The 72,089-nt window shown below is 43.8% G+C and overlaps 1 protein-coding gene, 1 long non-coding RNA gene and 1 pseudogene across 2 annotated transcripts; all 3 read right to left on the bottom strand.

Moving 5' to 3' along the window:
* Positions 1–7,473: 7,473 nt before the first annotated feature.
* Positions 7,474–7,810, bottom strand: LOC117079406 (annotated as a pseudogene).
* Positions 7,811–20,565: 12,755 nt separating this feature from the next.
* On the bottom strand, positions 20,566–21,448 carry LOC117079617 (homeobox protein Hox-B8-like). The gene has a single exon (XM_033203649.1). It carries the CDS (start codon positions 21,403–21,405, stop codon positions 20,566–20,568), a length of 840 nt encoding a protein of 279 aa, XP_033059540.1. The 5' UTR covers positions 21,406–21,448.
* A 12,533-nt stretch (positions 21,449–33,981) lies between these two features.
* LOC117079387 lies at positions 33,982–51,812 on the bottom strand. Its single transcript, XR_004435414.1, has 2 exons — positions 51,719–51,812; positions 33,982–34,305 (listed from the first exon to the last, which is right to left on the bottom strand). It is a non-coding gene; the product is annotated as an uncharacterized LOC117079387 (long non-coding RNA).
* Between the last annotated feature and the right edge of the window lie 20,277 nt (positions 51,813–72,089).

Raw genomic sequence — 72,089 nt, 5'->3', positions numbered from 1 at the left:
AAATAAAAGCCAATCAAGATGTTTAAACTAGATGGACATGGTGGCTTATGCCTGTAAACTTAGCACTTTGAGAGGCTGAGGTGGATGGAGACGGATCACTTGAGCCCAAGAATCTGACACCAATCTGTGCAACATAGGGAGGTCACATCTCAACAAAAAATACAAAAATTAGCCAGGTGTGGTGTCATGCTCCTGTAGTCCCAACTACTTGGGAGGCTGAGGTGGGAGAATTCCTTGAACCCAAGAAGTTAAGGCTTCAGTGAGCTGTGTTTGTGTCACTGCATTCCAGCCTTGACAACAGAGAGACACTCTGTTTCTAAAAAAAAAGAAAGAAAAGAAAAGAAATAGAAAGAGAAGATAAAGAGAAAGGGAAAGAAATTGAAAAAGAAAGAAAGGGAAGGGAGAAAGAATGAAAAAGGAAAGAAAGAGAGGGAGGAAGGAAGGAAGGAAGGAAGAAGGAAGGAAGGAAGGAGGAAGGAAGGAAGGAAAAAGGGAAAAGGAAAGAAAGAGAGAAAAGAAAAGGAGGAAGGGAAGGAAGGAGGGAAAGAGGGAGAAAGGAAGGGAGGAAGGGAGGAAGGAAGGAAGGAAGGAAGGAAGGAAGGAAGGAAGGAAGGTAGGAAGGAAGGATAAAGAAAGAAAGGAAAAAGATTTTAAAGTTAATTTGGTTCTACTTTTGTCATTTGACAATAGAGAAATGATTTCTACTGAAGTACAGAAATGAACCTGGGGCTGAATTCTAGATTTGCTTAGTGATATGATAAGATATGCAACGTGACCTTTGATTAATCCAGTCATATAAACATTTTGTATGTGCTGGGAGTGTTTTGTACCAAGTTCTTCCATCTAGTGAGGAGTTAGACACCTAAACAGAGTCTCCAAAGTCAGGTAAAGGTGGGGAATGAGAGTTTAAATAGTGGCTTCCTCACAAGAATGGCAGAGACAAGCTACTTGACCCCAGGAGTCCTTAGGTTGGGCAGTGATACTGTCAGTCAGCCAGCCCTTAGGGTTCTGGGAAACCTGCATTTATAGCTGGGTGGGCTTCTGCCTTATATCTAACTGCTATGTAATTTTTTACCTTTTGCCATTAAATTAAGTTTGTAACTTCTTCTAACTATCTGTCCATCAGTCACATTGCTGTTCCTTTGTGATGACATGGCTGGTGGTTTAGACTACAGTTGGAAAAAAAACTGTTTCGGATGATTAAGTCTGAGGTCAGGGATTTTTGCAGGAGAATTTCCCCTTCATTCTGGCTCTGCAGGCCACATGCTAGGGATGAACTCTATAGGCAGTCCACTAGAAATTCACAAGCACACAAGGAATGGGCTTCTTCATTCTTTTCCTTTCAGAAAGGCAGATATTTATTAAATAAGCCAGCTGGCTCCACCAACCCTCACTGTATTGATGGCACTACAAAATGAAATTTACAGAATAAGCCAATTCATGTGACCAGCAAGTTCAGAAAATGGCTGGATGGGTCTGACATGAAGCATAGTAACACATCACCTCATTCCAGCACTGCTTTCAAAAGCTCTCAGACTGGAGGCTTGCCAAGGGTTGTGAGTCCAATTTTCCACCTTGACATATTAAAAATGATCATGGTTGATACTGAAAATTATTCCACTTTTCAGTTGTATGCCAATGTAATTTCCTATGAATTGAACAAAATGGTCCATATAGCATTAAAAGGCCTATATTTTTTTCTATGGGAAAAAAAGACAAATTATTCCTCTCAGCCCTAATTGTACAGAATTCATACTATTGGCATTGTGGCCCCAGTTAACTCAATTCATAAAGGCAGCACCATTTCATTTTTACCACCATATTTCAGAAAATGATTCTGTTGAATGATGTCCCCCATGCCTTGCAGCTTCAAACATCTGAGAGTAATTCAAAAGCTATTGGGCCCTAAACACTGAAGTTGCATCTATAAACTGAGATATTGAAAGCTTAAATAAGTGCCCATTTTGGGAGGATGTATCCCCTAATAGACTAGGATTGTATGTAAGTGTCCCAGATAATTCAGTCACTATTAATCAGGACATAATGAAGATAAAATATCCAGTCCTCATAAAGACTCACACCTTGAGAGAGATTTATTTGTGTGCTTCAGTTGAGCAGTGGAGATTTGAAATGCACATGAAAGTGTATCTTGCTTACATGTTACTAAATTACTGGTAGAATACTGCTGGGGTTTACCTCTCCCTTCAACCCCTCTTACAAGAGCAAATGACTTGCCTTGCTAAGAGTGAAGGCGAGGAATGCAAAATACATAAACAAAAATAGAGTTCAGAAGGGAATTTGATAAAACGTGGTGATGAAGCTCAGGCAAATTCAGAGATGGAGGCATACAGAGTCAGGAACGTTCAGCAAGTGAGTAAACGATGGGCCCATTTAAAACGACTTCCATTGAAAGGGAATTCTTGGAGGAACCAAATAACACCTTAACAAAAAGTACTGTGGGAATTCAATTAAATCACAAGATGACTTTTGGAAATTAAAGTAAAAGAATTTTCAAATTTAGGAATGCAATCATCAAACTCCAAGGAGAATATCCCCTGCACCCTAGATCATGATCAGGCAGACTTAAAGTCTTCTCTAAATACGGAGCAAAAGCTGAGTGTGGTGGCTCATGCCCATAATCCCAGCACTCTAGGAGCCTGAGGTGGGTGGATCCCTCAAGTCCAGGAGTTTGAGACCAGCCTGGGCAACATAGTAGGATCCCATCTCTGCAAAAAAATAAAAAAATTAGCTGGGTGTGGTGGTGCACACCTGCAGTCCCAGCTACCTGGGAGGCTGAGGTGGGAAAATCACTTGTGCCCAGGAGGCAGAGGTTGCAGTGAGTGATGATCACACCACTGCATTCCAACCTGGACAACAGAGTGAAACTCTGTCTCAAAAATAAACACATAAATACGGACCAAAAATTACAAAGAGTTGAAAATCACAATGGAAAAGAAAGATGTGCAAAGGAGAAAGTCAGGAGACTTAACAGGGAAAAATACAAATTTCAGATGGTGAAAAAATAAGTGATGAAAAAGAGTAATGATCGAACAATAGAAACAAAGATCTCATCTGAAGATTAAAAGAATCCCTTAAATCAGGAGAGATAGAAGAAATAAGACACACATCTGAGCATATTCTTATAAAATTCTCATATTCCAAAGAGCAAGCAAGAATCATTCCAAAAAATGGTTTAAAACCAGGAATGCCTGGAGACTAGATTTTTAAAATTATTATTAAAACAACCACACACTGAATACTCAAGAATGTGCTGGTATTGTTGGTACCTGTTGGTTGTCTTTGGAATACGTAGACAGATCTCAAGAACAGTTTGGAAGAAACAGAAGGGCATTTAAAAAACCTAAGAAAGGCAAAAGTGGGCTTCTGGTGCCCAGTGGATTGCCCCTCCATGAGGGCAGGGCCTTCAGCTCTGGGCATGTCTGTGAGGATTCTGGGGGTTCTGGGATGCTACACATCCTGCTGTGAGGTGACTGCCTCATTTCCTCCTTATGTGGACAGCTCTGCAGAAAAGTGTTCATGTCTTTTTCTACTTAGGAAACTTCTTATCCCATCATAGTATTCACTGGGATTTTCCAGACATTGATCACCATCCTAACATGACACACCCAATTAAAAATCAAGTCTTCCAAGCTTCAAATCAGAAACAATGTTATTACAAAGACAAAGAATAAGACTTGTTTCAGATTCTCATCTTAAACTCTAGATGTTAGACAATGAAGTAGAATATATAGACCAATGGGGAAAAATAATAACACAACTCCAAGGATCCTATACCCAACTGGGATGAACAACAACAACAAAAAATATTGCAGGTATGAAGAATTAGAGATTATACCACTCTGTTGGTTAGAGTTCTTATCTGCAGATAACAGAGTCCACTCTGGCTAAACAGAGAGGTGTAGAGATAACTGACAGAATCACTGGGAGAACCAGAGAAAGGGATTATAAAATTAGGTTCTGAGAAAAATCCTCAGACCCACACTAAAAAAAATGGACCTAATGGGGCCCCCCCAGGGCCATGCTTCTTCTGCCTTGATCAGAAACTGCTGCTCCCACAGCCAGCACCAGAAGAATTCAATGTTCCCGCCACCTCGTTTTATCAGAGGGTCCCATTTCCTCACATGCTCAGTCACCACCTCATGTTGATTCTTCTTTGTTTCAAGTCTTGCAGGGGTAGGATGGCCTGGGTGGTGGACAGGAGCCTAAGACGACTGCATAAGATTTCTCACTCTAATCCTAGGAGTGTGAGTATGATAAAATATCAAACCCATTATTCCATTACATGGCAGAGGGGATTTTTCAGTTGTTATTAACGTTACTTATCAGCTGACTTTGGGTTATTCTAAAAGGAGACGATCTGAGCAGTTTCAAATGAATCACATGAGCCCATTAAAAGCAGAGAGTTTTCTCTGACTCATACCATGAGGGCAAGTCAGAGATTTCAAGGAAGAGAAGGATTCAGCACACTATTGCTGCTTTGGAGATGGAAGAGTTGACATTAGGAGGAATGCATGCAGCCTCCAGGAGTAGAGTAGCCTTGCCTAACAGATCAAGCCAACAAAAAAGCAGGGACCCCAGTCCTATCATCTCAAGGAAGTGGATCCTGCCGACAATGATAATCTGAATGAACACAGAAGCAGGTTATTCTGTAGACCCTCCATACAAGAGCAGAGCCTGGCTCTAAACCCTTGATGTGGGCCTTCTAGGACCCTGAGCAGAGAACCCATCAAGACCTCCCAGCCTTCTGACCTACAGAATCCATGAGATAGTAAATGAGCATTGTCCTAAGCCACTAAGTTTGTGACCATTTGTTATGCATCCTGGAAAAGTAATTAATCTCAGTAAAACAGGTCACATGTGGAGCCTTAGCTGCATTAAAAAAAATAGAAAATGCCTGAAAAAGCATTCACAAATCATTGTATAGTGATATAAATTTTATACTCATAAAACTCAGATATGTAAATATTAAAATTTATTTTTACATATCTGGATTAAACTTAACTCTTGAAATCCCTCATTTACATTCAATAATGGAAAATTTAATTTTGCTAATTCAGAATAAACTCAGATCACTTCCAATTTAAAATTTAGATAAATAATTTAGTCTAAATTAATTTAGACTAAAGGGAAATGTAATCTTTACCTTCTAACATCTATAGTGAAGAAGGCATGCCAGAAGGAGAAAGGAGTGAGTGGTGAGTGAGGAAATATGGTAAGTGTAACAATCACCCACGTACCTGTTTAAAATATAAAGAAAATAGAAAAGCAGAAGAAACAGCATCTAAGGGGGCCTATGGAAGCCTCTCAGTATCCTGCACAAGCCAGCATGGTGTGGGGAGCACCAAAATCCTTGAGGGCCACTAGAGGAGCACAGAAGGGGAGGGAGGGCCAGTGAACTCAGAGGGACAGCGTGGTTAGTGAGGATAACCCAGAACGCACGGGCCTGGCACCTGACAACCTGTTAGAACCATGGGCATTGGCAGTAGATGCCCTTCTACACACAAGGACCAGATGAGACAAGAAACATCTCAGCAGAGACCATGTGGACAGAGAATGATCAGGACCAGACACCCTCTCCCCTGGGTCAAATGTGTTTAGCTCTCTGGAACTAACCAGGGGATGAGAGGGGGTAAATCAGGATGACTAAATTATTTATCTAAAATTTAAATTGGAAGTGATCTGAGTTTATTCTGAATTAGCAAAATTAAATTTTCCATTATTGAATGTAAATGAGGGACTTCAAGAGTTAAGTTTAATCCAGATATGTAAAAATAAAGTTTAATATTTACATATCTGAGTTTTATGAGTATAAAATTTGTATCACTGTACAATGATTTGTGAATGCTTTTTCAGGCATTTTCTATTACTTTAACATCTACCTAAAATAAGGAATGAACTAAAAGAGTATAACTGAATTGTTTGTAACACAAAGGATAAATGCTTGAGGGGATGGATACCCTGTTTTCCAGGATGTGATTATTACACATTGCCTGCCTGTATGAAAACATCTCATGTACTACATACATACCCATTATGTACCTACAAAAATCAAAACTAAAAAATATTTTAAAATAAAATAAAATCAAAAAAATAAATAAAAATAATGTAATACTCAAAATCATAATTGTGAATCTATTCTTTAAATCAACATAATTGGCAAAAAAATGGTGGAATTCAAAAATCAAAGCATGACTTAAGTAGTCTGCAAAGACCTTGAACTCCTTGATTGCTTTCTTAGGGCTCTGAGGTCACTTGGGTTTTTTACTCATTTTTAATGTAAGTTTGTTTCTTGGGAAAATAGCATAGTAAAAACCAGTCATTTTTTGCCCACTTACTCTATTCTAGACCTTATGTGTTGTTTTATTTAATCCCTATGACAAACCTGGTCAAGGAGATATTGCCACCCAAATTTAAAACTGAGCCTCAGAAACGTTATCTGCCCAAGGTCAAGCAGAACTCATTCTAAAAGCCTATAGTCTTTCCATCACACAGCACTTCCATTGCTTCCATTGGAAGATAATTCTTTTTAATTTAATTCAATTATGATAGGGAATTTCTCAAATTATTTCTTCCAAATGAGAAGGAAATAGAATTTTTATCTCCAAGGGTCCATAGTATTTCAATATCTCAGAGGCTCCTTCATGGCTTGGCCACCAGTTGAGTCTAGCTCAGCCATCTCCACTCCCTGGGTCTCCTATTCTTCACCTGCAGAATGAGGATGCTGTATTCTAATACTCCACTGCTGCTCTGATCCTCTAGGATTCTAAGACCCCCAGGAGTCTTTGAGAGGCTTCTTATTGCCAAGAAAATTGTTCCAACCAGTATCATGGCCAGTGTCAGGGAGCCTTGATGTTTACCTGGCCACTTACCTTATTCCCTGCTCTTCTGCAGTTGACAAGCTTCAAAAAGCTGAAGAGTGAATGTATAGATATAATAGAAAGCAGATCTGTTCTTTATTTTTCCAGAAATCAGAATTAAGATAAACAAGTGGAAGTTATCAGAAAACAGACTTCAACTCATTATGAGAAAACACACTCTGAACACTACTAAAAATATTATCAATTATGTACTTCATATTACTTTGGACCGTTCCTGTGCTAATCACATTTATGTATTTTTATTCCTTATAACCAACCAATAAATCAGATGCTTTCCTTATTTTAATATCAGGAGATGGAGGCTCAGAGAGGTCAATTTACTTGCCCCAAATTATGTAGCTAAGGGGCAAAACTAGAATTCAGTAGTGTCTTACAAACTAAAAAACTTGGATCTAGACCACTTTTCTATACTGCCTCTATAAAGCCATCCAAAAATATCTAGGGTTGATGGAGTTTCTTACATCTGCTCCTTGATATTGTTCATTAGTAGCAGAAAATTTCAGATAATGACTCTTTTTTAAAATGTTTTTAAAACTAGCTCTGGCAAGTTTTATTTTTAAAAATTTTGCATGGTTTATTTCTCACCAGCCTATTTTGGCATGCTTCTAATGAAATCAGAATCATCTAGAACAACGACAGCCACTGTGCATAATCTGTAGTATTTTTCTCATGCTGTGCCCAATTCAATACTATTTTCACTGTAGTGATGGACATTAGTTTTGGCCAACATTGCATAGTACTCTATTTTGGATTTCCTCAAAGCTGGCCAGTTGTTAACGAGGATGATGAATTTCGCTTTGCCATGTCTGAACATCTACAGAGTCTGCTTGTACCCCAGCACGTAGTTTCCATTTTTCATAACCAGAGTTGATCACCTCCAGAGACTTTGTTGTCTTCCTTGTGGTCACCATCTTCCTGCCTTAGGTACAAGATGGCTCCCCAACCAAGAGCAGCCACTAACACAGCTGGGAAGTAAGAAAGACACCAATAACTGTTGAGATATGATTATTTTCTATCCACTATTTTCCCTCTGGACTCTGACTAAATTTAAGTTGGACTTTCACACTTTAGCCTCTCTAACTTATTTACTGTATATCTTTTTGTCTTCCTATTCTATTCTGCATCCTGAATTTCTTCTGATTTAACTTTCAGGCCATCAATTCTCTCTTCAATTGTGCTGAATTGGCTATTAAACCCACCCACTGAGTTTTACATTTTGGCTATTGTGTTTTTTAACTTCTGGACGAACTATTTAGAAATTTTTGAAATCTAACTATAGTTTTATCTTTTCAGAGATAAGCTTATCCTTAAGCTTATCTTTACTTTTTAAAACATAGTAAATTTATTAGTTTCTTATTACTGCTCTAACTAGTTACCACAAACTCAGTGGCTTAAAACAACATGAATTTATTATCCTACAGTCCTTGAAGTCAGGATTTTGAAATCAGTTTCACTGGGCTAAAATCAAGGTATTTGAAGGCTTGCTTTCCTCTGGAGGGTCTGGGGGGGGATTCCACTCCCTTTGCTTTTGGAGATTCCTGAGGCCACCTACATGCCTAGTCTTGTGAACCCTTCCTCCATTTTCAAAGTCAGCAGTGTTACATTTTATCTCCTCTCTGACCTTAGCTTACATCCTTATATTTCTTTCTCTCTGACACTGATCCACTTGCCTCCCTTTTATAAGAACCTGTTATTACATTGGACCCACTCAGATATTCCAGAATAAGCCACCTAATCTCAAAATCATTAATTTCATCATTTCCACAAAGTCACTTTTCCCATGTAAAGTAACATATTCACAGGTTCCAGAGATTAGAATATGGACGTCTTTCAGGGGTCATGATTCAACCCACCACAGTAAGCATAGTTACCTTATAGTCCATGTCCAGTAATTTCAAGATCTGAAAGTATTCCCGGGTTTGTGTCTGTTGTCTGTTTTTCAGACAGTTTTCACACATGCTGCTTGCTTCATTATATGCTGAGTTTAAAAGGATGTCAAAAAACAACTCACTTAACATTTTTAGTTGTTTTTTAGGAGTGTTTGCCCTGAAAAATAGCTCACAATAACCAGAAATTAGAAGTTGAGTCTCCCAACAATCATGATAAATGTGTTGCACACTAAGATTATGTCCATCACTGTCCTCATGGTGTTATATACATTATATCTAGAATGAAACTATGGAAGCGACTGCAGCCCTACGTAGCAAGCTCCCAAACCCAGGACAGTTCAAATAGGGTAACGAGAACTGAAAGGTATGTCATGTTTACTGTGGAAGAAACATTTTAAATTAGATGTTATAAATGATAATGAGTCGGTGTAAATACTCTTACAATTATTACTAAAAAGTCTCAGGCCCATCACACATTCCTTAAGTCACTTATTGATCAGCAGGCATTTTATTGGACACCAAATATGTATCCCTTACTCCACAGGGACTATAAATACAAAGATAAATAGAAACAATCTCCGACCTTAAGGAGATCACCAATTACTTGGGAAAACACACACCAAAACTGTTACAACAGCATGTGGTTGTTTGAGTGCAGGGATAAAGAAAACCACACAGGAAGAGGTGCCTCATCAGAATTCTGCCGTGCTGATCTGCTGATTTGGGTTGATTCTCACTCGCTTTGGACAAAGGACAAGTTCAGGGCTCTGGGTTGCTAAGAATCAACGACAAGCTCTTGTTCTTGAACCACATCTGTGTGCCCATGGATTGGCTCATGCCCTTCCATGTTCCAACTGCATGGAAGCTGTCAGCCTCCATTGTATAGCATCAAAGATGGCAGGAGGTGGCAGTCGAGTCCTTTACCTGTGCATCTGCTGTGGCTGGCACCCAGGATGTCCACTCTATCTTCTCTGCAGGTCTATGCCACATGTCAGGCAGTCCTCTAGGGAGAACAACACCTCCTCCAAGGGCTTTCGAGGTCTTTGCTCCACAATGTCAGCAGGCCATCTGATTGATATCCTCTTTCTCTTGCCTACAATCATGTGGTGACGTTTTGTTTTCATAGGTCAATCTTCAGCTATGCCAGATGAGGGATGGACCTCTTTGGTGAATAGGATCACTCTTTTTCCCTAGCCTAGTCTTCCCACTGCAGATGGTTTATGAAAGGCAGGGATGAGATCAGCATTGAAAGAGATCTCATTCTAGGAATGCAGCAATCATGGCCTAAGGCAATCAAGAGAAGACATGGCTCCAGAATGTATTACACCATAAAATCTAAGACGATAAGTTCAAGATGACCAAAAAACATTTTCCTGCACACAGAGGGTGAGACTTGCATTTGTGGTCATCACAAACAAAGCACAGTGACAACCTTTAGGGACCCATAGGAAGTCAATATTTACCAGGGCCAGGATGGAGGATGCAGTGTCATGAGTAATGATGCACCCAGCATGAAACAAATGACATCAGAGAACTCCAGAGGCAAGTTGATCTATCGTTTCAATACTAACAGATCCTAAAGAGCCATGGCATTGCCAGCAATAACAGCATTGCTACTTTTTCCTTACAATGAGAAATATGAAACAAGCCAGCCAAGACACGTTTTACAATAAAGAACATGACATGGTGGCTCCTGAACCGGAGCCAGAAGAGATGGTGCCTGTACACTACAAACACTCTTCATGTGCCCTAACCACAGGATTAAGACATAATCCTCTCTTTTCTACCAATGATTCTAAATCTTTGTTGATAAATCATTAAAAGCTATATGGCCCATGAATCTTATAACACATCTTTAATCAAATTGCTTTTAAACAGGGCCCTCCAAAAACATGTTTGAGATCTAGAAGGGTCCAATTCAGATGAATTCAAACTCTTACCTGGTCTGAGCCCTGTCTTTACTATTGCCCAGGATCCAGCAGTCTTGCTGACTGATTTCATTAAGATTTGGGAACCGCTGATTCACATCTAGAAGTGCATTCACCGTGATCAAATCCACTGGACAGAAGTCTGTTGATGTGCTAATTAATAAACACACAGCTCTTTTTTCAGTTGTTTCATCTTTGAGTGCTTTTCCAAACATTCCTCTTGGGAGTTAATATGTCTTTTAACTTTTTTTTCCTTTATGCTGATTAATGAGATCTTGGTTACAATCTAATTCAAGCTGAATGTTCTCCCTTTTGGGGGCCGGATGGAGCCAACAATTCTGAACAGTTTTCTAATGAGGTGATTGGAATATTTAGGGCTTATTTTCATTTTTTGTGGGGGTAGATATACTAAAATACTTTAGATTTCAAAGTATATTCATAGGAATTGAGAACTGGGAGGAATGAATACACTTGATCTCTTGCAAAATATAAAACTGAGAATGGAGACTATGATAACTCACAGCAAATGCTATTTAAATCCAGCATTTCATTCAAGTCCTGTTAATAAGCAGCCATGTGATATAGGACATGTGATTTTGTTTTTAAGTACCTTGTTTGGATGGGTTTTAATCCCAATTCCACCACTAACTATCTAAGTGACCTTAACACCTAGGAACACTGAATCTTTATCAAGCCTCTGGTATGGGTCAGTCACTGAACAAAGTGCTTATTTATGAAACGTATCATATTTATTTCTCACCTCCTAAAAGATAGAGACTATTACAATTTTTAGCAGCAGTAAATCTTTATGGGTCTTCAGCAATCTCAATTCTTCCTCCTCAGAAAAAAGAATTTGACTGAGGGGCATAATGCAGAGTGAGACCAAGGCAAGTTTCAAAGAAGGAGTGAAAGCTTATTCAAAAGTTTTCAAACAGCAGTAAAAGGAAGTAAAGTACACTTGGAAGAGGGCCAAGTGGGCAACCTGAGAGCGAAGTGCATGGTCTGACTTTTGACTTGGGGTCTTATACATTGACAAACTTCCAGGGAATTGCATCCCTTCTCCCCGATTCTTCCCTTGTGTCAGGTGGTCCATATGTGCAGTGGCCTGTTAGTACTTGGGAGGGGGACTTCATGCCCAGTATGTTTCCTGGAGTTGTACACGTGCTCACATGAGGTTCTCCTCCCTTATCAGTCAAGTGTTCCTAGAAGGTCACATACCAGTTAAACTCCACCACTTTGCCTCTTAGTGCGCATACTTGAGTCCACTTGTCCAACTCCTGAGATCTTATTTGGAAGCTGGTGATCATCACTTTCAGGTGTTTCTGTCTATTGGGAGACTGCCTTTCCCCGGTGCTGGCTGCAACCAATTATTATTTTACAGAGACAGCTTAGCAACTGCCTATCGGCTGATGGTTGCCTGACATTCCTGGTTGGGTGAGGGGGCAGGCTTTTCTGCCCTGCTTATGTCTGCCTGACTACCTACCTGCTGTAACATAATCCCCTTTGCAAAATGAAACAAAACAAAAACAATAACAAAAGAGGCCTAGCGAAATAAAACATTATGAAGCTATAAAGTGGAAAGGTCAAAAACATTTTAACTTTTAAATTAAAATATAACATGTGTGCATACCTTAAGTGCATGTAATAGTTTGGCGAATTGTTACAAAGTGAATACACTCATGTAACCACTCCTCACGTAACCCCAGGAGCTGTGCTCCTGGCCCTCCCAATGACTACCTGTTGCTCCTCCCCAAACGTAACCATTAGCCTGACTTCTAACACCACATCTTGGTTTTGCCTATTTTTGAGTTTTCATACAATTAGGGTCATACAAAATGTGGCCTTTTGTGTCTGGTTTCTTCCACCTACAGAACTGATTCTTAAATGTGTTGGTTGTATACACCAACTTTCATTGTTTTTTACCCATTACCATTTATTGAAAAGCTGTCCTGTCCCCACTGCTCTGCTATGGTGCTTTGTCATAAATCAAGTGTGCATGTATATTTGGGTCTTCTGGACTTTCTGCTTTGTTCTGATGATCTGTTTGTCTCTCCTGTGTCAATACCACATTGAATATTTTCCAAAGTCTTGGTATCCAGTTAAGAAATCCTTTCAATTTTGTCCTTCTTCAAAATTGCTTGGTTATTCTAGCCCCTTTGCATTATCACAAAACTTTTAGAATCAGCTTCTTCATTTTTACAAAATACTTGGAATTTTTTATTGGATTTGCATTGCATTGGAATAGATCAATTTGAGAACTGACATCTTGAGATAAATGAACCTTTATTCCATAAACATCTCTTCATTTATTTAGCTCTTCTTTTATATTTTTAATAATGTTTTGTAATTTCAGCATAGAACTCTTAAACATGTTTGTTAGATTTATTTCTAACAAAATCTATTTTGTTAAATTTATGAGATTTTTAGGTGTTATCCTTTGAAAATATAACTTATAATTGTGATTTTTATAAATTGACTATGTTTCAAACAACCTTGTTAAATTTATTTACTAAACCTAAGAGTACATCTTTAGATTCTCTGGAATTTTTTAAGCACAAAATCATGTAATATGCATGCAACTTTAGCTTTATTTCTTCCTTTACAATCCCTATACCTTTTATTTCTTTTTCTTACCTTCTTGCGCTGGCTATGACCTTAAGTAAAATATTGAGAAGTAAGGCACTATTCAAGCAAGTGTCTTTGTCCTATTCTGTTATTACAGGGAAAAGTTACAAAAGTTCACCTTTACATGTTTGCTGTGAATTTTTAAAAATGGATTTTTTTTATTAAGGAAGTTTTCTTCTATTACCAACATGCTAAGAATTGTTTAGGAACATGTGTTGCATTTTATCACATGCAGTTTCTACATTTATTGAGATAATTTACAATTTTCTTTTTTTATTTTATTAGTGTCGTGAAGAATATTCAATGATAAACCAGCCTTGCATTCCTGGAATAAACTCAATTTGGTTATGATGCATTCTTTTTTTTCATCTAGTGCTTTTTTTTTTTTTTTTTTTTTTTGGTTTGCTAATATTTTGTTTAGGATTTTTGCATTTACCTCCTTGAATGAAATGGGCCTCTAAGTTTGCTTTCTTATAAGGTTCTTATCAAATTTTAAATCAGGTTTTTCTGGCATCATAAAAATCTTGAGGAGGGTTTTTTTTTTTCTGTTTTCTGGAAGACTTATGTAAAATTGATGCCATTTCTTTTCTAAATGTTTGGGAGTATTCACCTGAGAAGTCATGTGGGTCTGGGGTATTCTTTACAGGAAGGTTTTTAAATGATGCATACATTATTTAGATTTTCTATTTATTCTTGTGTCTGTTTTGGTAACTCTTGTTTTTCTAGGAATGTATACATTTTACCAAAATGTACTGGCATAAAGTTGTTAATAATGCCCTCTTATGTTTAAACAAAATGCCTTTAAAATCTTTCTAGCAAGTCTCAATTTCACTCTGGATACAAAGTTGCAGTGGACAGCCAGCAGGCATCTCCTGCCATCAGCCCTCCATTGGGAAGCCAAGTTCAGCAACAGTTCTGGGAGAGGCTTGGGATAGAAAAAGAAAGGACGTTGCTGTAGATGAAGCAAATGTTCCAAGATATTCTATTAATTAAGAAAATCTTGGAGAATATTACACAGTCCCCATGGTCCTAGATTATAAAACCATTGTGCTGAGCTGAAGCAAGTGTCAAAAAGAAATGTGGAATGTCACTACCAAGACTTTTAGATGGCAAGCATACTTAATGGAAACACCTCTTTCTTAACTCAGAACACTTTCTGCAGCATTCAGGTTTCTAGTTTAATTGAATTAAGCTGTGTAGTGTTCTGAGCGCACTTTTGGGACATTGCAGAGACACTCTCTGTAGATTACATGATTTGAAAATATAGTAAAATAAAATTTAGTGAAGTGGTGCAACTCTCCGAAATCAGACATGACTATGCTGTCCAGGTGCAGTAGCCCGTGCTTATAATCCCAGCACTTTGGGAAACTGAGGTGGGAGGATTGCTTGAGCTTAGGAGTTAAAGACCAGCCTGGACAACATAGTGAGACCATGTCTCTACTAAAATTAATAATTTTTAAAAAGCTGGGCATGATGGTGGGTACCTGCAGTCTCAGTTACTTAGGAGGCTGTGGGAGGATTGCTTGAGCCCAGGAGGTCAAGGCCGCAGTTAGCTGTGACCGTGCCACTGCACTCCAGGCTGGGTGACAGAGCGAGACTCTGTTTCAAATTTAAAAAAAATTTTAAACCATGACTATGCAAAATAAATGACATTATTTTTGTGTGTTACTACCTCCAACTCTCCTGGGCCATTAATAACTAATCTCAGTCACATTGGAGTTCCCTTCCCCTCTTTCCTCTGAGATTCCAGTAAGTTCCAGGGACAGGGTAATGACGGCAAGAATTACATGGTTCTGAGGCTTTGGGAAAGGGGACCTCTCATCTTTACACACTAGTTTCAACTTGTGTTATTAACAGAAACTTCCACTGTCCCATCTGGCCTGTGACCAAGCATCCACACAATTTGTCCACCAGGCCTGATCTGTGCCCTCTCTTGGACCCATGAACACAATTCAGCATCTGCTGTGTAATGGGAGGTGGACAAACGTCCAGTCCACCTGGTCACATCGTATCATATCTTCTCCTAGAAGTGATGACTTCTGAGTATTGGAGCCTACGAGCCTATTAAGGATTTGAGGCCTCCCTGAGGCTCACAGCCTGGGGAATGGGCTGCTTGTCCTGTTGTCTCCAGAACCTGTCCACCTGGACACCACACTTACCTCTTGATTCTCTCTCCAACCCCTCGCCTGGGAGGAGGCAAGATAGAGTTGCTCTTAGCCGTATCGTCTCCTCCCACATTTTCTGCCAAATATGTTGTGCATGCCCTGAGTCCTTTCTGTTCCTCTAAGAACCTGGGCTTATTTTGTTTTGATTTGCATTTTTAAGTGTCATTTATACATAAGAAAATGCACAGATCTTAAGCATTCAGTTTCAACAAGATACAGAGCATTTTCCTTAACCCAGAAGTTTCCCAATAAAAGGGCCTAGACTTTTGAAAACTAAAAAAAACAAAAAGATCTTCCTTTTTTTTCCCTGTACCCTGTTCTGCTACTTCTCTTTGCTGTGTTAACGAGCACACCCTGGCCTACTTGCAGCTACTTAACCGGGCCAAGGTGTATAAAGAAACACCAAGGGCAGAGGTACCCACGAGATCACATTTTACACAGTATCCTCCATATTAATCGCCCAGTGACAAAGAATGTTTCTCGTGGCATTCATGCAGTACATTACAGTCTACTAGGTGCTTTTCCACTGTTCATCTCATTTACCCTTACAATGACGCATTGTATTCATTCGTTCACAAATTATCATACCTGTTTTGCAGATGAGAAAATGGAGATCCAGAGAGAAGATGTGATTTTCTAATGCTCCCCAGGTGCTAGATATCAGAGACGAGACAGGATCCCAGTTCAAGCTCCTCTATTTCCCTTTTCAGAGAATCTAATGATCACCGGCCCTCAGAAGAGAGAACAGCAAAGACAGTCACTGATGCAGAAGAAACTGACAGGCTCCCAAGCCGCCTTCCCTTCCCCAGCCCCCCATTCAGTTTGCTAGGACAGGGCTACCTCCTTGTACTCTCCACTGGTTCTGTGTGGTAAAACTTCAACGACCTCGATGAATTGCCCATGTAGAGGGTGCCATGAAGAGAGGGCCCAACAAATTTACTTCAAGGAGAGAAGGAGTGCTGGAAATGAAGCAGAATGAGATGGTGGTGTGCGCTGAACTCCCCAGCCAAAGCTAGAGAGCTCGCTTACAGGCTCTGTGATTCTGGGTAATTTACCAAACCTCTTTATGCCTCCGTTTGCTCATATATAAAGAGAAGATAATAATCGAATCTCCCTCAAAAGGGTTATTGTGAGACTTACATATCATCCAGGTAAAATATTTGTCTGATGCAGAGTAAGCATCAATAAATGCTAACAAATATTGCTGCCACCAGGTGTGATAGCTCACCCCTATAATACCAGCCCTTTGGGAAGTCAAGGCGGGAGGACCACTTGAGCCCAGGAGTTGAAGAGCAGCCGAACTGGGTGACATAGCGAAACCCCATCTGTACCAAAAATACAAAAATTAGCCAGGTGTGGTAGCATGCACTTGTAGTCCTAGCTACTTTGGAAGGCTGAGGTGGGAGAATCACCCTAGCATAGGAGGCCAAGGCTGCTGTGAACCACACTCCATGCCACTGCATTTCAGCTTGGATGACAGAGCAAGATCCTGCCTCTCTCTCCTTATATGCACATATATCCCTTCAATTATACATATAACATATAATATTATACTATATTATATATTATAATGTTATAATATTAAATAATATTATTTATATTATAACGTTATAATATAATATTATATTATAATGTTATGCTATATTATATATTATGTTATACTATATTATATATTTTAATGTTATACTGTATATAATATATATTATAATGTTATATATATAACATTATATATATATAATGTTAATGTTACCACTGACTATATATATATATATATATATATATTATATATATATATATATATATACATATATAATGTACCACTGACCAGGCAGGGAGACATGGGGTGACGCATGGCTGGGTGATCCACTCACCAGACAAGAGCATTCATCAGGGCAGCTCACCCCAGATGGAGACTGGGACTGTGACCAAGGAGAGTGTGAAGGTCAGAGTCATGCATGGGGCTGAGGGGCCAGGTGACTGCCTTTTGAGGTCCAAGGACAGGAAGTTTTGGAACAGGGCAGAAAGGGGAGCCCAGGGTAAGGGGAGGGGGTCAAGCAGTTCTGATCCCTGACTTCAAGCTGTGCAGAAATGGAGAAGATCCTCTTTCGTGTGGATGCCCGGGGCGCCTGGGCCTGAGGGAGTCAAGCTGGAGGATGTGAGGTTTCATGTCTGCATAGCAACTGGATGTTTAAAAGCAAAGATGTAGGTCAGGTGCAGTGGCTCATGCCTGTAATCTCAACACTTTGGGAGGCTGAGGTGAGTGGATCACCTGAGATCAGGAGTTCAAGACCAGCCTGGCCAACATGGCGAAAACCCATCCTTACTAAAAATACAAAAATCAGCTGGGCGTGGTGGCACACACCTGTAATCCCAGCTACTCAGGAGATTGAGTCAGGAGAATCGCTTGAACCTGGAAAACAAAGCCTGCAGTGAGTGGAGATCACACCACTGCACTCCAGCCTGGGCCACAGAGTGAGATTCGTCTCAAAAAAAAAAAAAAAAAAGTGAACTGCCCATTACACCCTTTGGGAGATTGAGGAAAATTGGTTTGCCATTTTAGGAACTGTTTGGTTTTGGCTTTTTTTTTTTTTCCACTAAGATATTAATATCTGAAAGAGTCTTTCAGCTTATTATTGAAAATCATCAGGGCCTAAAAATTAGAGGCTGAGACTTGAGATTTCAGCACATTTGAACTCACCGGAGCGAGGTGGAAAAAATCATGGGAGGCCAATTGGCTAATCTGGAAAATAGGGAAAGGGAAGAAAAGTTGTATCAGGCTATGTCAGAGAAACAGTGCCTGTCGTCTCCCTGACGTAACCTTGACCACATGTAAATCTTTGTCCACTGAGGCTGAGAGGCCTGCTCTGGGTTTAACCACTCTACCTTGGGACCTGACTTGGCCCTGCCCTTTGGCACATTCCACAAACAGTTGTAGAAGTAGTGAACTTCTTCAGTAATGACAAGTCACTAAAGCTTCAATTCAGGAGTGTCACAAGAACTCCTGCAGGCAGCTAGTCATTTAGCACTGCACAGAGAGCAATGTTTAAAAATACTTTACCTTTAGTGTTGTAATTTCATATTTCCTTCTTTCTTTTACTTTAGCATTCTGTTTTATGGTGTCTTAAGCCATCACACAATTTCATGGATATACAGCACAAAGAATTGAGAAGGAGTTCTGCTAAGGAGCAGGAAGATATTAATCAAAACTGACATTCATGTGACATTTTACAGTTTACAAAGTGAATTTGTTGCAATTCCATAGTTTTCAGTTTTGGAGGAGACTGATGTGAGGGGCATAAAAAGAAGATCATTATCTTAGAGACACAAAAATGACCATGAGAAATTCATTTAAAAGTAAAACCACACGAATTCTGTTACATCACCAAGCCCTGGCCATTTCTAGCACTCAGGTGAGGGGATGGTGTAAATTCTCCACCAATAATCACAGAAAGAAACAATGAAAAGGGAAGGGGTAGGGGGAGAAGAAGCCCAATCCTACATTTATCTCCAGGGTCTCTTTGCAAAGAGGTGAGCTGGGTGAGCTGGGAGTGAAAGCTCTTCTGAGGGTGGAAGATTTGGACCAGAGCAGCAGTCAGATGTCACCACTCAAGCTCAGGAGGCTCTGCTGGATGATTCGGTCTCCCTTTGGTGTGTGGCTGTTGGAGGTGAAGGGAAGCAAACTTCCTCTGGGGGAGGAGTGAGGCCATCGCCTTATCACCTAAGCCTTCCCTTGATGTGCTTGGAAAGCAAGTTTCTCTCTCTTCACTGGCTGAGGAGAATTAATTAGTGTTTGCAAAGACCTTTACGATCTTTGTCAAAAGGGGTTTGGCTGGCTCTAACTATCCAGGTTCCAGCTGTCACTGCTTCTATCTCAACATGGCATCTCTGCCCTGGAAGATATCAAACAGGATTGCTGTTGTCAGGGGGTGTATCCAGCACCTGTGGTTTTCTATCTGCATCTCCAATTACTGCTGAGATTCCAAAGCCCTATAGAGAGATGGCATCTTGTTTGGGGAGGTGGTGGCACTAGACCTGTACTGCCATCCAGCTCCCCTCCATGAGAAGGCAGTTGCCTGAGATGTATGCTTTGACAAGCTTCTCAAATGGCTCACACATTCAAAAGCAACTCCCCCATTGCTTCTTATGGGGGCCAGAAATTTCTCCACTAAATATTCACTCCTTTATGGGTCTTGGATGTTTTTTGAACACTATAGAATGTGGTCATGGAAGGAGAACTTGCCCAGGTGCCAGGAAGCCTAGTCCTGAGTTTCCTCCCTTGTTTTGGTACTAGCTCTGCCCTCACTGCCCTGGTGACCTGGATAAACACGTTCTCTCTCTCTCTCAGTTTTTTTTCCCATCTAAAATGGCAATGCTGATGTCTGTCTCAAAGCGCTGGTGTGAGGATTAGATGAGATAATGGATGTGAAAGCCAAGTGTTGCAGAAATGTAAGCAGTATCTAGCCCAGGCTAGATAATGCCCAGGAGGGATTAGCTGATGGCTCACCAGAACCACCTGGGGTGGTCACACCAGAAGAGCCAAAAGACTACAGCGAGGAGAAAGACTTCAGGGAAAGAAAAGAAAGAGACCTCACCGCTGGCACAATCACGGAAGTTTTGTGGGTGAGGAGGTGCTCTAGAACTTTCCCCTTTTCCCCAGACAACTGTGTGCACTTACAGGGGAATGAAAGCTGCCCAACCCAGTTCAGGCTTGAGCCTTTGCCTTCCTGCTGCCCCACCTGTGCGGGATGAGGAGTGATGGCTGACGAACACCCACTTGGTGAAAGAGCCAATATGAAAAATAACCAAACACACCTGAGTTGATGCAGACACATCCCTCAGGTAATTTAGACAAAAAAGCCTAGTTTGGGCACCAGTAACTGATGTATGTCAGACTGGAGTAATTACTTTCTTTGTCAGAATTCCTGGATAATTTATTCCCCATTTTTTGGGGGGTGGGGGGCAGGTCTGTTCTTTATTAATCCGGTGCAATTGTGCACGGCAAGGCCTTTTGGGGAAGTTGGTCCGGTTCTCCCAAGACGAGGAATGAGGCGAGCCTGGCTCACGGCTCTGTCTCTCTTGGTGCCCCAGATATGCGGGCGGAGATGGAGCAAGGCTTCCTAGGTGCTCCTAGGGCACAGGATCCAGCCCACGGGCCTTGAACACTGCAGTTTTTCTTGTCGCCCTTCTGCGCGTCGCCCTCGTCTGCCGCCTCTGGGGCCCGCTCCAGCTTCTGTTTCTCCAGCTCCTCCTGCTCGCATTTGCTATTGGGGAACTTGTCTTTGTTGTTCTCTTTTTTCCACTTCATCCTCCGGTTCTGGAACCAGATTTTGACTTGTCTCTCTGTCAGTCCCAGCGCGTGCGATACCTCGATTCGCCGCTTGCGAGTCAGATAGGGATTAAATGGGAACTCCTTCTCCGGCTCCAGGGTCTGGTAGCGGCTGTAGGTCTGTCCGCCTCGCCTGCGTCCGGCGGCTGCTTGCGGGCGCATCCAGGGGAAGAGCTGTGTGGGCGACGGACTCTGCTCGGAGCCCTCGGCCTCCTCGCCCAGGCCGCTGGCGGCGGCAAGCTTGCAGTCTGCGTACTGCACCAGGTCTGGATCCTGTGCACCGAATAGACTCTGGCGTTGCAGCGGGTCGTAGCCGTAGAAATTGCCGGGGTCCCCGTGGCACGCCACGGCGCACGGGTTCTGCTGGTAGGGAGCCGTGGACAGCGACGACTGCCCGTGGTAGAACTCCTGGATTTGCGAAGGGTGCTGGAAGCTGCCGCCCCTGCTGGGACCGTACACCACGGTGGGTCGGCCGCCCAAGTCCTGGGCGAAGCCGCAGTCATAATAATTGGGGCGCAGGGACTCCCCGGTTTTGTATTTGGAGAACAGTGAGTTGACGAAATAAGAGCTCATTTTATTGAATTTTGAGGCGGCGGCGGCGGCGGAGGCTGTAGTTGGGGGCTCCCCATTGTTTAGCTGAAAGAATCTGGCCTTGCATCTGGGAGCCTGCTTGCTAAACATGACTGGGTCCGTAGAAATGAAAGACACAGCATGAGCTACTTTCTATAAACACATTGGCACAGGGATTAATTATTACAAGGGGGAAAATAGGCCCCTATCTTTTATGTGAGAGGTGCATGGTGCCATGGAGCAGCGATGAATGAGGGGAGGACAAATCCTCGTGAGATCACAGTAGCTACTTCTCACCAGGATCCTGCTGCAATCTAGGCTTTGTTCTGGATATTTTGCATTAAAAATCTCGTTTAATCTTCACAACAGGCCTATGAGGCAGAATCGAGGAATGAAAAGAACTTGAGTTTAGAAGCCAAACACTGGTGCATTTGATTCTGCACTCTACCACTTACTGGGTGAACTGGGCAAGCTACTTGCTTGTTGGAGCTTCAGTTTTCTCATCTGTTAAATGGAATTCATGCTGGCCTCAGTGTGTTGTGAGAATTAACTGGTAGTAATGACCATGAAGCAGCTGAAACCCTGCAGGCAGAGGGTAAATGATAGCTCTTATGTGACCCTTTACAGAGAAACTCCAAGAAGAATAGGTTGCTTGGCCAATGTTACGTTGCTGGTAAACAGCAGAGCTAGGTCTGCCTCCCTCCCAAGGGCGGATGTTTTGCTTGGAGGCCACTGAACCCATACCTTTCGTGACCACCTTTGCAGTGGCTGGATGTAAGTCTCTTCCCACGGAGGGTAAGACCGTGCATTAGGTGACTGTATCCTTAGCATCCTCTCACATGGTACCTTCAGTATTCCTTAAATGAATAACAGAATTCAGGAGCACCTAGAATAGATGGACTAAGCTAAGTGCAGATAATTGCATAACAGGTGTTTACTGTGTGTGTAATAACTTCAGCGCCTTCCACATTGTTGGGACACAAGGTCCCTTCACTCCACATCAAAAATAGTCTGAGCACCCATAAGGCTAGCTTGCCAGGATGCAAGAACTCAGGATAGGAAGAGGGATCGACCTGAGGAGAATTGGGTCAGAGCTCAAAAATGAACCCGCATAGAACTAGCACAAATGGGGATCCCATAAGGAAGCTTGTGACGAGCATACATGGGGAAGATCAAATGGCACAATGGGTGGGAATATTCCTTAAAAATGCAAAAGCCCATAGCAATGGAAGGGATCACTGCTTAGATCAAGAGCAGAAGCCTGAAACAATGGTGAGCGGGAGGCTTGTTACTACTTCCCTGGGTTGTAGGGAGATGGCAGGGAAACAAAAACCAGGGGAGAATCCCGGTCAGTGACTCACACAGAGAAGTCTATGTTTGGAGAAGCAAACACTGAACAGTTCCCTCCCCACTCCTCTCCTGTTTTTTGTCACATCCTCTGGTCCTGAGGCCACAGTGAGGCAGCTCCCTTGGCCCTCAGTGGAATTCAGAGGCACTTGGCAGAAACCCTCCAGTCAAGCAAAGAGGGGCAGCATGGTGGGACTTGGTCGCCATCCTGGCCTAGTCCTTACCTCCCTCAAGCTGCCAACTTTCTTCAGAGAGACAACACCCTCTCCAGGCAGGCTTTGATAAATAGTATTGTCCCTGTACCCCTGCCCATGTCCCTGGGCACCCCACCAGGCAGGCCACCACAGCCCTGACTCCCCTGGTACATGGCACATGGGGTGTCTTGGTACATGGAGTGGTGCCATGTACCTGTAGTCATAGATGAACTCACTGGAGTCCCGCCCTGCCCCATGCTCCTGGCTGAGAGCTTCCAACATGCAGGAGCTGCATCTGAAGACAGTGTTCTGACTGGAGCAGGCCTCATAATGAGCTGGTGATTTTATTTCCTCCCGACAGAAGGTGAGGTCTGTCCTTCCCAGGAGAAGCATCAGCTGACCCATGACAGGTCTCAGCTCCCAGAGGCCTGGCTTTAAGCCTGCTGGATGAACTCACACTCCTCCAAGTAGCTGCCACTCTGAGGCCTTCAGAGAGTGGCTAACTAGGGTCTCACCTGGCCAGCTCCGACCTGCCATCAACTCGTTGCCCAGCTTCCTATCCACGGTACTGTTAGGACCCTGCTGCATCTCTCACAGATGGCGTTTGACTTCCTTCATCTGTGTAAACAACAATTCTGCTTTATTCAAGCAGAAGTAATCCATTGAAGGATCTACTATACACAACACACTGCCCTTGCACCTGATACAAGAATTAGAAGAGAAATGTGATATCCTCTGATATAAAGAGGTGAAGAACTCCGTGGGGAGGTGGCAGAAAACATCAAACAGTAAGTGGCTGTCAAAACAGGGATCGGGACATGTGTGCTGGTTAAGGAGAGCTTCTCGGGCAGTCATTCGTGAATTGGGCCTGGAAGCACAGATGAGCAGGAAATGGCACAGGCCACAGTTAGATGCCATTTTACCACCACTCCAGTGGCACAAATGGAAAAGGCTGACGCTGCCAAGTGCTGGGGAAGAGGTGGTGCATAGCTGGTCTACCTGTTGGCTGTGGGAGTATAAATGAGTCAACCACTCAGGAAAATAGCTAAACAGCCTTCAGAGGAACAGCGTCATACACAATGACCCAGCAATTCCACTCGTAGGTGTACACCTTAGAAAACTTCTACACAAAAATGTTTACAGTAAGACTGTTCAAATGCCCACTGATGGAAGAAAGGATAAGCAAACTGAGGGGTGTTCCTACCATGGAGTGCCATTCAGCAGTCAAAAGAGAGGAACTGCAGTGACCACTAACAGTATGGACAATGCATATCAACTTAATATTAAGTGAGAAAAATAAGCCCTAAAACATTGCAAACAGCATGACACCTTCTTAAAGCAGGTAAAGAGAGTTAAAATGTAATATACACACCTTAGGACTCCAAGGAATAGATAAGATGAGAGGACAGAAAAGGAATATGGGTAAGGTGCAGTGGCCCACGCCTGTAATCCCAGCACTTTGGGAGGCCTAGGCAGGCAGATTACTTGAGCCCAGGAGTTCAAGACAGGCCTGGGCAAAATGGTGAAACCCTGTCTCTATAAAAAATACAAAAATTAGCCAGGCACAGTGGCATGTGCCTATAGTCCCAGCTACTTGGGAGGCTGAGGCAGGAGAATCACTTGAACTCAGGAGGTGGAGGTTGCAATAAGCCGAGATTGTGCCACTATTGGGTGACAGAGCAAGACTCCATCTCAAAAAAAAAAAAGGGACTTATAACACAACTAGGGAAGCAGGGTCATGCCTGTAATAGCAAAAATAATAAAACACATCATAAGTCCCAGGGTTATCATTTCACCACCTCTTGTGTACCTGTAGTCCATTAGACTTCGTCTAGTGTGAAGGCATTCACTGAAGCGGAAATGGCATGAGCAAAGGGATGAGTCTTGTTGTATGGGGGACCATAGAGGAGCCAGACTGGTGCAGAAGGTAACCCTGATGGTGACCTGGATGCAAAAGGAGTCTGTGCTTTCTAGTCGCTCTGGTCAGCCATTCAGGTGTGGGTGCTTGGAACCTCTCAAGTGCCAAGGGCCCAGCCCTGAGGTCTCGATAATCTTGCCCTTGCCTTCCAGGAGCAGAGGGCTCTGCAGCTGTTTCCCCTGCAGAGAACACAGGCTGGGTATGAACTGGAGACCTGAGGTCAGTGGCTGTGGGACAACACTCTCAGACAGGGTGGGAAGCAGGGGATTTGCCTTCTTGTGCAGTAATCTATCCATCCCTAAGTCATGTCTCTGGATTGACATACCTTTCACTACAACAACTTAAATGTTCTAGGACTAGGGCACATCTTATCAGGCCTGAGATTTCACTAGGTTCTATAATATTTGCTGCTTGTGAAGAAGGTGGAGCCTTTGATTCACAATTACTGGGCAGTGTTCTGTCCCTCTGGTCTCCAAGCATTCACCCTGATGACCTACAGGGTCCCCTCTGTACCTAAATAAGCAGTGACTTGTTCTCTGGTTCAGGCCAGTTTCCCGGAGCCCTGAGTTCTGGCTGTAATTCCCATGAGTATCCAGTTCCAGAGCTGCCACCCCACAGGCCTCTGGAAGTTCTGCAGCCTGAGCCACCTTCCTCATACCACTCTGCCTCAGAGTGTGCAAAAGCCATGGGGCCTTTACAACCCCCTGCCCAAGAGCCAGGAAACAGCAGGGAACAAGAGAAGGCTATAGCTCCACTGTAGCAAAGAATGGCCTATTTAGGCCAATGGCAGGCCCAAGAGATCACAAACTTACATTTTCTTTGCCCAAAACATTGAATTTAAGGATGATTTAAAAGGATGTTCAGGGACAATCATGCTAGAAATTCCAAATATGATTAAAGAATCCTACAACAGAGGTGAACAAAGACCTGTCCCCATGTAAGTCCCAAGGAGGTAGCAAGATAGCATCCCCTTTGCCCAGCTCAATGACAAGCCAGGGGACCAGATGTGGTTGTGCACAGGATGAGGCAGCAAGGGTGGAATCTTCCAGAACCCCAGGGAAGACAGAAGCAGAGGGAAGCCTTCACAGAGTACCCAAGAGGGGTGCAGGGAGCTAAACTCTTCTGCTGGAACCCAGCCATCTTGCGGTCAAGGGCAAGGAGGCCACTGCTGGGACCTGCAGGGACCTGTGACTAAGGCTACAGGAGTAGAGAATGCCTCAACACAGCATGGACCACCCCCAAGTGCACACTCATCCCCCTCTCCCTAAACACACCCCCAACCCCACAGGGCCTGGTCCTTGGCAAGTTTCTTGGGATTGAGCCATAACAGGGAAAGGAGGGCTAGGGGACCCAGGGAGGTTGGAAAGAAGGCTGGACTTGTTTGAGGTAGACTTCCTGCTACCTGATGGAATGAGAACCAAAGTAGGCATTTAGACTAGTTAAATAAGAAAAATGAAAGAAATTAGCACAACGGCAAAGTGTGTGCTGACTCTGGGGCCAGATGCTTGAGTTTGTACTATGACTCCTTCACTTAGTGTTAGTAGTGACAGGACCATACAGGTCTGCAGCAACCTCAATTCTTGCCTCCTTAAAAAAAAAAAAAAAAAAAAAAAAGAATTCAACCAAGCAACATAAGGCAGAGAGAGAGAAAGAGAGGGAGAGAGAGAAAGAGAGACTGAGGCAAGTTTTAGAGCAGGAATGAAAGTTTATTTTAAGATATTAGGGCAGAAATGAAAGGAAGTAAAATACACTTGGAAGAAGGCAAAGCAGGCAACTTGAGAGAGTCAAGTGAATGCTTCAACCTTTGACTTTGGGGGCATGTGTCTGAATGGTTGTATCCCTTCTCCTCTGATTCTTCCCTCAGGATGGGCTGTTCACATGTGCACTGGCCTCTCAGCATTTGAGAGGGGCTGCATGCACAGTGTGTTTACTGTAGTTGTACACATGCTTACTTGAGGCATTCCTCCCTTACCAGTCATATGTTCTCAAAGAAAGATCATATACTAGTTAAACTCCACCATTTTGCCTCTCAGTGTGCATGCTTGAGCCCACTCTCCCAACTCCCGAGACCTTATTGGAAAGCTGCTGATCACCAACTTCAGGTCTTTCTATCTGTTGGAAGACTGCTTTTTCCTGGTGCTGGCTGTGACCAACTAGAGACAGTGTAACAACTGCCTAACCATCACGTGGTGATTACCTGACATTGCTAGTAGTGGGTTGCCAGGGGTGTCTCTCCTGCCCTACTTGTGTCTATCTAGCTACCTACTGTAACATCTCCCTTCTCAAGAGAATAAGTGTCCAATTCTTTGAGACAATGGATGAAGTTCAGTCTTCTGTAACTGTTTCCTGTTGACAGAGGCATGGTAGTGGTTGTTTTGTGGGTCTTGGCCTCTTGCTAGCTGTCAGGGCAAAGTGACTCCATGGGTTGTTGAAAGCAGTATCTGGTCAGGTCCGAGGGAGACATGAGCACTATTTCACCTGTCATGTCCCACTGATGGGCAATCTAACAGTCCCCTGTAGAAGGGTGACTCTTGAATATTGAGAGGATGGTATCCCTTGCTGAGGATCATCGGGAATTTGACAGCACATTCCTCTTGTTTCTTTTTTTTTTTTTTTTTTTGAGACAGAGTCTCACTCTGTCACCCAGGCTGGAGTGCAGTGGCTGGATCTCAGCTCACTGCAAGCTCTGCCTCCTGGGTTTACGCCATTCTCCTGCCTCAGCCTCCCAGGTAACTTGGACTACAGGCGCCTACCACCTCGCCCAGCTAGTTTTTTGTATTTATTTATTTTTTTTTAGTAGAGACGGGGTTTCACTGTGTTAGCCAGGATGGTCTCGATCTCCTGACCTCATGATCCACCCGTCTCGGCCTCCCAAAGTGCTGGGATTACAGGCTTGAGCCACCGCGCCCGGCCTCCTCTTGTTTCTTTTGAGCTGCAGCCAGAAGTCACTGGTTGGTTCACAGAAATAAACAGGGGTAGTCTAAATTGCAGAACAAAATTAAAAACAACTGATAAGACTAGAATCTAGTAACAGGTGTACCATAGTTTTTTAACATATTTTCTGTCCAGTTCTCATTTTTCTTAAAAAGAGGTTATGATAGGACTGATTTGTCTGCTAATAAGCTCTAGTCTTATTGTATGTAGCCTAGTTATTTGCAAAAAGAACAGCAAGAATAATTATTTGCATATAATTATTTGCATATCTTCATTTTGATGTCACAATCTCCAAAGTTATCAGAAACCTGCAGCCAAAGCACCTGTCAAAGTTTTATAGCTTATTATAAAACTACCTTTTAAAGAGGATCAAAATAAGACAACAATTGTCTATGAATAATAAAATGTCTTATAGCAGCCACAGTCAAAGACATGATTAACAAGAAACTTTGTTACCTCTGTAGTGCACAATAATTTAACATAGCACTTATAATTATTACTGATAATTAATACTGAGATATATCATAATAATTGGAGTTTTACATAAAATTTTGGAACACATACCAATAGCACATCTATACTATTGATGTTAAACCTAATTCTTAATAAAACGTTATAGATAAATCTAATCAATCTTAATCAGTTTGACCATAAGGTAAGATTCTCATAAACCTTTTATAACCCTTTACAGTTTTTTTGTTAAAGTGAAGAATAATGTTCTAAGAAAACAATATTGTGCTTTTTTCAATGTTCAATGTATAGATAAACTGAATAATACCCCTTTAACTTTAGCCAATAGGTTTACAAACAGAATTTCTTCTACAACATTAATCCTTCACAAACCTTTCATAATGTGCTCAACTCTTCAGATTTATTCTGTCTTACTTAAAACAATCCTTTAATCATTTAAACTAAGGAAAAAACCCACATTTTCATGCTTTCTTATAATCTTTTACCAAAAGCATGTTCTACTTTCCTTACACACCTTGCACATAAAACAGTTTTTCCAGTAGTCTCAAATACAGTTACACTGTTAACGCTTAGCAACTTTGACTTTTGGTGAAAAACCCATAAGTTATTTTAATTATGTACTAAATGTGGACCCTAGAACACCAGACAGAAATGTGGACAATCTCTGACACTTTTTAGAGTAGCTAGGGGGCACAGGTAACTCTGTATGTCTCCAGCCTTACATAGCTTAAAAGCACAGAAGTTATAAAGTTAAGAGTCACAGTAACAGCTTATGAAGCATTTAGTAGATCTCACAATCTTTGAAATTGTATAACATTTCTTTTATAAATTCCCTTTCATGATTTTTTGTAACTTCCCCAGACCATCTATGACATGCTTTGACTTTCTGACTTGTCCTAAACATCCCTTTTTAAACAACCAGTTATTTTACTGTAGGACAAAAATTTACCATACAAGATCCTTTTTCATATAAAGTCTCTTTTATTTATAACCTTTCTTCCCAGAAATACCTTTACCTTTATAACCTTTGAACTAGACAAAAGTCATTTTCCTTCTGTTAGGAAGTTATGGTTTGTACTACATGTTGCTCTGTGAGTCCAGTGAAGGGGAAGCAAGTAAAGAGGTTGTCTGCATACCATAGAAGTTATCCCCTCTCAAGAGATTGCTTGGTTAGATTTATTGCTAGGATGCATTTGAATGAGCGTGGGCTGTTTTTAAACCCCTGAGGTAAGACTGTCCAAGTTAAAGTTATTGCTTAAAGATTTAGGTAACTTTCCCAGAAGAAATGGAACTATTAGAGGGAGAGATGAATTTAGAGGTTGGGTGAATATTGAACAGGCACCCATCTTGGAAATATATTTTTGCCCCAAAGGGGTGTGAATCTTTTCTTTTGGAAGGAGGGGGTGCCTTTGTCCCCATTATCTGAGATGATTTGAAGGAAAATTGCTTAGAGAAGGAAATTAGCAGAGTAGGCAGCTCTTAAACACAAAAGAGAAATTCACAATTTTACTTGCCACCTCAACTTGCCCTTGGCATTGTCCTATTGATGACCATGTCTGATCTGGGAGCCAGCTGGAGCAGAGGGTCCCTTCTGCTCAAAACCATCAGGGATTGGGATTCTGTCCCAAGGGCCCTTCGGTCCTCAGAGCAGTCCTGTTTCCTGTGGCCTAGCTTGTGGCAGAAAGGGCATTCCATGCAGAGCTTCTTCCCTTTTACCCCATTAGGCAGTTCACCTTCCAGTGACCTGGCTTCCCACACAGATTGCAGTTACCTGGAGGAGTGTCCTTAGGGCAACCTGGAGGGAGCTGTTGACTGGCAGAGCAGCCAATAGTTGAACCTACCTCTTCTCTCTGCATTTAGTTTTTTCCTTAGCCCTGTCTTCCTTGTTCTGATCTCGGTTATAAAATACTCAGGAGGCTAATTTGAGGATTTTCTGCCTAAGAACACTGGATTTTAAGGTTCACTTTTGTAATTTTTTCCCAGTTCATTTCTAGGCCAAACAGTATTACTAAGGAAACCCAACTTTTGTTTAGGTGATCAGACTTTTCCCAGTTCTTAAGGATGCATCTGAGGGGCATGGCCTGTGGTATGGAGATGGAATTACTCACCTCAAAGAGAGAACAGAAGAGAAATAAAGGAAAAAAGAAAAAGAAGGCCTCCCCTCTTACTGTTTTATTATCCCAAATGAGGTGTCCTCCATTCTTCCTTAGGCTTCTGGAATGAACTGGTCTTACCATGTAACCTTGACCTTGGTACCATCTCATCATGATTACTGACTTGAGGACAGGAAACCTACTGGAGTGAACAAGGCGGGGTCACTCTTTATCCTGGGGTTCTGGAATAAACCAGTCTTACTTTGTACTCCTCACCTTGCCTTCATCTCTGTCCTATGGGTCTCTTGTGCCTGTGGCCTTGGCCCAGCCTCCTTCCTTGTCTCTATGACCTGAGAATGACTCTCACTAAGAGCATTTGAGCAACAAAATAATTATCTCTTTTCTCAGATTTCCGTTTCCCACATTCTTTAAGTAGATGAGAAGCCTGTTTTTTAGCTAACTGCTCCAAAGGGGCTGGACTTCCTTCCCTTCGAATAGGACCTTTAAGGCCTTGATGCATATTAAGAAGGGCATGGAATTGATTTGAGAAATGAAAGCTACAATAATAAATGGAAGGAAGCAAGAGGAATACTCATGGAAAGCCTTCCTGTGCTCCCCAAGACAGCAGGCTTTGGACTCAAGAGGGTAGCATTTATTTGCCCTCCTGACATGAAGTAGTAACCTTTGGAGGACTTGGGGCTTAGCATAAGAACCTGCAAATGGCAAAGAAAGAATTTCTTCTCCTCTCAAAGAGGTACTACCTTAAAAAAAAGCTAGTAGATGGGGTCCTTAAAAGGCTACTGCTTAAGGCCCTATGCAGGCATACAAACTGCTTCAAAAGCCACCAAAAAATTTAGCCCTGAAGCATAACAAGAATGAAAAGTGTGTGGTAAATTATGATGAAATAGGAGAGCTGGGGTTGTGATTAGCTTCTGTTCTAGTAATGTGCCAGCAGACAGGTCTTCCAAGCTGGCAGGGTAGAAACAAGTATAAGTATCAGGGGATATCAGCAAGGTAGCCCATGTCTTTGCTGTCAAGCAAATGCAGCAAGAGCCACAGGTACACAAATAACAGAAAGTGTGTGTTTAAGAAGTCACAGGGCATTCAAAGTGAAAGCAAAGGAGGCAGAGTTGCCCTTGAGGCAGATTGTCTGGCAGGTGTGCAAGGGCATTTTAGAATACACACAGAGAGAACAGAAGAATAGGCAGTGTGAGTTTTTGGGAAAGAGCCAATTTTAGTTGAAAAAGTAGAGGAAACCCCAGATATTGCATGGTATTAGGCTTTAGCCCGATCACTCCTGTCCAGAAAAGCCAGTAGTGTCTAGGTCTACTTGGTGTCGACTCCAGGGTTCTTCCCGCCACTGCAAGTCACTGGTGAGGGTAAGCTGAGACATCAGCCAGTGGAAGTGTGGCCAGAGGCAGTGTGGCCAAGAGAAATCATTTTGAGGGTTGATTAGTAAGTAGGAGAGCAAACGGAGAGCAAAAAGGAGAGAAGGAAACTCTCTGCAGGGGTTGAACACCTCCAACCAGAGAATGTGAGGCACAGATGTATCTTACTGCCAGGAAATGTATCTGAGTCATGCAGCATAAAAGTATGTTAGCAGCAATGAATCCATAGGGGTCTGCAGTAACCTCAATACTTGCCTCCTCAGAAGAAAGAATTTGATCAAGGGGCATAAGGCAGAGTGAGAGACTGAGTCAAGTTTTAGAGCAGGAATGAAAGCATATTAAATTGTTTTAAGGGCAGGAATGAAATTAAAGTACACTTGGAAGAGGGCCAAGCAGGCAACTTGAGAGAGTCACATGCATGGTTTAACATTTGACATGGGGTCTTACATGTAGGCAAGCTTCTAGAGGATTGCATCCCTTCTCTCCTGATTCTTCCATTAGGGTGAGCTGTCCCCACATGCCATGACCTGTTATGATTTGGGAGGGGCCCACAGGCAGTGTGTTGAGAAAAATACATCACAAATCTAACTGCAAGGAACTTGTTGTCAAAATAATTAAAATTGGTAAAAATGCATAATGTGTAGGTCTAGGTGCCCCTCCAGGACGTGAGCAAAGGACAAGTCCAGGTGGTTTTTTCAGAAGCCATTGTCATAGCCCAAGAGAGCCACTGTGTGGCCTAGAGACCCCAACTTCAGTAGTAATTCAGAGTCCACATATCCAACTGCTTAATAAGCCTGTACTTACTTCTTCATTGTAAAATGGTTATGATTATATCTACTTTGCAGAAATCTTATGAGGACAAATTAGATAGCCTGTCACTATAGTGAGTATTCAAGAAATGGGATTACTCTATTATCAGAGGAATTATTTTGATAATTATTCTATTATCAGAGGAAGAAAATGCACAGTGTCACTAGCAATGAAAGATGTGGAAGTGGTGGCAATTTAAAGGTAAGATGACTCATTCATTAAAATAGAAAGAGATATTCTAGTTCACAAAAAGACTTCAACAAAAACATCAGTATCTGTTTTATTTATAACTTGCAAACTCTCAAAGAAGCCCAGATATCCATTAGTAGATAAATAAATTGTGGTATATTCATGCAATAAAATGCTTCTCAGCAACAAAAAAGAATAATTCGCTGGTTCATGCAATAGTGTAAATAAATTGCAAATTCACTATGCTGGGTAAAAGATGGCTTATGCAAGAGATTTCAAACTGCCTTTTTTTTTAAGACAGGGTCTCTCTCTGTCGCCCAGACTGGAGTGCAGTGGCACAATCACAGCTTACTGTAGCCTCAACCTCCTGGGCTCAAGGCATTCTCCCACCTCAACCTGCTGACTACAGGTATACACTACCAGACGGAATAATTTTTCATAGAGACAGAGTCTGAGTATGTTGCCCAGGCTGGTCTCTAACTCCTAGACCCAAGGGATCCTCCTGTCTTGGCCTCCCAAAGTGCTGAGATTATAGGTGTGAGCAATAGTACCTGGCTATAAGATTTCATCTGTATGAAATTCTGGAGCAGAAGAAACTAATCTTTTTCAGAAAAAAAATCAAAATCCTGATTCCCAGAGCCCAGGAATTCTGATTTCATATTCAGATTGTACTTATTACAGAAGCATATCATACACAAATATATCTATGTAATACTTTTCACTTATCCTTCTTAATATTTTCTGTAAAACATACCTAACCCCTTTTGGTTATAACTTTGGGATTCTGTTGTGTATGACTGCTTGAAGATCTTATTTTCCTCCTCCCACCTTCAATACTCCTTTTGGTACTGTCCAGTACTGCCTTGCCCGATGGAGAGATGGAATATTTGCTGGGTACTTCCATATTCCAGGCCCTGTATTAGGCACTTGGCATGTGTCTTATTTTATCTTCACAATAGCCACGTGGGGGAAACATTATTTTTTTCCATTTTACAAATATAGAAACTAAGACTCAGATTGCTAGTGTAACTTGACAAGTGTAACACAGGTAATAAGAGGTGTTTTCTTCTTTGCGAATAAAGAGAATATTTTTAGGCTAAGACCATTTTGAATTAATCTTATTCCAGAGTGAAAAAAATTCATTGCATTAAAAATGGCAAACTCTTTCATTCTATAAGAGTAAAATTGGCAGTCACTTATTTGGTCTAGAATCTTAGGAAGCAAGATGCTTATAGTTTCAGTAAAGGGCTAATTTTAATTAATTGAGTGCTTCTCTGTTTTAATCCCACAACTTATAAATGACATTAGCAGTGGCTTGAACTTATTGTTGTGGTCTCTGGAAGAAGTTGGGCTTGGCATAACCTCCTGGGGTACAGATTTGTTAATCAGGTACTGAATTGTTGATGAAGGATGGAGCGGGTGTTGATCTTGTGGAGGTGGGTGTCCTGGGATCATCTTCCTGGCCCATGAGAGCTGGCAGAGAGGAAAAGCTGTGGCTTGTCTTTCCTCAGTCTGTCCTCATTATTCTGGACAGCTCTTTTCCTGGATCTGAGAAGAAGCTATGCAGCACATAGAAAAAAAAAAGAAAAGAGTCTTTTAAAGACTTTTAATGAGTGATTAATTATAAAAGTAACATATGCCCACTGCAAAAATGAATAAAGATATTTTCAGTTCTTAAGAAAGTTTTGAAAATCTTTTGTTATATGCATAGGTTGTTGAATGCACCTCTGCTGATTTAAATTCCTGAAAGTGTTATCAATGAGGTCAAAGCAGAAACAGTTTGTTATTGTTGTTTGTTTGCTTGTTGAAATAAGGCCTTGCTCTGTTGCCCAGTCTGGAGTGCAGTAGCATGAGCATAGCTCACTGCAACCTCAAATTCCTGGGCTCAAGTGATCCTCCTATCTCAGCCTCCTGAGTAGTTGGGACTACAGGTGCAGGCTGCCATCCCTGGCTAATTTTTTTTCTTTGAAGAGACGGAGATGATCATGTTGTCCAAACTGATCTCAAATTCCCACGTTCAATGATCCTCACACTGTGGCCTCCCAAAGCCCTAGGATTACAAGCATGAGCCACTGCACCTGGGAGAAACATTTTTAAGCCTCTGAAAAAATAGAAAATATTGCTAAATTGTCTTCCAGAAACGTTGTACCAATGTATGCTTTAGTCAGCGGTGTGTAAAAACCATTTCACCATGTGCTCAGCAACACGGCACATATTAATTTTAAAGACAGAGCCAGATTGGGCCAAGCGCGGTGGCTCATACCTGTAATCCCGGCACTTTGGGAGGCCAAGGCAGGTGAATCACGAGGTTAGGAGATCGAGACCATCCTGGCTAACACAGTGAAACATCCCCTCTACTAAAAATACAAAAAATTAGCCAAGTGTGGTGGCAGGCACCTGTAGTCCCAGCTACTCGGGAGGCTGAGGCAGGAGAATGGCGTGAACCCAGGAGGTGGAGCTTGCAGTGAGCCGAGATCACGCCACTGCACTCCAGCCTGGGCAACAAAGACTCCGTCTCAAAAAAAAAAAAAAAGAAAGAAAAAAAAAAGACATAGCCAGATTGCAAAATAAAGGGTATTGGGAGTAGCTTTTTAATCATAATGAAGTCTTAATTTTTCTATATGCTTATTTTTGGCTTCTATGATTCTATTCACTTGAAACTGTAGAACATAAATAGATTTTATAATCTATTTAAAATTTATTTACTTCTATAAGTAGCTTTACTTTGTAATTCCCTTACTCATTTTTTCTTGCAGAGTTAATATTTTTCTAGTTGATTTTTATGAGCTCTTTATATATTAAAGACACTAACTCCTTAAACACACACACATAATAGAAGAAAAGATAGAAAGTGGTTCATAGAGTGGACAGGGTATTGGTAGGAGAGTAGACAGCAACTTCAGTATGTATATTAGTTTCACACTCAGGATTTTTAAATGTAGTTTTTAATTGGTGACTCAAGGATATGGGCTGTTTCATCTCATTTCCAGCACACGACTGCCAAGGTCATGGTGGAAGGAGAAAGAACATGGATGGCCACTCAGGGCATGATGACCAGGTCTGGAAGTGGCATGCATCACTTCCAACTATTTTCTATTGGCCAGAACCCAGTCAGATTGTTCAAACCTAACGATAGAAAAGGCTGAGCAACATGATCTTCTTGTGTGCAAAAGAAGAAAAGAGGGAACTGTGAGCATTTGGCCATTTCCTACCACCTTACTGTGACAACTATCCTATGTTGACTTGTGAACCACCTCAGCCCTAGCACTCCTAATCACGTTTCCCTTTTTTTGTTGTTGTTGTGTTTTTCTTTTGTATAGCCCTTATTTTTGACATGCTATATGTATTCATTTATTAATGTTAGTCCTCCCCCACAAGAATATAAGCTCAACCAGGTTAGGGATTTTTGTCTATTTTGTTCACTGCCCCAGAAGAGCACCTGGCACTCATATTAGTTAAGGAGATATTTCCTGATGATATTTCTTGGCACGAAGTGCTGACATGTTTCCCATGCTTTCTCTGTGGTGCATCCTTCTTCCTCTATAGTCTACTGCCAACACGTGGTCAGCCTTCAAAATTCAGCCCAAGATCCTTATCATGTATGAACTACTCAATTACCCTCCCACCTCCTGCAGAATTGGTTGTGACCTTCTTTGTGACATAGTCACACCTCGTACCAAACTACTCTGCATGTTTCCCACTGTTTTTCATTTGTGAATTTGTTTGTCTGCCCTTTGCAACAATAGGTCTCCTATGAGAACTGGCCACATTAAGGATGTCATAGTGACAGTTGAATAGATGAATGAATGAATGAATGAGTGAGTGAATGATTTGATAGGCCAACCAATTCTTTACAATTTGGACAGTTTTAAAAATGCCCCCAATGAAGTCTTAATATGGACTACAGATAAATGATACCATTAAATTTGTTAGATGTGATAATGATATTAGAGTTATGTAATACATGTAACATTATATAATGTATTCATACTGGGTTTATTTTGTTATATAAAGAATATATTATATAACAGACATATTATGCAATGTACATTTATTGGAGATAACTCCTGAATTACAGGTGAACTAATAAAGTGCCTGAGATTTGCCATAAAATAAAATAAAGTAAAATAAAACGGAATAAAAATAAAGTGTGTTGGAAGAGGAGGATAGATGGAAGACAGGATGGACAAGAGACAAGTTGGAAAAATGTTAATAACTGTTCAAGTTGGGTAGTGAGTATTTGACATTCATTGTACTGTTCTCTCCACCTTTGTGTACGTTCAAAATTTCCTTAATAAAAATTAAAAACAAATGAAGTAACATAGCCACTTATACTCTGCTCAATATGAAGGAAAAAAGATTTCCCAACCCTGTGACCTTGTTCCACACTTAGCCCAGTTCTGAATAAAATGCCTCTCGCCTCTGCTAGTGTTGACCATGACATCTCATACTATGTGTAGAGAAAGCCATGTGTATCCCCACCCTCTGTGGGAGGAACACAGATGTGTACATGTGCAGCAAGAGGACATCTTGTTCCTGTATGTCATAGTGCATTCTTTTAGAGTGTTAGGGCTAGTGAGGGGTCTTAAAATCACTTAATTTATCTCTCTTATTTTACCAATGAAAGGAAACTATGAATCAAAGGTTGTGTGACTTTCCTAAGTTTACACAGTGAAACAGCAGCAGCAACATCAAAAATAAAATTCACATCTGTAGACCGTTGAGCCAATCTCAGATATGTCTATGAAGAGTGTTTGCCTCATATACACCTATCAAATACTTTTCATTCTCAACACCCAATCAGAGAGGCAGGCCTAGAAAATAGATTAGTATGTTGTGGATAAATATTTGTAAAGAAGTGACTGTGGCTCAGACATACAATAAAACTTACTAAAACTCATCAAGTTAAAATTCAGAGTCCCCTGGAAATCCACAAGTTTATGGAGATGTAGCAGAAGGATCATTTATGGAAGAGATGCATTCATTGAACAGCAGAATAAGCCTCCTCATTTTCTGCCTTCTCTCCATGAGTCAGGTGAGACTGACTGAAGAGAGTCAGATGTGTCTTAAGCAGGTTACTCAGCATGTTTCTACATAACCAGTGACCATTCATTGACTGTCAACCCTACAGCACTTAGTGCTCGTCCTCTAGTGCACTCAACAACCCCACCAAGTAAGAATCATTATCCTTATTTGACAAAAACAATTAGGCTTAGAGAGGGTGATATAGTCTGGATTTGTGTCCCGCACCCAAATCTCATGTTGAATTATAATCATGAGTGTTGGAGGTGGGGCCTTGTATTAATCCGTTCTCATATTGCTATAAAGAACTGCCTGATACTGGGTAATTTATAATGAAAAAAAGGCTTAATTGACTCACAGTTCCACAGGCTGTACCTGAAGCATGGCTAGGGAGGCCTCAGGAGACTTACAGGGGCAGGGGAAGCAGGCAGGTCTTACATAGCCAGAGAAGGAGGAAGAGGGAGCAGGGGGAGGTACTACACACTTTAAAACAACCAGATCTCATGACAACACACTCACTATAACGAAAATAGGAAGGGGGAAATCTGCCCCCATGATCCAATCGCCTCCCACCAGGTCCCTCCACTGACACATGGGCTTACAATTTGACATGAGATTTGGGCGGGGACTCAAATCCAAACCATATCATTCCACCTCTGGCCCCTACCAAATCTCATGCCCTTCTCACATTTGAAAATATAATCATGCCTTCCCAACAGTCCCCCAAAGTCTTAACTCATCCCAGCATTAACTCAAAAGTCCAAGTTCAAAGTCTCATCTGAGGCAAGGAAAGTTCCTTCTGCCTATGAGCCTGTAATCTCAAAACCAGTTAGTTACTTCCAAGCTACAATGGGGGTACAGGCATTGGCTAAATACTCTCATTCCAAAAGGGTAAAATTGGCCAAAATAAAGGGGCTACAGGCCCCATGCAAGTTCAAAACCCAGCAGGGCAGTCATTACATCTTAAAGCTCCAAAATAATTTCCTTTGACTCTATATCTCACATCCAGGCCACACTGATGCAAGGGGTGGGCTCCAAAGGTCTTGGGCAGCTCTGGTCCTGTGGCTCTATAGAGTACAGCCCTTGCAGCTGCTCTCAAGGCCTGGTGTTTAGTGTCTGCATCTTTTCCAGGTGCATGGTGCAAGTTGCTGGTGGATCTACAATTCTGGGGTCTGGAGGATGGTGGCCGTCTTCTCACAGTTTTACTAGGCAGTGCCCCAGTGGGGTTTCTGTGTGTGGGCTCCAACCCCAAATTTCCCCTCCCCATTGCCCTAGGAGAGGTTCTCCACGAGGGTTCTGCCCATGTAGCGGAGTTCTTCCTGGATATATAGCTGTTTTCATATACCCTCTGAAATCTGGGCAGAGGCTCCCAAGCCTCAACTCTTACACTTAGGACACCCACAGGCTTAACACTACATGAAAGCTGCCGAGGCTTATGGCTTATACCCTCTGAAGTGACAGGCTGAGCTGTACCTTGGGCTTTTTAGCCATGGCTGGAGCTGGAGCAGCCATGATGCAGAGCACCAAGTCCCAAGGCTGCACAGAGCAGTGGGACCCTGGGCCTGGCCCCCAAAACCATTTCACTTTCCTAGGCCTCCAGATCTGCAATAGGAACGGCTGCCTCGAAGTGAAATGCCTTTGGGGCATTTTCCCCATTAACTTGGCTATCAACATTTGGCTCCTCTTTACTCATGTAGATTTCTGCAGCCAGCTTGAATTACTCCAGAGAAAATGGGTTTTTCTTTTCTTTTTTTTTTATTTTTTTATTTGTATTTATTTATTTTTTTATTATACTTTAAGTTCTAAGGTGCATGTGCATAACGTGCAGGTTTGTTACATATGTATACTTGTGCCATGTTGGTGTGCTGCACCCATCAACTCGTCAGCACCCATCAATTCGTCATTTATATCAGGTATAACTCCCAATGCAATCCCTCCCCCCCACCCTCCCCATGATAGGCCCCGATGTGTGATGTTCCCCTTCCCGAATCCAAGTGATGTCATTGTTCAGTTCCCACCTATGAGTGAGAACATGCGGTGTTTGGATTTCTGTTCTTGTGATAGTTTGCTAAGAATGATGGTTTCCAGAATGGCAATCATTAAAAAGTCAGGAAACAACATGTGCTGGAGAGGATGTGGAGAAATAGGAACACTTTTACACTGTTGGTGGGATTGTAAACTAGTTCAACCATTATGGAAAACAGTATGGCGATTCCTCAAGGATCTAGAACTAGATGTACCATATGACCCAGCCATCCCACTACTGGGTATATACCCAAAGGATTATAAATCATGCTGCTATAAAGACACATGCACACGTATGTTTATTGCGGCACTATTCACAATAGCAAAGACTTGGAATCAACCCAAATGTCCATCTGTGACAGACTGGATTAAGAAAATGTGGCACATATACACAATGGAATACTATGCAGCCATAAAAAAGGATGAGTTTGCGTCCTTTGTAGGGACATTGATGCAGCTGGGCTTTTCTTTTCTACCACATGGTGGGGCTGCAAATTTTTCAAACATTCACACTCTGCTTTCCTTTTAAATATAAGTTCCAGTTTCAGATTATCTCTTTACTCATGCATAACAAAAGTGACCTTAGCTCCACTTCCCAATAAGTTCCTCATTTTCATCTGAGACCTCCTCAGCCTGGGCATCATTGTGCATATTATTGTTGGCACTTTGGTCATGACAATATTACAAGTTTCTAGGAAGTTCCAAATTTTCTCTCATCTTCCTGTCTTCTTCTGAGGCCTCCGAACTGTTTCAACTTCTGCCCATTACACAGTTCCAAAGTTGCTTCCACATTTTCAGATATCGTCATAGCAATGCCCCACTCCTAGGTACCAATTTTCTGTATTAGTTTATTCTCGTACTGTTATAAAAAACTACCTGAGATTGGGCAATTTATAAAGAAAAGAGGTTTAATTGACTCAGAGTTCCACAGGCTGTGCAGAAAGCATGGCTGGGGAGGCCTTGGAAAACTTAAATTATGGCAAAAGATGAAGGGGAAGCAGGAACATCTTACATCGCCAGAGGAGAAAGAGAGAGAAGGGGAAGTGCCACATACTTTTAAACAATCAGATCGCATGATAATTCACTATCATGAGAACAGCAAGAGGGAAATCTGCCCCCATGAATCAGTGACCTCCCACCACGCCCCGTCCTCCAACACTGGGGATCACAATTCGAAATGAAATTTAGAGACACAAATCCAAACCATATCAAGCCTGGTGGGAGGTGATTGGATCATGGGGGTGGATCCTTCATGAGTGGTTTAGCACCCTCCCTTTAGTACTGTTCTCATGATGGTGAGTGATTATGCTGAGATCTGGTTGTTTAAAAGTGTGTAGCACCTCCCTCCTCTCTTTCTTCCTCCTGCTCCGGCCATGTGAACTGCTGGCTCCTTCTTTGCCTGCCATCATGACTGTAAGCTCCCTGAGGTCTCCCCTGAAGCCGACACTGCCATGCCTCCTGTACAGTCTGCAGATCTGATAACCAATTAAACCTCTTTTCTTTATAAATTACCCAATCTCAGGTATTTATTCATAGCAGTGTGAGAATGGACTAATACAGAGGGTAAGGGGCTGCTGAAGGTCATGCACCTAATAAATGACTAGTCCAGGGCTTGAATCATGTCTATCCCATCTTATAGCTTTCTTCCTTCCATCATGCCAAGCTGCATTTGAAGAATCCAAATGATTTTGGCCAAACTGGGATCACTCCTACAAGAGCCAGAGATGTCTGTAATCCTGAAACATGGCGGACAGTGAAAGATGGAATGGTTACATAGTCCTGGGTCTCCATATGAGGTCTAAGGCAGCAACGTTGCACTCTATAGATTCAGGGGGTATTGAGGCCTACTGCTGGAATCGGGCCATGGAGCAATAGGAAGACTGTCCCTGCTGGCTGACCCATGGATGGGTGATTCCACATTCACTTACTAAGTCACCCTGGGCCAAGCTGAGGCCTGAGCTTAAATTGCTTTAAATCCTCCTCTCCTGTTTCTTTTGCTAGCTCAGCAAAAAGGAGCAGGAGAGGAGGAGGAGGGGCCAACAATTTATCACTCTTTCCTCCAAGAGTTACCTTCTGTCATGAGTGCCTCACCAGCTATTCTTCTGACTAGCATCCTCTCTTCGCCCTCACCTAGCCAGGCATACGGAAAGATATACACCTCTCCTCTGCACACACACACACACATGTGCACACACACACATGCACACACACAAACACACCTGCACACACACATGCACACACACACAAGTGCATGCACACACACGCACGCACTCTGCGCTGCTCTTCCCAGACCCAATTTACAGACAAGAAACGTAAGCCCAAGCAGGTTTCTGGTTTACTCAATGTCCTCCATGAGAGTCTCTATCACCATATTTGGCTTCTAGAAAACAATCATATAAAAATGAATAATTGAAAACACACGTCCACACAAAAACCTGTACACAAAAGTTCATAGTATCATGATTCATGATAGCCCCAAGGTAGAAACAACTCATGTCCATCAACTGATGAATGGCTCAACAAAATGTGGCCTATCCATGCAATGGAATATAATTCAGCCTTAAAAAAGAAGTGCTGATGCATACTGTGACACAGATATACCTTAAAACTTTTTGCCAACTAAAAGAAGCCAGATACAAAAGGCCCCGCATTTTATGACTCATTTATATGAAGGATCCTGAATTGGCAAATCCATACAGATAAAAAGTAGATTAATGATTGCACAATGACAGAATGGAGTGGGATTGCTAGAGGGTATGAGGTTTCTTTTGGGGCGATGAAAATGTTCTAAAATGAATTGTGGTCGGGGCGCAGCAGCTCACACCTGTAATCCCAGCACTTTGGATGCCCGAGATGGGTGGATCACTTGAGGTCAGGAATTCGAGGCCAGCCTAACCAATATGGCAAAAACCCATCTCTACTAAAAATACAAATATTCGCCAGGTGTGTTGGCATGCGTCTGTAATCCCAGGTATTCAGGAGACTAAGGCACGAGAATTGCTTGAACCCAGGAAGTGGAGGTTGCAGTGAGCCGGGATCACACCACTGCACTCCAGCTTGGGCGACAGAGTGAGACTCTGTCTCAAAATAAATAAAATAAAATAAAATTAAATTAAATTAAAAAGATAAAACTGTGGTAATAGTTGCACAAGTCCAAATATAGTAGGAAGCATTAAACTGTACGTTTTAAATTAGTTAATTGTATGGCTTGTGAATTATATCTCAATCAAGCTGTGTCCCAAATAAATAAGCAAATGATGAAGCTTCCTAGACTCTCTAAGGAGATTGCACAGCTACCTGCAGTCTCTCTAGCACAGCTCACTTTAGGAAGCCTTGAGAAGTGTGGGAGGCTAAAACACAAAACTGGCCATCTTAAGCAATCTTGCTGAGTGACCTGTAGTGAAAACCCACGGAGAGCCCACCTCAGGGAGCACGCTGCACATAAGGCATGTCCAGCACAGGGGACAGGACTGAGACTGTGGTGCCAGACGGACCTGAGTTCCAGTCTGACTCTGCCACCTCTCAGCTGTGAGATGGGGACAGGTCACCTAAGACAAACTCGCATCTGTAAAATTGGGGGGTAATAATAGGGTTGTGGTGAGAATTAAATGAACTCTTCTACATGGCTTGCACCAAAAAGTTAGTTGTTGCGATGACAAACATGGCATCACCCAAAGAGAAGAGCTGGATAGTTAAAACTTGGCTGACAAGGGGCGAGTGCCTGTGTCATCTCAGCACTCCACGCACCCACAGAGGGAGATACTCAAGGGCACATCCCAAAGATAGCAGGCTCTGTCTCCCTCTTGCACAAAACCTCAGAGCAGCAGAGTCCAGATGGCAAGTTTGCACAAGACATCAGTGCGCTATGGAGAACCTAGTACCTATCTATCATTTCTGAGGCTTTGCCTAAGAGGTTTCCCCCATTATTTCATGTTTCAAATAATCAACAAGTATGCACTGTTAAAAATCAACAAGTATCAGTTTATTCTCGCATTGGTGCTGGGCTGAATTTCACACAGGTACGAAAGAAAGAAGTTCAGTCCTTTCTCTAAAGGAGTAACTCTCATAGCAATTCTTTGAAGTAGGCAGGACAGTTAATAGCATGTCCACTTTCAGGTAAAGAACCTGAGGCCCAGAGAGGCTAAATGCCCTGCCCAAGATCGTGTAGCTACTATAGTCACTGACAACACTGAAATTCAAGCTTAAGGGGTCATGACCTCCAGCCTCATGCCTTCTTTCTCTGGTGGTGGATTCTCTAAGACCTCAGAGCACGGGCTTAAGGCTGTCTGAGGCACAAATCGCCTCACAAATAATCAGGTGATGAGGACAACAAGGTGAGACAGATGCCTTGTCGGGACCTACTACGTAATTTGCAGGACCAAGTACAAAATAAAAATGCAGGCCCTTTGTTCAAATATCATGAAGATTATGACAGCAGAGCATCAAAGCGAGCTCAGGGCCCTTCCACATATGGAGACCTATGTGGCTGTGACTGCACAAGTCACACATCCCTGGAGTCATCCTGCCCCTTATCCCTGTCACACAAATGCCTAGTGCAGAGTAGATGTATCCGAGCAATTCTGCTCTCTGGCTCCAACAAGAAGCAAACTCTCCTGACCAAGCTGTGAGCTTGCCCTGACCCCACATCCAGCCACCTTCCAGGTGGACATGTATCTCTCGGGGCCTGCTGATCCAGCATCCTTCAGCATTTCCGATTTTGGAGATGTGCAATCTCTTGGCTTACACTGCAGCCACCTTCTCTGCCTGAGAAACCCAATCTCCCTTGCCGAGGTTCAGCTGCAGTGATACACAGGTCCATTAATGCTCCCCTGGGCACTGAGAAGTGCAAATGTCTACTTAAAGGTGGAGGGCTCTTTGGCCAGGGTGTCAGACCTGCATTTTTCTTATGCAACTGTTTTCTCCCGTTTGTAACACCTGTGGCTGTCTCGCAGAAAACAACACACTACACTGACAACCAGCTGATCTTTCTTTCTCTTTTTTTTTTTCTTTTTTTTTTTTTTGAGATGGAGTCTCACCCTGTTACCCAGGCTGGAATGCAGTGGCACAATCTCGGCTCACTGCAACCTCCACCTCCTGTGTTCAAGCAATTCTCCTGCCTCAGCCTCATGAGTAGCTGGGATTACAGGCATGCACCATGATGCCTGGCTAATTTTTGAGTTTCTAGTAGAAATGGGGTTTCACCGTGTTGGCCAGGTTGGTCTCAAACTCCTGACTGTATGATCCGCCCGCCTCAGCCTCCCAAAGTGCTGGGATTACAGACGTGAGCCACCGCGCCCGGCCTGATTTTTCTTTCCATCTGCCATGTAAACCTTGTTTTTCTGAATAACAGGTACACAAGAACGGCAGACAAGCCAGATGCTCCTAGAATTTCATGAGTAAGAAAGATAACTTGATATTAGTTAGAAACAGAGGCAGACAGAAATGAGCCCTTGGTCTTCCAAAGATCCATGAATTAGCTGTGAGATTTAAACAGAGCATATTCTCTCTCTCTTATGGCTTGAACTGCATTTTCCCCCCAAAAATAAGTTGAAATCCTACCCCCCCTGTAATCCCAGCACTTTGGGAGGCCGAGACGGGCGGATCACGAGGTCAGGAGATCGAGACCATCCTGGCTAACATGGTGAAACCCCGTCTCTACTAAAAAAAATACAAAAAGCTAGCCGGGCGAGGTGGCGGGCGTCTGTAGTCCCAGCTACTCGGGAGGCTGAGGCAGGAGAATGGCGTAAACTCGGAAGGCGGAGTGTGCAGTGAGCTGAGATCCGGCCACTGCACTCCAGCCCGGGCAACAGAGCGAGACTCCGTCTCAAAAAAAAAAAAAAAAAAAAAAAGAAATCCTACCCCCAGTACCTCAGAATCAAGCTTATTTTGAAAGTATGGGGTTGTTGCCGATGTAACTAGTTAAATCAAGATGAGGTCATACTGGAGCTATGTGGGTACTTAATCTAATATTTCTGGTGTCCTTATGAGAAGAGACAAAGAGGCTGAGTGCGGTGGCTCATGCCTATAATCCCAGCTCTTTGGGCGGCTGAGGTGGGAGGATTGCTTGAGTCCAGGAGTTTGAGACCAATCTGGCCAACATGGCAAAACCCCATCTCTATAAAAAGTACAAAAATTTTCTGGGTGTGGTGGTGCATGCCTGTAGTCCCAGCTACTTGGGAATCGAGGTGAAAGGATCACTTGAGTGTGGAAGGTGGAGGCTGCAGTGAGCTATGATCATGCCATTGCACTCTTGCCTGGGCAACAGAGTGAGGCCCTATCTTAAAAAAAAAAAAAAATAGAGAGAGAGAGACACACCACGTGGCAATGGAGGCAGAGACTGGAATAACGTTTCCGGAGGCCAAAGAACATTGAAGATGGCCAGCAAACCACCAGAAGCCAGGAGAGAGGCCTGGACTATGTTATCGCTCATGGCCTGCGGAAGAAACCCACCCTGCCATTGCTGTGATCTCAGGCTTCCGGCCGGTAGAGATGTGAGGGAACATATTGCAAGTGTTTTAAGCCACCCAGTGAATGGCAGTTTGTTACAGCCACCCCAGGAAACGGGTGACCCCCTTTACCTGAAACATAACAAGGATTTGACTGTGTGGTCTCTGGGGTCCCCTCCATCTCTACATTTATGCTATTCTGACTTTAATCACATAGCCACCTTGTCCCAAAAGTCAAACTGTCACTCTAGTCAAACTTACCCAGTTCTTTCTGCTGTTATTTCTTTCCAGGAGATTCGTAGGACCCAGCAATCTGGGCCATCTCCCTCTGAAGCTCCCCAGTGAGTCGACTGCCTCTTTCACACTCCTCTGCACATCTGCTGTGTGTCTGGGCGTGAGCTGGGAAGTGGTGTAAAAATGCAGACTGGGAGCTTGACCTTGTGAAGGTTGAATTCTAGTGAAGACTGGCTTTGAACACATAGCCATCCTGGCCATCCCCCAGGATAGCTCCCAGTGAGCCCCACACCCTGGGGAGTTCATACTCCCATGGCGTTGCCTCCGCCATTGACACTGGGCTGGTCTATCAACCGATGAATGGATACATGTAGTGTGGCACATCCATACATTGGAGTAGCACTCAGCTACAAAAAGGAATGAAACCTGACACATGCAACAACACACATGAACTTTTAAAACATGATGCTAAGTCAAATAAGACAGGGACAAAAGGGCAAATACTGCAGGATTCCACCTCCATGAGGTACCTAGAATAGGCAGGGTTCACAGAGATGAGAAGCAGGCCATAAGTTACCAGAGTTGGGGAGGTGAGGGGAATGAGAGTTGTTGCTTAGTGGGTACAGAGTTTCTGTATGGAGTGATAGAAAAGTTTTGGAAGCAGATGTGATGATGGTTGTACATTGTGAATATAATTAATGTCACTGAATTGCACATATAATAAAATAAACATAACAATAAATAAACATAAGTTATAAAATAAACATAAGTTTGAGACCAATCTGGGCAATATAGTGAGATCTCATATCTAATTATTTTTTAAGTAACTGGGCATGGTGGCACACATCTGTGGTCCCAGCTACTCAGGAGGCTGAAGTAGGAGGACCACTTGAGCCTGGGAGTTTGATGCTGCAGTGAGCCATGATTGTGCCATTGCACTCCAGCCTAGGTGACAGAGCAAGATCTTGTCTAAAAAGAAGGAAATAAAGAAACATAGGCAGGGAAGGGAATACAAGCACAAGTAAAAGAGGTTAAAATGCTTACCTCTGAAGAGTGGGATTCAGGTGCAAAGGTATAAGGCAGAGATGGCTGTTGTTATTAGACGTGTAGTGACTATTTGACTTTATGAATCTGCACATATGTCAGCCCAATAAAACAAAGAGGGAAAGGCTGTATTTCATAACTGATGCATTAACAAACACTAAAAAATAATTAACATAAAATTGTGGTGAAACTAGAACACTAAAATCCTGCTAACAATATAAATGTGTACAAGCCTGGTGGTTTCATTTCCAGAACACTTCAAGAGCCATTGAAATGCTGGGACCTTTTGACCAATTCTCGCACACTAAAGCAAGGATCTGTGTGGGAAAACTATGACCCACAGACCAAATCCAGTCTACCACCTATTTTTGTATGGTACATAAGCAAGAATGGTTTTTATGATCTTTTAATTGTTGGAACAAAAACCCCAGAGAATAGCATTCCGTGATGCATAAACATGATAAGGTATTCAAAGTTTGGTGTCCATAAACAAAACTGTGTTCTCACACAGCCTTGTCCATGCATTTGTGCAGGGCCTATAGCTGCTTTTGTGCTACAAGGACAGCTGCAGTAGAGACCACATGGCCCATAAAGCTAAAAATACTCTTTGGTCCTTTGCAGAAATAGCCTGCCCATCCAGGTACAGAGGGAGGCAGCACAGTCAGGGAGGGCAGCTCAAAGCCTGGACCCTCCGATGCCTGGTTATGTGACCTCGGGCAAGTTTCCCAACTTGTTTGTGACTTGGTTTTCTCATCTGTAAAATGAAGATATTATTAGTGCCAACCTTCTAGGATTGTTGTGAAGATTCTGTGAATGAACCAGCCTAAATCAGAAGAGCATCTGCACTTGGTGTCAGTCAACTGCCAATGCTTCCCCAGAGAAATGCATCAGGAAGCAACAGGTATGTGCACAAAGGTTTGCACAGCTAGTGCTCCCTAAGGGATGCCCCTGACACCTGGGCATCCTTACCCACAGCTCAGGCCACAGCAGAGACCCAGGACCAGACCGTGAATTCAAATATTTCTGCTATGCTGCAACACAGACATCCCTAAAAATCATTGTGTTCTGCAAAATCATGAGACAAGACTCAGGGCTATGAGAGAAATAGAGTTAGGGGCTTCATCAGCAACATGTTTTTTTAAAAAGATTACAACCTAATAAAAATGATAGCACAGTTTTACATGTTAAATGTTTAAGAAATATGCAAATACTAAAATAAAGATGGTATTTTCCTTTAAAAAGACGAGGCTTGTTTGAGAAAGTGGGCATTGGGGTTGTAAACTGGGTAATCTGGAATTAGGAGGAACATTCTAGCCCCAGAGGTTAGTGGATGTAACTCCTAACATGCCCGGTGAATGGAGGGACAGACGATGCTAGGATTTGTGTGGGTGCAGTATGTATTCACAGGATGTGTGCACGGATGTGGTTGTGTATTCCTTGGGTGTGTGCACAAGTGGGTTTGTGTATCCCTCGGGCGTTTGCACAAGTGGAGTTTTGTATTTTTAGGATGTGTGCAGAAGTGGGGTTGTGTATCCCCCGGGTATGTTTGCTGGTGGGGTTGTGTATCCCTAGGGTGTGTGCACAGGTATGGTGTGTATCCCTGGGGTGTATGCAGAAGTGTGGTTGTGTATCCCTAGGGTGTGTGCACTGGTGGGGCTGTGTATCCCTAGGGTGTGTGCACTGGTGGGGCTGTGTATCCCTAGGGTGTGTGCACTGGTGGGGCTGTGTATCCCTAGGGTGTGTGCACTGGTGGGGCTGTGTATCCCTAGGGTGTGTGCACTGGTGGGGCTGTGTATCCCTAGGGTGTGTGCACTGGTGGGGCTGTGTATCCTAGGGTGTGTGCACTGGTGGGGCTGTGTATCCCTAGGGTGTGTGCACTGGTGGGGCTGTGTATCCCTAGGGTGTGTGCACTGGTGGGGCTGTGTATCCCTAGGGTGTGTGCACTGGTGGGGCTGTGTATCCCTAGGGTGTGTGCACTGGTGGGGCTGTGTATCCTAGGGTGTGTGCACTGGTGGGGCTGTGTATCCCTAGGGTGTGTGCACTGGTGGGGCTGTGTGTCCCTAGGGTGTGTGCACTGGTGGGGCTGTGTGTCCCTAGGGTGTGTGCACTGGTGGGGCTGTGTGTCCCTAGGGTGTGTGCACTGGTGGGGCTGTGTGTCCCTAGGGTGTGTGCACTGGTGGGGCTGTGTATCCCTAGGGTGTGCATGTGTCCTTGTGTATTCCTAGGCTCAGGTTGGCCAGGCTCTGTTCTCTGTATTAACTTGGTATTTCTGAGGACAAAATTGTGCAGAGCAAATGTGAACTTTGAAACTCATGTCATGTCCAGACCTTTGTTCCCTTATCTAGCAATTGTGTTGGAGAAAACTCATGTTTTAAGTCAAGCCATATAGCAGAACTGAATATATCACATCCCTTGAGGACTCTGGACATGGTTTGGGGAAGGGGAACTTTTAAGGTGGTGACATTGCAGGCAGAGCCTTGACTCATTCCCTGATGTGGACGTCAGTGGTGGCACCAGAAAGGGCTCTGCAAGGCCACGTGGCAGCAGCTCCTAGCAGCCGCCCCACCCTCCGGGCTATGCACTCATTGCTGAGCCTGGTGACCCACACCAGCTATACAGCCTGCTGTGTACGAAGCCCTTCCACACACACACAGGGCACCTCACAACAGGCTCACAGGGACAAAGTGCAGGCATCATGAATCCATATTTGACAGGGATGGAGAATAAGGATCAGAGAAGTTGATGACTTGCCCCAAGACACAGAGCCTGAAAATGGAGGAGGGAGCTTCCACATCCCAGGCCCTGGCTGGCCCGCCATCTGTCCTCTGATGCTGTAGGTCTTGGGATCCCCTCGCCAAACATGGGGGTAAACTCCAGGGATCAGGCTCAAGGCCGCACATCCAGAGGCAAAGGCTGCAAGAGGAGGGATGCAGGACACCCAGGCGACCTAAAGGCACCTGCCTCAGGTGGGCTCACCTCCAATCCTGACACCTGTTTCTCCTTTAAATAGAAAGAACAAGCCTCCCTCTGCACTGCATCTTTAACAATTACAGCCAGCAAAGATGAGGAACGTTCCAGCACAGTCAGGACATGAACTGGTTTGTAGTAGGATTGCAGCGTTTATTTCAATCCTGAGTCAGAAGGCCAAGCAAGTAGCTTGCATGATTTTTAAGGAGCTTAGCTGCGACTGCAGCAGGCAGTCACTTCTCTGATTAAAACAGGCCTGACACTCTACCCCTGCCACATCTGTCCTCAACTCTCAGGATGCACCTGGGCCCTCAGGTTGGGTGTGCTTAGGGCCTCCATATGCCCAGAGAAGCCATGGCACTCACGTGTGGTCATGTCAGTATTTAGCAGGTGCACCTCCTGCTCACATTTGCCCAGCAACTTCCCCTAACCCAATGGCAACAAGACACAGCCTGAAGAAAGTAGACCTGAAATAAGAGACCCCCCAACAGCTATTTCTCCTTCAGTGCTCTCCAGGCTGTATAGGACCAGTCAGTTACTGCACTACCCCACATGGCCTTGAGGAACAAGCTTACCCTGCTGAAATATGCTTTAAGGACGTGGCCATGCGACACTCATCTGGGCCAGTGGGCCTTCAGACACACACACACACACATACACATGCACATACACAGACCTGGGTAGCAAAAACTGCTTTGTTCAGGAAGGCACAAATGCATTTATAACCCAATTCCAATGTCAGCTACTTGGAGCATAAAATGAGGCCACATTCTCTAGTTTTTGGGATTACATCAACTCTCTCAAGGGAATCTTCTCACTGACTCCAAGAACCCCCCAGCCCAGTGGATGCTTTCCAAGTCCAAAGGGTCAAGTCCTAGTCACAGCACCTCATCTGAGGGTCTGTTGCAGTGGCCACTGCCACAGGGTGTCTCTGTTAGGAAAGGTGGCCCTCCCACCAGACATGGTGCCCCAAACTCATGGCCAGACAACCTGCAGGCCTCAGCTGCCAGGCCAGGAGTTGGCCTGTCTTATCTTCCCAGCTTCTCTCTGCCTCAGCTGGACCCACAACATCCAGCCCCCTGGTGATGGGGCAAGGCATGCTGACCACTCTTCTTAGGGATGCCCAGTCACAGCCCCATGCTGTGTTCAGAAAACCACACTCAAGATCTCCAGCCAGGCTGGTGCAGGAGCCAGGCTCGCCTCTCAGTTTCAAAGCCCTTCCCTCAGCACCTACCTTGTTTCTCCTGTGCAGAGATCAATAATGCTTCTTTCAGGGGAAACCACAGTCATTCCATATTAAGTTTGAAAACATGTAAGTTACAGCTGTGTAGTGGAGGGCACATTTTATTGTGACTCTATTGTGGGATCTGGCCAGCAACCCACAATGCAACAGGGCTCTCTCTTTGTTCCCAGGTGGATCAGCAGGTCGAGAAATAATAGACACACACAAGATAGTGAAAGCTGGGTCTGGAGGGTCACTGCCTTCTCATCCTGCGGTGCCAACAATGCACTGGATATGCCAGCATTTATTATTAAGTTTAGTGAGGATGGGGGTAGGTTAGTAAGGGATTTAGGGTCATTTGATTATGAGGTGAGATGGTCACATGGGGATGAAGTAATTCTTTAACATAACATCTGTATGCAGAAGTACAGTATACAGAGATAAGAATTTACAATATAGTGTGTGCATCAGTAATTTCTAACAGAGCCTTAAAACAGAAACACAGTCTTTCCATAACCTATGATTAGCAAGATATTAATCAGCAGTAACAGTTGCAGCAAGAGCTGGTTACAAACAATCCATAGAAACAGGATGTGAAGCTGGACAACCGGTTAGACCAGAAATTCTCAGAAGGGAGTATGCCTTAACCCTAAAGAGGCCTAGAAGAGCCATGGCAAGATGAGGGTGTTTATAGCCCTATCTTATCCATATGGACAGGCGCCCCTCATGCATCCGTTTATAGGCTCTCCACAAGGGTCACATTCCATTCCCAGAACTATGAACATCTGCTTTTCTGGGACAGGAATCTTGGTGATGTGAAACCTCCCTGACTGCACATCCATTCATAGGCTCTCTGCAGGGGGAAGCACATCACGCGCTGTTGGCTCATTCTGGCAGTCCAACCTGGCATTGTCTTTATACAATCCTGCATGCAATTTTGTATTTACAATAATCGAAGCATTTCATCTTTTATTCCATAGCAATAGTTTCCAGGGGTCTCCTACATGAATCTTTGTAGCTGCTATGAGAACCTTGCTCCCAGCTGCACTCCATCTGATGCCTGTTGGAGGTGTGCACCACATCAAGTAAGGCCAAGATCCTGCTCACCTGTGATCCAAAAAATATTTGCAAGGAGAATGGAGATCTGGATCAGCCTGCGTGATGGCTTCCCAAGCCTCGAGGCAGAATTCAGTGGCCCAAACTCCAGGGCCAACTTACTGCAGTGTGCATATATTTGCACACACGTATTTGCCAACTCATGCATTTGTGCATACACACAGATATGTGTGTAGGCTATGTGCATACATATGTTCACACATACATACAGTGTGTAAAATGTACTGCTCTGTATGTGTGTGTATGTGTATTATATCTATTTTAGACATATATACTGCTTTGTATGTATGTGTATATATACTGGTATATGTGTGTATACTATCATGCATGTATGTGTGTATACATATACTGGTATGTATGCACATATAGAGAGAGAGATATACGTGTGTTATGTGTGTACCTATATCCATTTACCAGCATGTATGGTGTGTGTGTGTACTGGTATGGATATGTGTGTGTGTGTGCGCACACATTTGCTGGTATGTGTGCCTGCTTGTGCTTATAATGCACAGGCAGAATGTTTCTAGCGGACCACACAGCCTCTAGTTCTGTCCCCAGCCCTCCCTTTTGCCCTACACTCAAGGCCTCTCTGAACTTCCTTTACAGGTAAGCGTGCAAGTTCTCACCCGGCAGCGCCACCTCCTGGCCACCTTGGTATTTCTGGCAGAGCCTGGCCTCCAGCACTCAGAGGCAAAGATGAATCCCAGCCATATCGGTGGATGGGACACTGAATGAAGTCCCCAGGGTCACAGGGTTCTCAGACATCCCCAGCAGTTCATTTGCAACTCCAAAGATGGACTCCAAGGGACCAGGACCCGTAATAAGTCAAGGAGTCCTCAATCCTGAAGTGGGGAAGGTGTACAAGTCTGGGTGGCCCCAGGAAGGGCAGGAGAACTTTCTGGGCATCTGGCTTTGTACTTCTGCAGTTTTCATGGGAGGCTGGCTCCAATCCCATGCTCACCCCCCATTTCCAACCTTGTGGCCAGGCAGAGCCTCTAAAGTGGATGATGGCCCAGGATAAGGGAGAGTGTTTCTTGCAGGGTGGAGAGAGAGTGTGGTGGGAGCAGTCCCAAGAGAGAGGACGCTCCAGAGGGTCCCGGGATGTGGTGCTCAGGACTCAGGAGAGACAGCTGGCCGCTGAAGAACCTAGAGTTGAAGAGAGTTTTCAGAGAATCAAGCCAGGGAACCAGGCTGTGTAAAGACCCAGGACCCTCCAGATCCTCAGGGTGATTGGCTGGGGCAGCGGTGGGCTGATCTTGGGGGTCAGAGCTGGAAAGGAGTTGGAGCACCCTGGTTCCACCAACCTCCCTAAGCAGGAGCCTCTTTCAAGGCAGCACCTCCACGGGGAGTCAGATAGTGAGCCCACACATTGCAGAGCTGCTTGCTTCCAACATGGGCTCTCTGCCTGTTACAAAGTCCTTCCTCACCTAAAGCTGGCATCTGTTCTCTTAGGATGTCCTCCCACTGGTCCTCAATCTGCCTTTGGGATCATCCTGGATAAGCCCACTTCTCTCCCAGAAGACAAGCTCCATCTATTTGAACACAGCCTTCTTGTTCTTGAAGATCAGTTCAGCCTCACGTATTTCCCACCTCTCCCTCAAATTCTTCCCTCCTGGCTGGGTGTCCCAAGACTTGGAGCTTGTCACTGCCAATCTGGGGGTCTCAGATCCCTAATCTGTAAAATAAAGAGGTTAGACTGGGTAGTTCTGAAAAGCTTTAACATCCATAGTTCTCTGAAAGTGCAAAAGTCATCTAGCAGACAGATTGGTAACACAAAGGGGGCTTGATCAAATAAGTAAATATTTGATCTCAATATATAAATGTATAGCTACATATAGAAATACACCTGTATATGTGTATGCCTACATATACATCCACATATATGTGTGTTTATCTACACTTACACAGACATACATTTCACTAAGGGGGTCTAGGAACAGCAACTCCCCCAGTAGCAATGAGCACCCCTCACACCCACATATTCTATTCTCCATGAAAGACACTGGGGCTCCTTGAAGAAATGCTGGCTTCAGGGATGGGACCGTGAAAGCACAAGTTGAAATCAGGGTTTTTTGTTTGTTTGTTGTGTTTTTTTGTTTTTTGTTTTTGTTTTTGTTTTATTGAGACAGGGTCCTGCTCTGTTACCAAGGCTGGAGTGCAGTGGTGCAATCCTAGCTCACTGCAGCCTGAATTCTTGGGCTCAAGTGATTCTCCCACCTCAGCCTCCTGAGTAGCTAGGACTGCAGGTGCATGATCCCATGTCTGGCCATTTTTGTTGTTGTTGTTGCTGTTGCTGTAAAGACAAGGTCTTGTTATGTTGCCCAGGCTGAATTTGAAATCTTGGTCTCACATCTCAGCCTCCCAAAGCGTTGGGATTATAGGCATGAGCTACCACACTTGGCCTGAACCGAGGATATCAAGATATCTTACTGAACCAGAAAGCAAGTGAACACTTAAAGAACAATGTCAGAAGGACACAGAAGCCAGCTTCAAGGGACTCCCTGTTTGCCAAATCGGAGACAATTTGAGCATCAAATAAATCATGAAAGTAATGGATTAAAACCCATTGACTTAAATAAGAAACCAGAAGTCTACAGTGATAAAAATGAATAAATTGAATGTCTGGTGAGAAATGGAATATTCAGTTTCAATATATCACCTCACAAAATATTTATTCATTACAAGACGAAAAGAGTAACTTTACAGAGGACTCTGGAAGACACCACTTTAAACAAATAACCAAAGTGAACATTACCATTCAAGACCAGTCTTGGCATCACAGCCAGACCCCACCTCAAAAAAAAGAGAAAGAAATAACTGGGTGTGATGATGGTGCATCTGTGGTCCCAGCCCCTCAAGAGGCAGAGGTAGGAGGATCACTTGAGCCCAGGAGGTTGAGACTACAGTGAGTCATGATTGTATCACTACACTCCAGCTTAGGTGACAGAGCGAGATTCTGTCTAAAAAAAAATAATAAAATTAAAAAAAAAAACCAGAAAGAAAACAAGAATGCTACACAGGACAAATCAAGCGCAGTGGAATCACACTTCTGCCATGTTCCTGCCATCAAATCCCAAGGGATCAGCACACACTCAAGTGAAGGTACAGTCCACAAGATAACTGGTCCTTCATCTTCAAAAGTGTCAAGGTTATGAGACTCAAGTAAAGACTGAGCACAGCCTCAGACTGGAGACTGAGAGATATGACAACCAAATGCCGCATGCCAGCTCAAACTGGATGATGCACTTACTGTGAAGAAACCACTGGGCACTGGGGAGACTGAGCGGCAGTGATGCACCGCGTAACCTTCTCGCTTGTGACTGAAGGTTATTCAGACTGACCGTATAGGAGAACGTCCTTCTTTGCAGGAAATACACAGGAGTATTGGGGGTGATGACACATTGAAGAATAAGTGTTGATAACTTGCCCTCAGATGGTTCAGGAAACATACATTATTTGTGCTGCAGTTGAAGCTTTTCTGTAAGTTTGAGATTGTTTTAAATTTAAAGAAAATTATACACACACCCACAAAACTATCTCTTGTAAATGCCTGAGAAGAGCAGGACTTTCTTCCTCCAATGAGCAGTTCTAACCAGGAAAAGCTCTCTAGTCTGTGTGTACCTGTCGTCAGAATCTGGCCCACAGAGTATGCTTCCCTGGCCCCGCCCCATCTTCTCTGAAATTCTAACAGGATGAATGTCAGGGAAACAGGACATCAGCAGACCTGGCTGCCCAGCCCTGAAGAGCATCAGCACATAGGGTCATGGCTGGCTTTTACCGAGCACTCACTGTGTTGGATGAGGTTTGATGTCAAGCTGACCAGGCATTGTATCTTGGTTCACATTCGCTGTATGATCCTGGACCAGTCACTTCACCTCTCTGAGTCTCTGCTATCTGCTGGGTAAATTAAAAACAATAGTCTCTATCTTGCCAGGTTGTGGTGCGGATTACAGAGAATTGTGTAGGATGTCAGGTACAGTGATAGTTTCCAGACTTTAGGCCTTTGGGAAGTCAGCCTCAGAATCCTTTGGGAATCTCCTTATCAAATACAGATTCCTGCAACCTACTCCCAGAGTGATCCCAGCTCACCTGTTCTGTTTCAGCTCCAGCTGATTCACTTCCCCCGCTTCAGGCTTAGACCAAAGACTTCACAATTTCCCACATGCACCACAGCACCTCTTGCTCGCATGCCTTTGTACACACAGTTCATCCATCCGCAATGCTCTTCCCTCCTTGACTGGAAAACTCCTACTCCTCCTTCAAAACCCAGGCGAAATGTCTCCTGATTTTCGAAGCCTTTTCTGACCACGCCTTACGCCCCAATTCCCATTACACTCTTCTTTGACCAGTTGTTATGACATTAATAAGTATAATTACCTCCCATTTAGTGAATCTATTATATACCTACAATTTCACACGCAGTATGTATTGTAGGCCAAGGACTAATCATTAGCCCTGTTGTCCTGTTTGCTCATGAAAAAGCTGAGCCTCTGAGAGTTTAAGTAGCTTGCCCTAGGTTTCGTAGCTGATATGGAACAGAGCCAGGACCCCCGGCCGGAGTCTCTAGCTCCGGGTGGGTGTTACGGTTTTGACTCTGCCTCCCGCGCAGCTCACACGCTCTCAGACGCTGGGTTCCCATCAGCCAGCACAGCCCCTGATACACAAGCATCAGGGAGCCGTGTCAGTCGGTCCCTATCTCCCAGGTCCACACTTCCTTCAGTCACACCAGGCTCTCTCTGGGCAGGCTGAGAGGATGGAGCTAGGAGCCTCTGAGGCTGGTAAGCCCGGTGCCTTTGGGAAATGACCAGGACTGAGGGTGGGTTAACCAAGCAGGACCTCTCATGAGGAGGGCATTGGCCTTCCGCGGGATGCAGCACTGACATCTGCCACCAGGGGGCGCTGCTGCATCATTTCAGGAGCTGCTTCTGCCCAGGGAAGGACGAGAGCGTTGTCCACTGGGTGTGTGTCTCGGGCTGTGACTGTCAGAACCCTCAAACTTCAGAATTCACAGACTGAAGAATTCATGCTCACATGGCCCAACAAAAATATGTGGAGCATGAAATTTTTACTCAAGAAGTAGGGCACCTCTCTCTCCCCTGGGGAAAAGCGTCGTCCCTACTTTCCTAGGAGTTAAATTGCTAAGGCTCTCAGGAGACTCCACAAGGCTGTGCGCTCTGCTCTCTTGTTAGAAAAGATGCCAAAGTCCTAGAATTTGAGGAGAAACAACAGAGCTCCACAACAGAGTGTCGCTAGTGTGCCAGGCCCTGTGCAAAAGACCCCAGTGTCTAGCTTTGCAGAAGTAACTTCAGGGTCCTTCAGCAAGCTCTAGCTACAGCTGTTAAATCTTACTGACTGACATATTCTACGACTATAGCGCCATTTTCTCCAGCCCAAATTTAGCACATATGACATGATAAAGCATCCCAGAGGTAAACTGCTTTCTAGGAAGTGTAGCCCTAAATGTTGGCATTTTAGGGAAAATGGCTTATGGGATCTACGAGCACAGTATTTGAAAATAAACCTGTCTGGAAAGCCCAGGTCAGAGGCTGCCAAGAGCAGGGCAGGGCAGGCCCCAGACCGCATGGCTCACTTGCAGGGAATCCTGGGGTCTCTTCTCCTCACTGACCCTTTTCCAGGAAGCTTCTACCAGGGGTCACAGCAAAGCCCCTCTTCTGTCTGGCATTCCACCCCAGGCCTTCTCCTTTTCTCTTTCTGCACCTTCTCCTGGGAAATCTCATCCAAATCCACGGCCCTAAGTATCTATTAAAGATGCCCCTAAGACACCATTACTGAACATACAGACCAAAAAATAATTCTGATAAATGATTGCTGCGGTGATTACACAAATCTACCCATGACAAAATTGTATACACCCAAACCATGCGACACACACACACACGTACACGCACACACACAGTAAACCCAAAAGTACACTCAAAGTGGGGCCTTCCAGGTCATAGGTAGACAAGAAATAAAAGGTTGCATTCTTTGAGGTCTTTGATCAGTCTTTCACTGAATACACAATTTACATGTGAGGGGGGTAGAATCATAGTCAATACCTTAAGCTGACTCAGTGAATCTGCATTTTTACAAAAGCAATAAGGCAGAGGAAGCAATTAGATATGTGTTTGTCTCAGGTGAGCAGAGGGATGACTTTGAGATCTGTCTGTCCTTTGTCCCACACCTGTGAACATAAACTATCAATTCTCATTGCCAGGGTGAAATTCAACAGAACTGTTTTCAGGTAAAGATCTTGTGATCCACACGGAATTTCCTTGTGGGCAAATCGTGATGGAGGAATGTAGCTTTTAAAAAAATCTTTGTAGCTATCTTATTTAGGACTAAAAATGGGAGGCAGGTTTGCCTGACTCAGTTCCTAGCTTAGCCTTTCCTCTTGGCTTAGTGATCGTGGGGTGTCCTGAGATTTATTTATTTAATTTCCTTTCACAACACACACACACACACACACACACGAGGTATTAAGCTGGTAAGACATGGATATTGTGCAGGAGTCCTGACGTTCACCTTGATTGGACTTCTTGGACCATATGCCCAACCCCAAAGCAGTGACCATGCAGGAGAAATGGAGCAGCTCCATCAGTGAGGGCCCTTCCAGCTGGGAGTGGAGCAGGCTCCCCTCAGGCCCAGAGCTATCCTGGCTGGGATGGAGGAAGTGGGAAACAAATACCAGTGGACAACCAGCCATGCCTGCCTCTCACCCTAATCTGCATTTGAAGCTGACCTTTTCATTTGGGCCCCAAAGCTGAACACTGGATGTTCATCACTAGACATTTCTTCAGTGCTGCACAAGCATTCACATTCAACAAGTCTAGAAATGAACTCTTGCCCTCAAGCTCACTCCCCTTACTTCCAGATTTTCTGTCCTGGTTGATGGTCCCACTTACCATCCTAGTTCCCTCCGAAGAAACACCCGGTATTACCAGTTTCCTTTTTTTTTTTTTTTTTTTTTGAGATGGAGTCTTGCTCTGTCACCCAGGCTAGAGTGCAGTGGCACAACCTCGGCTAACTACAACCTCTACCTCCCGGGCTCACGCAATTCTCTAGCCTCAGCCTCCCAAGTAGCTGGGATTACCACCTAATCCATGTACTCTCAGAGAGTTGGTGACAGGGTGTGGAGAGCGAGGTGGAGGCACACCGGGCTCCACGCTTTCCTGAGTCTTACTGAGGAGCAGGCCCTGGAGACTCGCCTTGGAGGTGGAAGCAGGCGATGGGCTGATGGATTGGGTGGACATAAGGGAAAAGAGGGAATCAAAAACAACACCTATATACGAGGGCTGGTGGTGCACACACCTATCATTCCAGCTACTCGAGAGGCAGAGGCAGAAGGATTGCTTAAACTCAGTAGTTCAAGACCAGTCTGGGAAACAAAACAAGATTCTGTCTCAAAAAAATAAATTATTTTAATACCTGGAATTTTCCCCATAGATATCATAGATATTTGTGAAATGTTTATTAAAGCATTTTTATAATAAAAACTAAATACCAGCCAGTGAAGATGTGGTTAAATAATGATGGTGCACAGAACACTACACAAGCATTAAAATACATTCTTTAAGAACTACTGTGGGACACTCTAGAGTGGCCTCCAATGACCCTGGCCTTTTGAAGTTGATACCCTCATGTAAAGGTGAGGGATGTCACGTCTAAGACCAGGATACAAACTGTCGCTTCCATCTTGCTCTCTCTTGACTGTGTCCATGCTCACTCTGAGGGTGGCCCTGCAGAAAGGTTCGAGTGGCAAGAAACTGATATCTATTGCCAGCAGCCCTTGGGGACCTGTAACCTGCAGACTGCCACTTGAGTTAGTGTGCAGTGGATGCTTCTCTGGCTTCCCCCTCATTGTGGCCAGTGAGAGACCCTGAGCTGGGGGACTCGGCTAAGTCCACCATGTTACTGCTGTGGGGTTGACGGTACCCAGGCAGCCCTTCAAGTGGCACCAAGAGCGAGGGACAGGGAAGGGTCAGGGACTGACCCTGGCTCCAGCATGCACCTGCTTGCAATTACCCTAAAACTACAATGTCGTAGTAACTAACAAGTGAGAAAAAATAAGTAAATATACCTGAAAGAATGCCCAGGAGGCCGGGTGTACTAGGTCATGTTTGTAATACTAGGACTTTGGGAGGCAGAGGTAGGAGGATCACCTGAGGTCCGGAGTATGAGACCAGCCTGGCCAACATGGTGAAACCCTGTCTCTACTAAAAATACAAAAATTAGTCAGGCGTGGATTAGGTGGTAATCCCAGCTACTTGGGAGGCTGAGGTTGGAGAATTGCATGAGCCCAGAAGGTGGAGCTTGTAGTTAGCCAAGATTGTGCCACTGCACTCTAGCTTGGGTGACAGAGCAAGACTCCATCTCAAAAAAAAAAAAAAAAAAAAAAAAAAAGGAAACTGATAATATTGGGTGTTTATTCAGAGGGAAATGGGAATAATTAAGGTCATTGGGAATGAAGGTGAGGAAGAAGTTTTTCACTGTATACTCTGGTGCCTTTGAAATGTTGAAACAAGTGAACATATAATCTATTCAGTAAATATGCAGATATAATTTAAAGAGGAAAAAGACTGAACTTTCCCTCTAGACAAGGGATTATGAAAGTATGGAGAAGAGGACAGATTGATGATGCCTTGCCCCTCACTCCACCTGGGACTGACCATCAACTAATCGATGATGGATGGATCCAGGAAGCTGCTCAGAACCCACAGAGACAAATACATGCTCGGTGCTCCCAATGTACTTACACCCACCACACACACACCAGAGGCCTGTTTTACCTCCTTCTCTACCTACTTGCCCATTTCAATGTATTACACTTATGAGGAAACAAGGTTTATGTATTTGAGTGCTGCAATTAGTGAAGGAAATGGCCCCAATCACCCATCCCATCCCCCTGTTCTGGTTGGTTCACTAATAGCAACCCTTCAGTCTGAGGATGGATGGAATTGGTTGGGGGTACAGTAGGGTTTCCCATCTGAATAGAGCTTGGGGAGTGGGGATTGCCTTCCTCACAGGCATGGACTGGCCAGGGTGGGTCTAGAGTTGTGCTCCCAGCCCTAGATGACCCTGGTAGAGTGCTCCACCTCCTCCAGAGACACCCTTCTGCCTCCTGACATCTCCAGCTCCACAAGTGTAGGGGGAGGAAAAAATGAAGGAAGAGATATGCCTCTATCTGCTCATTGTCCCCATGGCCCAATCAGAATACAGAGGGTGTATAATGACTAAATAGCTCAATGGCTTTAATTAGATTAGAGAAACAAGGTTAGTCAAAGAAAACATCCTTTTAGTGATCTTTTCTTGACCAACACAAGGATGTCTTTTTTCATGGCATCATCTGGACCCCAAACAAGTCAATATAAATGTTGCTTCTCTACAGGGGAGGGAAACAGTAAGCATGAAAGACCTCGCGGACATGACTGATCCCTGAATTTCTTTGTCAGCTCACTCCCCATCATTCAATCATTATAAACAAACCTTTCACAAATTCCCTGTGCACTCTGTTCTGCAGAAGCAATTTATACATATTGTGTCGTTCTACCAGGTGGACTTGTCATCTCCATTTACAGAAGAGGGCTTCAGGAATGTTAAATACCCTTCTCCAATTGGACAGGGGGTCAGACCAATGGTTTCTCTGCCCCAGATCTGCGCTGTCCTCACCCTCTTCAGGAAAGCAGCCCTGCCAGATTCTGCAGGCATGAGAGCTGCCGGCTTCTTCCAGGGGGAGCATCCCCTGCCAGCACTCTGTGCTGCTTCTGTCTCCACCTGATAGCTTCTGACCTGTTTGGAGCCAGTGTGAAATAAATCTATCTAAAGCCAAGGGGAAGAGATCCCTTTCACTTTGTTAGGCCGTGCTCCTTTTGTAAGTCATTAAACAAAATTGACAAATAAATGCTTTAAAATTAAAAATAAACCTATTTCATTCAAATAGTCTACAATTGTACAATGCCTTGTTGTCCTAAAGGGGGACAGTTGGAGGTATTTGGAGTTTCAAACCTGATGAATGAGATGCGGGGCAGAGTAACTGGATGGAAATTGCTCAGCAGGCATGGCACCTGTGGGAGCTCATAAGGCACTGGTAGTTTCTCCCAGGTGTTTGGCCACTAACTCATCACCAGGGCACGCTGGTACATGCTGAGGAGTAAACCAAGTCCTGGGTGTTGAGTCCTTTTCTTCTCCTGGCTATTGGTGGTCATTGTCTTCTCTTCTGAACTAGTATCTTATAACAGGGATTAAGAAAGAGCAACTTAATAATCATTTTTACTTTCTTTCTTATCAACCAAATCCAGATTTAATTCAAGGAAGCAATGTGTCCTACAAAAGAGCTACATTTTCCAGCCACAATGCTGTATGGTCCTGTGACAGTTTTTAAGAGAAAATTAAATGGAAGATCTTGTGTGAAACTTCTAGGAAATCTCCTTCGGCCCTTTAATGTTTATTTTCTTTCTTTCTGAAACAGGGGTAGGATGGCTGGAGCTCCAGCAGCCATCCTGTGACTACAAAGGGCAAAAAAAAAAAAAAAAAAAAAACCCATGCTAGGGATGGCTGTAAGGAAGGACAGAGGGAGAATAGGTCTTTGACCAGCTGCCAAATCCATTATGGAGTGCCCTTTATTGGATTTCTTTGGCCTAAGATAAACATACATCCCAGTCTTCTCTAAGCTACTGTTATTTATATTATCTGTATATACAAACAACACTACATTAAGGAGACATCAAGATGAAAATAGCATATTAAATAAAAAAAAGGGGAGATTACAAACCCCAGACGTTGTGTCTCAATCTTGGAGCCATCATCTGTAACTGTCTCTTCCACTGATTCCTTTGGCTTCAGGTTAGCTTCCAGGATGATTCCTTCCCTCACACCTCACAGGTAGGGCTAGGAGGCTAAAAGGGAATCTCAAAGGGAGTCCTTGAACACTCCCCAGGGTATTCAGGAGCCAGGATGCAGCCACTTGCTAGAGCCAGTGGTGTGCCTCTCTCCCCACAATATGTTCAATGGGTGGGTAGCATGAAATCAGTCATGGTGGGAGCATTTGTGCCACAGCAATGGAAAATGCTTCACATCAAGGCTGGTTCCTGGGAGAACTATTCATAAACATTTACCAGCATACCATCAGCTGCTTCTCTCCGTAGATCACCAATATGACCATAAATGGTCTTTGGAAACAATACTCAGATAGTGGTTTCCACACTTGACCATGCAACAGAATCTGAGGAGCTGTTTGAAGACAGCATCCTCAATCCTGCCCCAAGTAGTTGTGAACCAGCATGCTCCATCTATGCGCCACAGGCAATGACAAAAGTGGGGATCATTTCTACTAAATCAAAAGCAGCATACATAGCAAAAAATGCTCCTCCAGGAGTTTATCCCAGTGGACACAGGAAAGTGCCATTTTATTTGTTTTCAGTGATTTGGGAAAATGCAAACTACGGTTGGCTTTTCACACTGGCCTAATCCCAAACCTTGTCATGAACAAAACTCTGCAGTAGCAAAGTCATAGTAGGATAGGCGGATGGCTAGATGAATGGATGGGTAGTTGGGTGGATGGTTGGATAGATGACAGATGGACAAGTGGGTGGATGGATGGATAGATGGATGGATGGATGGATGGATGGATGGATGGATGCATGGATGGATAGGTGGATGACTGAATGGGTGGATGTGTGCTTGAGTGGATGAATGGGCAGAAGACACTTTGAATAATGCTGCACTGCCTTGGAGGAGTTATACAGCATCACCAAACTCTCCACCTATTATGATAATTTTACCTTCCTGAGCTCTTCTAGGAGTAGTCAAGACTCCTTCCATTTGACTAAGATGAGATATACCTAGGGAAATTCTTAGCTCAAGCTATCAAAGCATGACAAGTTGAAATAGATTTTCCTGCAAAAACGTGATGGAAGAGAAAGACCCCATTAGTTCAGATTAGACCAAATAAAAGCTGTATTTCCTTCATGTGTCCCAGTTGTAGTCTGAGTACACACAGAAGTTTCATCTGGGATCCGGGACCTTGGACTTCCCCTGGGAACCGGTTCCATCCAGTGGCCACATATACCATAGATTTGATCCTCCTCTTTATCTCACAGACCCTGCGTAGGAGAAAAGTGTTCATGGGAATTCAAAGGATAGAACAAGCAAGCGGAAGAAGTAGGCTTCATCTTTCATGGAAAAGGTGACTTTATTTTTCTTTTTTTTTTTTTTTTGAGGCGGAGTCTCGCTCTGTCGCCCAGACTGGAGTGCAGTGGCGCAACCTCGGCTCACTGCAGCTCCGCCTCCCGGGTTCACGCCATTCTCCTGCCTCATCCTCCCGAGTAGCTGGGACTACAGGCGCCCGCCACCTCGCCCGGCTAGTTTTTTGTATTTTTTTTTTTTTTTAGTAGAGACGGGGTTTCACCATGTTAGCCAGGATGGTCTCGATCTCCTGACCTCGTGATCCGCCCGTCTCGGCCTCCCAAAGTGCTGGGATTACAGGCTTGAGCCACCGCGCCCGGCCGAAAAGGTGACTTTAAAGGATGGTATCAGCGTCCGGGAAGAGGGAACCATTAGGGAACATTGAGGGTCCTGGCCCAGATGAGGTAAATAATGTTGTTTGAGGTTAACCTGGTATGGGCGTAATTTGTGTAAAATAATGCTGTCGTTTAACTTGCATAATCTCCTCCTACCCCCAAAACATAGACTCTTAGACTCCTAGAATTTCAGGTTTAGATATTTTATTTTAGCATTGCCATGGACAAATTGCATGTTTTATAGCTGGGCCGGCCATGCAAGGGCTGAGAGGCTGTCACATGGCCAGGGTCACACAGCCAGTCAGTGATGGAGCCAGGCTGGCCCTCAGGTTTCTTGAGGCCTCCTTAGCTAGGTTTCTTTCCTCTGTCTAACAGCAGTGGCCTCATGCCTGTTCTTCTCTCTGTGAGGTGTCAGCTTCAAACTCTACCCTGTGAGGACCTTGAATGTCTTGAATGTGAGTGAACTTGCAGTGTACACAGAGGTCTGTGGCTCAGCCTACCCATGGCCTGTCTCTGCCTATTCTATCCTTTTGTCTCTAGAGGGGACGGCGGTGCGCTTTCCCTATATAGTAATTTTCATTTCTCTGATGACTGTGGTGTCTAATGGATTTCATACTGATAAACTGGAGCCACGTACTGGGGTTTGTCTTATGCTCAGATGGAGAGTAATTTGTGGGCTATTATAAGACCCTGTCTGCTCCACATGACCCCTAGGAGTTGTCAAGATTGTCCTGTAGGAAGGATTGCTGAGGTCCTGTGGATAATACCTGGGAAGGAAGTGACAGGCTGACTCATCACACAGGCTGCATATCTGTGACTTAGCAGGGTGGAGCATGCACACGGTGGTGTGGAGGACAGAGAGTTCACAGCTGTGTGAGGCTGGGTGTTGGGCCGGGGTTGCGGGCACTGAATAAATGCCTGCTGGCCTCCTCACACTGCAGGCAGGTGTACCCAGGCTGGTGGTGGAGCTGGACGCAATGCCATCCCAAGAGGAGGACAGGGCCTCCTAGGAACGCTGCAGAGGATCCCCAAGGGGCATGGCTAGCAAGAGGCCAGCCTGAAAGCACTCTTGTAAGTTTCTAAATTTTTGTTTGGGGCTAGTCTTGCTCAGGATCTGTGAGAAGAGTGTAGGAATATTGGGCTGCCCTCTCTTGCCCATCAAAATGCTTCATGCCATGGCAGAAGAAGGACAGGTTTCGGGTCAAATCTGGGTGGATATCTCTTCCCATCTGTCTCATTTTCTTGTTTGGAAAATTTACTTACTCACTTGAGCCTCAGATTTACAGATGGTAAATCTGTAACATGAGGAAAATAATACCCACCTCAGTTGCTTTGTAGGGTTTTATAAAGCTAAAATGAAATGCATGATCTTCTTAGGGTCAGAAACTCTGAATTACTTTTAGCATTTAACATGCTGACTGACACAAAAGGGGCATGTAACATTTATTGGCTAAAACTCTGTGAACTGTAAGGAATGTTACACACATAGTAATTATCAGTGATAATTCAGCTAATGGTATTTGACCACAGACTTCTTGCCTAGGCACAGGGAAAGAGGAGGAAGAACATGGCGAAAAAGGAGAAAGAAAGAGGATCTTTGCTCTGTTTTTCCTAGGGCACGGAGAGTTTCTCATGGTGCCCCAGGTACCATGCATGACTTTGGAGATGGGAGTAGGGGATGAAGGACGCCAGACACAGGACCCTTTGGTGGGGATTGGGGCCCTAGATCTTTAATCACTTATGAAGGCCTGAAAGGTATAGAATGTTTTCTCATTCCTCAGGGGCTACAAAAAGATGCAGGGCACATTGTGTGGCCCCCAGGGAGAATGCAGCATGGTGGTCTTTCATTCAAGCCAAGACCACAAACAACTATCAGATGAGGTTGGAAGCAGAAAGCAGAAAGCACCCAGAGAGGAACAAGGAAAGAGCTGTGGAGCTCAGGAAATCAATCACAACCAGGATGGAGTGGAGGTGTCTCCATCTCTGAGATATTGCAATATTCCTGTTAATCTGCCTGATAGAATTAAACTATAATTGTTGGAAGGGAAAGAGGTCAAAGAGATGAAATTTAGCACAGTCACCATGGGCCATCTGTAAGCAGTGCTGGGCCCAGCATAGTGGAAACACAGAAATAGAGAAGACACAGGCCTTACCCTCAGGGAACTTAAAACAGTAAGCTATAAAAAAGGCAGGGTGAAAGTTATATTTCTTATGGAGATATGATGGGAGCCAAGAGTGAGTAGGCTCACCAAGGAGGTGGCATTTGCATGGAGCTTGAAGGATCTGTAGAGTTTCAGTTGGAGACAGATTAGAAGTGAGAAAATGCACAGAGGTGTGGAAGCCAATGGGTTCTTCAGGGAATAAGAGGATATGAATGGAGGGTGAAGGGCTGATAAAGGGATTGTAAGGGAGAGTTGGGAAGGAGGAACAGGCCCAGAGTTTGTTGTCACATCAGGAGTTCATTCTGGGAGCAGAGGTGGGCCTTGTGGCTTTCCCTCCAGTCACTGGATTTACAGAGAAGGGAACTGAGGCTGTGAGGCTGAGCCTGGCGCTTGACTTCAGTCCTGCTTTTCCCCACCTTCTGGGCTCCATCTGGCTCGGTGCTCACCTGTGGCAGCCATAGGGGACCTGCCCTCCCCATGGGTGCCCAGACCTTGGGAATCTGGCTGAGGCTGGCTGGTTTGCTGTGTGGGTCTGAACACAAACATGTGGAGAAATGGAGAAGCTCGAAGCAGAACAGCTAATCCCTAATGTCCATCAAGTGGGTTCCATATTTCTAATGAGTAGGGGTAACATGCATTTTGGACTTCACTGGAATGCATGACCTCATCTGATTTTGACTTTCCTCCATCCCAGCTGGTGGGTCTGGGACTCACTGACCCTTTGGAGGAGGTGAAGGGAGCAATGAGAGAACTCACCTGGTTGAATTCCTGGGGTCTTTCCTAGGGACCTTCCGTTTTGTGATGGGGAAGTAGAGTGGCTGGGAGGACATCAGTGTAGCAAATGGATTGCCTTCAGGAATGACACAGGAGGAAGGTGGCTGTGGCTGAGGGCGAGGAACAAAGAATGGGAAGTATCCCCATCTCTACTAAAAATACAAAAATTAGCCCTGAGTGGTGGTGGGTGCTTGTAATCCCAGCTACTCAGGAGGATGAGGCAGGAGAATCATTGGAACCCGCGAGGTGGTGGTTGCAGTGGGCTGAGATTGCACCACTGCACTCCAGCCTGGGTGACAGAGCAAGATTCAATCTCAAAAAAAAAAAAAAAAAAAAAAAAAAAAAGGAAAGAGAAGTATGTGCTGGCATCACTTATTTTTTCATTTTCTCAAAAACAAATTTTAAAATTATCATTTTAGCTCATTGGGTTTCTTTCATCAGCTTTTTGTAATAAATCAGATGTCCCTGGGCCGTGCTGACCAGTAGATGTTGGAGTGTTCACCTGCAGAGCACTTTCCCTCTGGGAAATGCTGGAAGGGGAGGCCTCGTGTCAAGAAAGCTGTTAACACACACTGTGTAGTCGCTGATGGGCATGCTGTGGAGAGAGGTCACTGGGGCCAGAGAGGGCAGGCAGCCGTCCAAGGCCCTCAGCCAGAACTGCGCTGGGGCAAGGTCACCGAGCCTTGGAATGTCAAAGAGCAGATGACAGCTGAGAGTAATTGATGAACCAGGGACTGTAGAAAGAGTTATTTTAAATAAAGCCTTTGTGAGATACTTAAAGAATTTAGGAACCCAAGCTGATGGTGCTTGGGCTGGATCCGCAGTCCGATACCAAGCATACAGACTTTAAATTGTTCACTCCAGACCTCAAAAGCTGCCCCTACTTCCCTGAGCCCCAGTCAATTCTGAGGTAATAAAGAAACAAAAGTCGTTTTTTTGTTTATAAGAAAGTTTTTAAAATCAGCTAAATGGAGGTCTACTCTACATAAAATAAAATCCACCAGTTTTGAGTGCTCAGTTCAGTGGGTTTTGTCAATCCTGCAAGCGCCCCTATGGCTGTAACAGAGCAGAGTGCCATCATTCACAATGGCAATTTGTTATCAGTTCACCTAGTGATAGGCACGAGGGCGTTTTCCAGCTTTGGGTTATTATGAATATAGCTGCTATAATCATTTTACTGCACATCTTTGTGTAGACATATGTTTTAATTTTTTGACATTAGGACATACCTAGGAGTGGGATTGCTGTATTGTATACTAAGTGTATGGTGTATGTTTAACTTTTAACAGTATGTTGCCATGCTGTTTGCTAAAGTGGCTGTATCATTTCTCGTTTCCACTGACAATATATGCGAGTTCCAGTTTCTTCAGATCCTCATCAGGGCTTGGTATTATCAGCCACTTTAGTGTGTGTGTAATGGAATCTCATTGTGGTTTAATTTCATTTACCTGATAACTAATGATGTTCAGCATCTTTTCTCGTGCTTATTGGCTATTGTATATCTTCTTTGATCTATGTGCCTATATTTATACCATGTAAGTTGTTTTTTAGATCATGAAATGCATTATGAGAGTAAAGATTCTGAGTGCTGAATATCTCTCACCGGAAGGGACTGTTTAAGAGAAATTGAATACTTAAGTAACAAGAATCAGAAACAATGTTTTGAAAGATGTACTCTGTGGAATAATATCGCACCTATTCCTAGAAGCTGGGATAAGTATTTCACACAGAAAAACATTAAAGGATCCCACCACAATAAAATAAAGTAAAAAATAAATTTTTTACTTTAAAAAAATTCTGCTAGAGAGTTTTAAAGAGATGGCCTTACATCATCTTATTGCAGAATGATTGATTTGATGTGAATGAATACTGGAGTTTAAAGAAGTGGGCTGGGGCCGGGCGCGGTGGCTCAAGCCTGTAATCCCAGCACTTTGGGAGGCCGAGACGGGTGGATCACGAGGTCAGGAGATCGAGACCATCCTGGCTAACACAGTGAAACCCCGTCTCTACTAAAAAATACAAAAAACTAGCCGGGCGAGGTGGTGGGCGCCTGTAGTCCCAGCTACTCGGGAGGCTGAGGCAGGAGAATGGCGTAAACCCGGGAGGCGGAGCTTGCAGTGAGCTGAGATCCGGCCACTGCACTGCAGCCTGGGTGACAGAGCAAGACTCCGTCTCAAAAAAAAAAAAAAAAAAAAGAAGTGGGCTGGGCGCGGTGGGTCACGCTTGTAATCCCAACACTTTGGGAGGCTGAGGCAGGCGGATCACCTGAGATCAGGAGTTTGAGACCAGCCTGGCCAACATGGTGAAACCCTATCTCTACCAAAAATACAAAAATTAGCCGGGCGTGGTTGTAGGAGCCTGTAATCCCAGCTACTCGGGAAGCTGAGGCAGGAGATTCGCTTGAACCTGAGAGGTGGAGGTTGCCGTGAACCAAGATCGCAGCATTGCACTCAAGCCTGGGTGCCCAGTTTTACAGAGGTGAGGGAAGTGCCTAAGATGATGAAGGAAGTCTGGGACAGAACTGATGCAGGCACCCTGTGGCTCTCCAGAGGTTTTTCAGGAGACTGCCTAACCTCCATGGCAGTTTTATCTTTGAAATTCTTGACAATTGTTTACAAGTTTTCAAAAAAATTACTTATACTCTAATGTTTGCATCTGATAGCAGGTACGTGATCTCACCAAAACTTTTCAAACTCTTCTTTTTTTGACAGAGTTTCGCACTTGTTACCCAGGCTGGAATGCAATGGCATGATCTTGGCTCACTGCAACCTCTGCCTCCCAGGTTCAAGGGATTCTCCTGCCTCAGCCTCCTGTGTAGCTGGGATTACAGGCACCTGCCACCATGCCCAGCTAATTTTGTATTTTTAGTAGAGAAGGGATTTCTCCATGTTGGTCAGGGTGGTCTCGAACTCCCGACCTCAGGTGATTCACCCGCCTCAGCCTCCCAAAGTGCTGGGATTATAGGTGTGAGCCACTGCCCCCAGCCAACTTTTTGAACTCTTGATAAGCAGCACCCTGGGGGTGCAAGGTTATCTGACTTATTTGCATGCCTATTGGTAGCACATTAGGCATTGAGGGACTTATGAACTGGAATTTATAGGAAAGTGGTAAACAGGGTTCCTCCAGTGATCTGACTCTAAAGTTTAGTTGTTTATAATGCCTTGTTTTGATGAAGAAATATGTGTAGACCTGAATTAATAGAATGACCAATGCATCACTACAATCTCCCTAACCACTGATGTATTTATAGGTTCAGACATTCATAGAAATGGCAGGAGAAAAGCTGTTCTAGCATCTCCTACAAAAACAAAGCAAGTAATTGTGGCAACCCATCAATTTATTTAATGAGTATTTATTGAGTGTCAATTATTTGCCAGCTCTGGGATGATGAAGAAAAAAATTAGCACATCAGGCCAGGAGTGGTGGCTCACGCCTATAATCCCAGCATTTTGGGAGGCTGAGGCAGGCAGATCATGAGGTCAGGAGATCAAGACCATCCTGGTCAACATAGTGAAACCCCATTTCTACTAAAATAAAAAAAATTAGCCAGTCGTGGTGGTGCGTGCCTGTAGTCCCAGCTACTGGGGCGGGAGGCAGGGGAATCGCTCGAACCTGGGAGGTGGAGGTTGCAGTGAGCCGAGATTACACCACTGCACTCCAGTCTGGCAATAGAGCAAGACTCCATCTCAAAAATAATAATAATAATAATAATAATAATAATAATAATTAGCACATCAGTGACTTCCAGGATGTTAAAATTCAGACTTCAGCACATGTGTGTATATGCCTGTGCTGCCTTCAATTAAATGTCAA

The sequence above is a fragment of the Trachypithecus francoisi genome, unplaced genomic scaffold (assembly GCF_009764315.1).
Source record: "Trachypithecus francoisi isolate TF-2019V2 unplaced genomic scaffold, Tfra_2.0 Lachesis_group7, whole genome shotgun sequence".
Taxonomy (NCBI): Eukaryota; Metazoa; Chordata; class Mammalia; order Primates; family Cercopithecidae; genus Trachypithecus; species Trachypithecus francoisi.
The sequence above is the reverse complement of the archived record's forward strand: the minus strand, read 5'-3'. Positions and strand labels throughout refer to the sequence as shown.

Bases quoted from the DNA above. Each gene is read 5' to 3' on its own strand.
- LOC117079617 (XM_033203649.1), bottom strand. From the start codon at position 21,405: ATGAGCTCTTATTTCGTCAACTCACTGTTCTCCAAATACAAAACCGGG.